This window comes from Terrapene carolina, unplaced genomic scaffold (assembly GCF_002925995.2).
Source record: "Terrapene carolina triunguis isolate 2854851 unplaced genomic scaffold, T_m_triunguis-2.0 Scaffold33356, whole genome shotgun sequence".
NCBI classification, from domain to species: Eukaryota; Metazoa; Chordata; order Testudines; family Emydidae; genus Terrapene; species Terrapene triunguis.
The window spans coordinates 1,461,273-1,521,041 of record NW_020697707.1 but is presented as its reverse complement, the minus strand read 5'-3'; the positions used below and the strand labels follow the sequence as shown (position 1 = coordinate 1,521,041).

The following is a 59,769-nucleotide window of genomic DNA, read 5'->3' as shown; positions in this document are numbered from 1 at the left end:
GCATGTATCATTTCTGTATCTGAAGTTAGGAATATTGTCTATGTAACAATTACAACTGTGTGGGTACGTACTTGGGAAATGCCCACCAGACAGTAAGCAATCAGCCTTAATGGGCCAATAGGAAAAGACAACGAGTCTTTGGAGATGTGGATCCCCCATCTTCCCAGGAGTTCCTTCCTGTGGATCTTGCAAATAAATCTTGTCTCCTGGCTGCCCTGACACTGCAAGGTCATGTGATAATGTCACCTGGTACAAAATGCCACCTTGGACACTGCTGGTACTTTTCCACTGGAAACAAAGGCTTCCCGCCTTATGTACATTCTATTTAAGGCTGGGAAGGAAGGCAGTCAGGACTTTCCTCCATTGCCTGCCAAGGAAAAAAGACTGCTAAAAACACCTGAAGGGAAAGGCAGGGTTGAGTCCAGGCTGAGACAGGGGTCCAGTCTGGAAAGAGAAATAACTGGAACTGTAAGCTACAGAAACTCTGCAATTTGCATAAAACAACATTGAGGGTGAGAAATTACATTTTGTAATCTGTTTCTTGAGTGCATTGAGCTTAGTTTGCGTGTTTTGTTTTATTTGCTCAGTAATCTGCTTTGTTCTGTTTGTTATCCCTTATAATAACTGAAAATGCGCCTTTTGTGGTTAATAAACTTATTTCTTGTTTATTTCAAACCCAGTTTATGCAATTCATATCGGGGAAGGGGGGGGCAAAAAGCTGTGCATATTTCTCTCCACATTGAGGGACAGGGCGAATTTCTATGAGCTTGCGCTGTGCAGATCTTTCTATAAAGCACAATATTATTTTGGGTTTACTCCCCAAAGGGGGTGTGCATGTGAGTGCTGGGTGAATCCCTGAGCTGATTCCTCCCACACAGAGCTGATCTCCGTGTCTCTGTGTCCATTTGCAGTCGGGTGTCTCTCTACTTGTGTGTGTATATGTGTGTGCTGGAGAAAGCTTGAGGGCCTGGCACAGCATAACAGGGTGAGGAAACCCAGGCTGGTGGAACGGGAAGATCCAGTGGGACCCCAACACATCTGGTGGCATCCCGGGTGGAGGGGGTCCAACCTGTCACAGAGGCACAAACAGCTAAAGGCAAAAGTTGCCCTTGTGCAGAGGAGAAATGCAAGGCCTGTGCACTCCTGGATGAAGATGTTGAGGGTGGGGACCAGAGCTGGGGTGTAAGGGTGGCATGGTGGGGGAGTAAGTGAGAAGGGACTTCCAGTTAGTGAACTAAGAATGTTCTGAGCCAAGGAAGCTCTCAGGTCTGACCACTGTCCAGGGGGACAGTGCACCAGCTGTGTCACTGCGCTGCATCCACTCTAGTACACCATCTACTGAACCTGAACTGGTTCAGGTTAGCCCTGTCCTTACTCTATTCAGTGGTGGGGGATATTGGGACAATTGCTGCCACTCTCAACCGTCAACAGAAGCACCTTTGGGCAGAGATGCAAGATGCTTTTCAACTGAGTGAGGGAAACTATGGGCATCGTCCCTGTAATGGAGACAAGGCCACATCTGGGTTAGAGAGGATGGGAAGCCCCAAGCAGAGAGAGACAGGAGAAGATATTGGAAGGAGGAGAAAGAAGCTGGGGTTGAAAGGACATAGAGTTTGCAGGGTCAGGAAAGCCCCAGTCAGGGGAGGGAGAGAGAGAGAGAGAGAGAGAGAGAGTAGGGGAATGAAGAGCCAGGGAGGGGAAGAGACAAGGCTGGGATTCAAAGGAATGCAGGGGGAACCTGGAGAAGGGAGGCTAACACGCCGCCAGGGCGAGACAGAGGAAGAGAATATGACACTAGACAGCAAACGGGGGGAATTAAAGTGGGAAATTAAACAAACTGAGGAGGAAAATAAAGCCCCAGAAACTGTCTCACCTTGGAGAAGGTTGATTTGTGTTTCTCTGGGATGGGCCAGCTCCTAAGGGTGCCTATTTACAGATGAATTAAAAAAGCCCTCCAAACCAGTCCGTTTCTGACATGGCTTTCCCCTTCCCACTTGGGCTGCAGCACCAAAAGCTCCTTCTTCTAAACAGCCAGGCTTGCTGAAGGCATGAACAGGGCAGAGAGGCCCCAATGTACGAGGCACTGGGCTGGAATTCAGGAGACCTGAGTCTCCCATCTCTGCCACTGACCACCTGAGAGACCCAGGGCAGGACTTTTCACCTCCGTGCCTAGGATTCCCCTTCATCTTGTTCATTTAAATGGAAAGCTCTTCTGGTCAGGGACTTTCTCTCACTACAGGTACATCTTCACTGCGGAGCTAACCCAGGTAATTGGGGAGCAGCCACGCTGCAAAGCCCTGCCCGCGTCGCTGTCTCCTCCCTGGCGCTGCGCTCCCTCATGTGTGTCGCTAGGACTTCTGGGGGCACATCCCAATATCCTTTGTGCTGCAATAACCTGAGCATCCTGTCATTCCCTCCCAGAGGATCTGTCCGTTCTTCTGGGCACATGAGGACATGTGGGAAGGTATTGAAGGACGCTCCGCACTTGAGTGATTTAGCTGCATCCTAACTGCAGGGGGAAAGTTAGAGCAGCAACTGGGCTCTAACCCAAGCCCCCCAGCTGGGTCAGCTAGTCTGGGCTGAAAACTCTGCCAAACTTGGGTATGAGCTTTTTGTGTGTGGATGTGAGGAGGGATTAGGGATAACACCTGAGTAGGCTCCTGAGTGAACTCTGCAGTGCAGACATACCTTATGTGTATGTACAGTGCCTAGCACCGGGGGGGTCATGCTCCTGACTGGAGAATTCGGGTGTTACTGTAATACAAATATTAATAATAATAGATGGAATAGTTACAGAGGTGCAAGAATGTCTGCACAGGAATACGGGGATGAAATGAAGGGTATATTTTTAGGCTGAATATCAGGAAAGTATTTTTGACCGTGAGCTGTTAGACTGTGGAATAATCACCCAAGGGAATGTGCATATACCCTATCCCTTGTGATATTTAACATTACACTGGACCAAACATTATATAACATAGTGGTTGGTGGACCAGTGAAAGACTGGGTATTTAATAAGTCTTTCCCAGCTCAAACTGGTATGATGTGAAGGCTGAGAATCCATATTCACATTAATTAGATAAATCTAACCTGTTGACCTTCTCTGCAGTAAATCTGGTGATTTGCCTATTGGTTATTGCTTTATGTTTCTAGCAAGCAAACATCTCTCTTTACTGATGGCATGGTGGGTGGATGGAAAGCTAGTTTACATTTTCACATTGGTTTTACTCCTCTGTAAAGCCTACTCAGCGGTGACTAATCCCGAATTGATTCACCTTTCCCATTCGGAGCACTTTATTTTCACCAGATTTTAGTATTTAATTCAGGTTAACCATTTGCAGACTATGTGCTGGGCATATAATATATTGTATATACATTGGCTGGCTCTAAGGTGGTGCCAAAAATATTGCCCAAATGTGAAAACAATTCCTGAGGTTCTGGTCTATTGCCCAAGGCACAGGGCAATATAACACAAATGAAGGAATTATTTTTATCTTGATAGTCAGATTTGTATTATCATTGCTCTCAAAGACAAATGGTTTTGTTATGACCATAGACAGACAAAACTCACACAAACATAATGCATAAAAGAAAGTAGAAAATGCAAAAGAAATGATAGGTAATGTCTGAATAAGAAGGAAAATAACCTACAGTAGGTACATTATGTGCTGCAGACTGGTGAGGTAACCTTCCTTGTTGGATCGTACACTGGGTTCATTTTGTGAAGCTTCCAGCAGTGGCAGTGGATCGTGTAGGGCAAAGTAAATGTCCACAAGCAGGTTGTGATGTCAAAAATCTTCACACCCAGGAATGATTCTGCCAAGGAGAACCCAGTATAGAATGATCCAGAAAGCCTGGCAGTCTGAGAGGAACTTCATCAACCTGATTCCCAACATCACTAGCAGTACGAGGAGCTACCAGCTCCCTCTTGGCCAAGATAGGCTTGGGCTCAGACAGCACAGAAATGTGGGAAAGGGGGTAGATGGGGCACCTGCACCAAAATCCTGTAGGCAAACGTGGCGGGTGTCCAGCTCTCAGTGGGTCCCCTGGAGAATGGTGCTCAGAGGCAAGGTTCACAGCCTGAGAAGGTCCTTCCCTCAAATTCTGGACAACCTCGCTGGCAGGTGAGAATGTGGGATAATTCATTTAAGTACCTCTCATGCAACTAGCAGAGCTAATCCTGCACCTCCTCACCACTGCTCTCAACGAGCAGTGATTCCGGGACCTGCCTGCTTTCCCATCCTGTGGTGATGCCACGTGGGAGTCCAAAGCCCCCAGGTCTCGTCTGGGCAGGCAGCCATCTCTCCACTGTGGTCCTTGTCATTCCAACTCCCTGCTCTCAGGCTGTCGGCAATTGGATCTCTCTCTAGGTCGGAACCCATTCCCCAGGCTGCAGCTTCACGGCTTGGACTCCCCAAGCGATCCAGAGCCCAAGCCTTGTCCCAGCTCATTAGCCACCTCTGGCCCTTAGCAGGATTCCCCAGAGACTTCCTTGGTGCGCTCCCTTTCAGGCTCCTTCTCCCGGGCCCTCCCTTACTGCCTGTCCCAGTCCCGGGACTCCTTAACTCAGGACTAGTTATTCAGGCCTCTCCTGACCTGGGCTGGATTCCCATGGCCTCCCTTTCTCCTCCCACCGCTAGAGAACTTCTCTCCTGCCCATAGGAGATGGCCATTTCCCACTTCCAACAGTTTCACCCTCAGAGCAATCCAATTGCCTAAGAGAAAGAGGTTCAGCTGAGCACTGTGGCATTCTCATCCAGTTTCAAAGCTGCAGCAGCACTGGAGAGGTCGCACTGCCCTGTTTGGGTTCAGTATAGCAGTTTTCTTTTTCTAATGATACATAGAACTGGCTGAAAAACTGGGGGTTTTCCCCATTTTAATTTTCATGGGAAAAATCCCCCTTTGAATTTTTACTGTTGGAAAATGCCAATTTTCCCATGGGAAATTTCAAAGCTGTGGGAAAGTGGGTTCCCCCCCATGTGTCACTGTTAAGTGTAACTTTAAAGTATTAATGTTATTTTCTCCCTGAAAGTTATACTATCAATACTTTGTTGCTGTTTCCCAACTGGAAAAAAAAGAGTCAGGAAATTGGAAAAAGTCGATTTGGCCACACTTTCTCCCAATTATCCACCTTTTGCCAGTTGAGAAACGGTCAGATAGTGGGAGGGAAGCACACAGATCTGAAATTAAAATTTTCAAAGATTCCGAACATTTTCAGACTCCCCCACAAATGTTTACATTTAGAAAAAAAATGGTTATTCATCCCAAAATTTGTTTTCAAAAAGCTCTGGGAAATGGCAGTTAGTCAAAAACTATTTTTCCACAAAAATATTCATTTTCAACTCAATCCTATTTTCCAACTAAAAACCTTCATCAGACAATGTTTGACCAGCTCTCGCTGTAAGTTATTATTCATTACAGAGAGGCCGTTCATAGATTACTCAGAATTATCCTTGTTGATAAACTACCAGGAATGCAACAGACATTATCAAGGAAATTTCAGTTAATTTCTTATTACTCCAGTACTTATTCTGTACAAATTCTGTTCTGAAGTACACCAGTGTCACTCAGGAGTAACAGCTCTGAGATCAATAGATTTATTCCAGATTTACACTGGTGGGTCTCAGCGCAGAGTCTGACCTGGAGTAAGGCAAGACATTTAAGGATCTGTAGTGTGTGACAGAGTTCCTCCTCTATCTTGGTGGGTCCTGCGCTTATTGGCGGATTTTCTTGCCTCAGAGATTCACCATGTGGGTTGGGGAACAGCCCAGAGACCTTCCCCTCTGGGAGAACCCACAGTCCAGGTCAATTGGGAGGTTTGGGGGGAACCCAGGCCCACCCTCTACTCCGGGTTCCAGCCCAGGGCCCTGTGGACTGCAGCTGTCTATAGTGCCTCCTGTAACAGCTGCATGACAGCTACAACTCCCTGGGCTACTTCCCCATGGCCTCCTCCAAACACCTTCCTTATTCTCACCACAGGACCTTCCTCCTGGTGTCTGATAACGCTTGTGCTCCTCAGTCCTCCAGCAGCACACCCTCTCACTCTCAGCTCCTTGCGCCTCTTGCTCCCAGCTCCTCACACTCGCACCACAAACTGAAGTGAGCTCCTTTTTAAAACCCAGGTGCCCTTATTAGCCTGCCTTAATTGATTCTAGCAGCTTCTTCTTAATTGGCTCCAGGTGTCCTAATTAACCTGCCTGCCTTAACTGGTTCTAGCAGGTTCCTGATTACTCTAGTGCAGCCCCTGCTCTGGTCACTCAGGGAACAGAAAACTACTCATCCAGTGACCAGTATATTTGCCCTCTACCAGACTCCTGTGCCCCACTGGTCTGGGTCTGTCACAAGTGTTAACTTGAGTTTTGGCTCCTTTGTTCCAACACAGCTCCCCTCTTACTCACCTCTGCCTCGTATTCATAAGAACAGCCATATGGGGTCAGACCAATGGTCCATCCAGCCCAGTATCCTGTCTTCCAACAGTGGCCAATGCCAGGTGCTTCAGAGGGAATGAACAGAACAGGGAAATCATCAAGTTATCCATCCCCTGTTGTCCAGTCCCAGCTTCTGGCTGTCGGAGGTTTAAGGACACCCAGAGCATGGGGTTGCATCCCTGACCATGTTGGCTAATAGCCATTGAGGGACTGATCCTCCAGGAACTCATCACCTCTTACTATTCGAAATGGCTTGTACAGCACTCAGAAGTAGAAGTGCCAGATTTTTAAAATAATTCAGCATCCAGCAGCTCCTATTGAGGACAAAGACTGAGCTCTTTTGAAAACCAGGTTCTTGCAGGACAAAAAGAAAGACACCGTCCACACCCCCCATTGCTCACTCGCTAAAGGAGCAGGAGTTAAACAGCAGGGGAGCATGAGGTCAGGCAGGACATGGGTTACAGAAATAAACCCAGGAGGTTACTCCCTTTGTGTATGTGCACGTCTAGCTGCCGACACGGAAAGCGTCATTATTATTGACTCACTTGCTTCTTGTGAGTACTGAGGATGAAGTGAGTCATCAGGAGAGATTTTAGGCCAGAGCAGGGTTGCCAGAATCTGACTGGGATTGTCCACGTCTGAGTATTGCCAACTCTGGTGGTTTTATTGCAGGTCTCATGATACTTGGTGGTGGTTTTGAATCCCTGGCTCCTGGACTCATGTAAGGATCTCAGATTTCATTTTTTTAAAAGGATGTTCCTAGCCCTCGGGGTTGTGAAGGAAAGCTTGAGAACATGAACCTGAAAGGCTCAAAAAGCCAGGAGCCAAATGAAAAAGAACCCAACAGCGATGATTTTAAAAGTCCCAGGGTTTTTGAGATGATGCTTGTGGCTGGCACTCCTGGTGACCCTGGTCAGCCCAGCTTCTCCAGGTGTGGCTCCAGCTTCATGTAAATAGACTATGGTGTGAATATAACCTGGTGTGAATATAACCATGGCTTTTGTAGCCCAGTGCATCAGGCTGTGCCACTTGAATTCCATGCCCGGTATTCTCACTGATCTATATAAACAATTATCAAACCAAAAGACACTAGCTTCAAGGAAGCCAATACCCTACACTAAAGCACTGTTTGCCCCCATCCACGTGGGATACAGGACCAGGGGAAGGAGAGGAACAAAGCCACTGAAGGGTTTTTCCAGTTTGCTGTGCATAGGAACTACCATCAGTGGGTTAACAACTCCGGGACTTGATAATTTAGCTGGCAACTGCAGATTCTCTTTACAGGCACTTCTGCTTCATGTATTTATCCAGGGCAATTGGACTGACTGGAAAAGACATTCCCTTGAAATCAGGGTGCAAATTTCAGAAAGATGTAAATCTTCAACTATCCTATCAAAGTTGTGATTTTTATTCATTTTTCTTTTGGTCCTCAGCATTGTACTCAGGCAGGGCAGGGGTGAGGGAAAAAGCAGAATAGGAAGATCCCTGGAGAAAACATCAAAGCAGGGAACTGAAAGATTTCAGGTTGGTTGAGAACGTTTAAAAAAAAAAAAGTGGCTATATAAAAAAATAACCATCCACTTGATTTAAAGCAGCTCATTGGTGACACATACTTTGCTAAAAGAACGAGGAGTACTTGTGGCACCTTAGAGACTAACAAATTTATTTGGGTTTTAGCCCACGAAAGCTTATGCCTACATAAATTTGTTAGTCTCTAAGGTGCCACAAGTACTCCTGTTCTTTTTGCTGATACAGACTAACACGGCTGCTACTCTGATACTTTGCTAAAGAGTTTATTGGGTGTTTTTCATATGTATTTGGAGTAAATCTACATTAAAATCTCACAAATTTTCTATATGACTCAGGGAACAAATGCAACAGATTTTGACCAAGTGTCCTAATTTCGAGGGCCCAAGCTGGAGGCCACATCTAGGAACATATCCTCGGGGTACGCAGGAGCCACTTCCGCAGCCAAAAGCGGTTTACTCAAGAGGGCTTGCAATAAGTGGTTGTTACTTTTTGTACAAGTTGAAATGGAAGCCCCTCCTAGCGCCGTCTATTGCAAATGGAGCAAGTAAATTTCCAGAGGGGGGAGGGGGGGGGGAGATAAGATTTTGAATATGAAGCACAACATATGTCAGTGTGAAGCTGAACAGCTTTCTGCACCACATATTCTAGCCAAACGATTAGTAACACCTGATATACCCACTGCTCCTCATTAGTCACCTGCCAGCAATGAGCAATTGGCTTCATATTAGCACTTGCTACTCTCTTTCCTCCCACCAATTAAGCATCTGTTAATCATGAGAAACAAATCATCTTCTTGGAAAACAAGGGACAAACATTGAGATTTTGTAATAAAATGGAACATTGTAAATAATCAGGAAGATGCCCTGAAAAAGTTAGTGGTGGTTTTTTTTAAGTTTAGCTATCTATTAAAAATGCTGGGGAGAGGGAAGCAAGTCAGCAATATTGACTGGTGCATAACATTAACATGGATTAGAAATATAGGACATGAGATTGGATCAGACCAGGCCCATTCGCCCAGTATTATGTCTCCGACAGTAGCCAGCACTGGATGCTTTGGAGGAAGGTGTAAAAAAACCCTGGAGTAGCAGCTAAGAGAGAATCGGCTTCAGGGAAAGTTTCTTTCCACTCCCCCAATAGCCAGAGGTTGGCTTATACCTGAAGCTTGAGGATTTATACATCTACACAACCTCATTACATTTTACCACCTACTATTATACTCCGATTATTTTTTGTTCTCCATGTAAATATTCAGTCCTTTTCTGAATCCTGCTGAGCTCTTGGCCTCAGTAATATCTTGTGGCAATGAGCTTCACTGGCTAATTGGTTCATATGCCAAGTGACAGAATGAAACAATGGTTGCATTAGTCAGTATTAGTCAAGTGCATTTTGGCAGGACCAAATTTATAACTTATTAGCCTTGATAAAAGGGGACGATGGATCTGTACATCAGACCACTGCTCAAATCCCTCCAGCGGCCTCCTGTCTCCTTCTGTCAAGTTCATGCTCTTTATGCTGATCTACAAAGCTCTGGGAAGAGCTGCCTCTTTTTCATTCCCTCTATGTCTGCTCTTGTAAACTATGGGTTAGATTCACACAGGAATCAGGATGCCTGCATCCAAAATATAGATCCTCAAAACCCCAACTGCCACCTAACACTGGAGGTGCTTAAAGTCCCTCGGTGCCTATGTTTCTACTCTTAAAGTTCCTTAGGTGGCTAAACGTTTGCCGGTGGGCATCCACACAGCTTCAACAGGAAAGACTGAGAGCCCCACCTCAGAACATCACATAGCCCAGTGGATTTGAACCTGTCTCCCGCATCCTGGATGGGTGCTGTAACCAGGGCACCTGACTCTGTCCCAGCCCAGGAGCTCCTGACAGGGTGCAGTCATAGGCCTGGTATCTCTCAGCAGGTGGTTTATGTCCTCCTCGAATCTCAGCATGACTTACAAGTCCAAGTGGAAATGGGCTGCAGTGTGGTACAATCACACCCATGGGGTCTCCTCTGCTTGACTCCCTACAAAAACTATGACGGTACCTTCTTCAACTTGTCTGAGTCACTCAACAGGATTCTCACTCACCTGCCTGCTAAGTTTGGGGATTTTCTTCTTTTAAGGTGTGTAGTGCTAACATCTTTTTCCTATTTTACTTTGGGCATTTTTGGGGGGGGGGGGGGGGGGGGAATTGACCATCTGTATTGGCTTATTCTGGGAGCTTTGCTTCCTGTGTGACTGAAGGAACTGGCTGGAACACGCAGAGGGCAGTGTTTATGCTCAGTGAGGGTGACCTGGTCCACATTTCACCCTATTGCTACTGCCCTCCAAGGTTAAAAAACAACAACAAAACCACCCCTAAGAGCGAGCTCCAGCTGTCTTGCCCTAAGGAGCTAACACTCAGTAAGAACAACTCTGGAAAACTGTATTTTTAAAGAAAAGTGTCTGTAACCAAGTTTGAGGAGAGAGAACAGAACAGAGTCCAACCCACAAAACCAGTAAAAAAAAATCAGCAAGGAGACTCTTGTTTTAACAGTGATTTATTATCAGTAAAAAACAGACAGCTTAGAATTGTTTTTGCTTTAGAGGCTTTATCTAGTGCAGCATGCAGACCCTAGCCACCAACAGCTGTTGGGAGACCTTTGGCAATAATCTTATCCCAACTTCTAGCCCCGTCCCTTGTTACCAATGACATCAATCCTGCAAGTCACAACCAACTCGGCAACAGGCAATTCTATACAGTCCTTGTGATAAGGGTCATTGTGAGGCCTGGGGATGCTGCAGGATATTTTATGGGAGCTAGGACATACTGTTTTGGCTGTTCCCTTGTTAATGTTCATGGCTGATTGGAAAGCTATGAAAATCTTTCAGGGCTTGTCATTTTTTCCATTGGCGCTTTGCTGCTGTCAGTCTTTCAGATTTTTATCTAGGCTACGTGGGCCCAGGACTTTTGGGGAGACAAATCCCTATGAATAATGTTAACAGTGCATCCCTTTCTTTGGGGGTGAGGGCTCTGTTCATGCTGGGTCCTTCACAGAAAGACTCCCCTCTACTGATGGGCTACTGGTGGTTGTTCTGGAAAAAAAAAAAAAAACCTGTAATGGTGGCTCTTCAAATTGAGATGCAGACATATATTCCACTAGGGGTGCGCGCCCGGTGCACCGGAATCAGAGACTTGTCTAGCATTGCCTGTAGAGGGGCAGTACTTGTGCTTCATGGCTGTGGCCCCTCCCCTGGCTATATGAGGTGGTAGCACCTTGACCCCCTCAGTTCCTTTGCTCTGGAAGCCCCTGAGAGGAGACTGTGATGCTGAGGGAGGGTGGGCTGTGGAATACATGTCTGCATCACATGTCGAGGAACCACAGTTACAGTCAGTAACCATTTCTTCTTCGAGTAGATGCAGCCATGTATATTCCACTTAGGTGACTCGCAAGCAGTACCCCAATCCGGAGGTGGGGCTCAGAGTCTACTGCAATAGGGACTGCAGGACCATCTTTCCAAGGCCTGCATCCGCTCTGGAAGAGGCGATAATAGCATAGTCGTCCCTAAACGTAGGTATGGATGACCACGTGGCATCCCTGCAAATATCCAGTATGGAAATGTCCCTGAGGAACACTTCTGAAGTCACTTGCACTCTCATGGAGTGAGCCCGTATCCGCTGGGGGTGTGTGTGTGTAACCGAAGCTATCTCATACGCAGTCTTGACACGGGGTATTGCCCATCTAGAGATGGTCTTTGCAGAGACGATTGCCCCTTCATGCAGCCCATATGACCTGAACAGGCGAGGTGAAGCATGCAATGGTTTAGTCCTGTCTAGAAAAAGGCTAGACATCGCCAGACATCCAGAGTGTGGATGCACTGTTCTTCCAGGGAAGAGAGCAGTTTAGGGAAAAAACACAGGTAAATACACTGCCTGATTTAGATAAACCAGAGAGACCCCCTTGAATAAAAACTGTGTGTGTGGTCACAGCGTTCCCTTGTCTTTGGAGAACTGAGCGTAAGACAGCTCAGCCATTAGGGCCTGCAACTCTCACATCCTTCTTGCTGAAGTGATGGCTATCAAGCACGCTGTTTTCCGAGACAGGAGAGGCAGCAGACAGGACACAAGGGGCTCAAACGGAGGGCCCATCAGAGCTGTCACAACCGAGTTCAGGTCCCACCAGGGAACTGGTTCTCAGACTGGAGGATGTAAGGGGAGATGACCCTTCAGAAATCTCATCACCGTGGCAGTGGGAAAAATTATCTTCCCTTGAATCAGGGGATGGAACCGGATATCGCTGCCAAATGCGCTCTCAGTGAGCTGAGCACAAGGCCCGATTTCTGAAGATGTTGCAGGTAACTCCAAGATGTCCTGGATGGAAGCCTCTGTTGGTTGGGTCCCGCGGGCCATGGACCAGATCGAACCTCTTCCATTTTGCTAAGTAGATCGTCCTAATGGAGAACTTCTGACCGCTGAGCACGACTTGTTGGACAGCCTCTGAGCACCACTCTTCCTCTTCATTTAGCCATGCAGCAGCCATGCTGTGAGGTGCAGGGAACTGATTGCAGGATGGAAGGTTGGGCTGTGGCTCTGCATGAGCAGGTCGGAATGGAGAGAAAGTGAAATGGGAGGTTGAATTGACAGAGCAAGGAGATCTGAGAACCAGCAATGTCTCGCAGGAGCAACGAGGATGAACGTGGCTCGATCCACTTTGAGCTTGAGGATGACTCGTGGAATGACCGGAATAGGTGGACAGGAATACAGAAGAGTCAACTGCCAGGTGCAGTGGAAGGTGCTGGAGAGGGATCTCAGGCTGAGGCCCCCTCAAGAGCAGAATAGTTGACATTTCCTGTTCTCCCTCATTGCAAATAGGTTAATTGCAGGGATGCCCCATGTTGCAAAGATGACCCAGAGAACACTCCCCTTCAGGGACCACTTGTGGCTCTGGGAGAAAACTCTGCTGAGATGGTCCGTGAGACGATTTTGCATACCCAGTAAATGGACTGCTAAGGGGGTGATGTCGTCTTTGATGCAAAATTGCCATAGGTTGATCACCTCCAGGAAGAGTAACCTAGAATGTGCTGCTCCTTGCTTGTTCACAGAGTACACTGTGGTGGTATTGCCGGTGAGTACGTGAAACACTGAGTGTCTGGATGCAGTCTTGGAAGGCATGACATGCACTGTGGATGGCCTGAAGTTCCAACTCATTGATATAGAGTGAGGCTTCCTGTTCCAACCACAGGCTCTGCACCCTCAACAAGTCCAGATGTGCCCTCCAACCCAGAAGGGAAGTGTCAGTAACCACTGACTTGGTCCGAGAGGGCTGAGCGAAGGGGATTCCTTGGCACACACTGTGTGGGGACTCCCATTAGCACAAGGCATCTAGGACTGGTGAAGAAAGGTGAACCAACCTGTCCAGAGAATTCAAGGTGGTACGCTGTTCTGAACCACATTAGAAGAGGGAGGAGGCGCAACCTGGCGAAGTGGACCACCTGCGTGCAAGCGGACATGTGGCTCAACAGGCTCAGACACACGCAGACTGTCATGGAGGGCTGAGATTGCAGACTGAGGAACATCTGTTGAGCTGCCTCGAAGCCATCGGTCGTCGGGAACACCCTCGACCTCATGGAATCTAACAGGGCCCCAATGGATTTGATTTTCAGAGTGGGAGACAAGGTTGACTTTGCAGTATTTAAAATGAGTCCCAGATGGTCGAGCAAACGCAACACTGTGTCCATGTGGTAGAGAACCTCCTCTCCAGAGACACCCTTCAGCAACCAGTTGAGGTACAGGAAGATGTGGATTCCCTTCTTCCTAAAATATGCCAAGACCATCGCCATGCATTTGGTGAAGATCAGTGGACACAAGAGAGGCCGAATGGGAGAACCATATACTGAAAGTGGTGTTCTCCTACCACAAAATGCAGAAACTTCCTGTGGCCCAGCAGAATCACCACCTGAAAGTAAGCGCCCTGAAGGTCCAGAGCAGCAAACCAGTCATTCTGAGACAGCATGGGGAGGATTGCCGATAGAGTGACAATGCGGAATCTCATGTACTTGATGAATTTGTTGAGGCCACAAAGGTCAAGAAAGGGTCTAATCCTGCCCTGGGATTTAGGAATCAGGAAGTACCGGGAGTCAAAGCTGTCGCCTCAGTGTTCTTGTGGAACTTTCTCCACCACTCCCAACTTCAACAGAGAGCTGACCAGCTTGGTGAGCAGTGTCTTGTGAGACGGGTCCCTGAGGAGGGACGGGGAAAGAGAGGTGGGAACGGGGCATGGAGAGGAACTGGATTGTGTAGCCCGATCTGATAGTATCTAGGACTCAGCTGTCAGAGGTAATTGAGTCCCAAGCATTGTAAAAGTGGACCAGCCAACACCCAAAGGGACAGGGAGACAGAGGGAGTGGAGCAAAGACTCCAGCAACTGGCAGTGAGAAGGAACTGAGGGGGCTCAGATTGACACCACCTTATATCGCTAGAGGAGGAGCCACCCCTCTACCGGGACTGCTAGGCAAAAGTCTCTGGGTCCTGTGCACTGGGCATGCACACACCTAAGTGGAACACAGGTCTGCATCTAGTCAAAGGAGGAGGATTGTTGAGCATTGCTTTGTAAGTGCAATTTACATTTACTGTGAAGAATTACAGAAGCATCCATACAGGTGCTCAGATACCACAGCGTTGAGTGCATGAAAAATACATATGCTTCTATATACACACATTGCCACACAACAACAGAATCATCTGAAATAAGGGCAGCGTGATCCAATCATTCTTTCCATAAATACTGATAATCAGTGGTTTGGTGAAGAATTTTCTCCTTGACAAGGAAGATATCTATGCAGGAATGCATGGATGCAAAGTAAATGAGCAAATTCAGCATACTGGCCGCATCCCCTGCTTCTGTATAACCGAGCTGAGCACAGCACTCGCCTCCTTAACCATACAGAGCGCTGAAAACTGTCAGTCAAACTACATACTTAAAATGTCCATACTACAAACACATGATGGGTTTAGCATATCAACTGGCCTAGTTTTTACAGGTAGGATAGGCAGCCCCAATTCAGCCAAGCACTTACACACACATCCTTAAGTGCTTTGCTGAACCGAAGCCTATATTATTTCTATTGGCACCCAAAGGTGAGCTGAGTGCCTCCCACTCAGAAAGATGACAGGATCCTTGGCCCCAGAGAGCTTAAAATTAGCCACGGCCTGGCAAGACAGAAAGGAAGGGGCAGGGGAGGAAACAGAGTAACATCAGTAAGATTATGCACTTACTCAGTGACAGCTTATGCATGAGCTCACATACTAAAGAGAGTGTTTATGAACAGACTCCTTAGTTGGCTAATTTTGCATAGGCATCATGGCAGAAGTGGGTCTAAGGAGGGCTTTGAATGAGGAGATTCAGGGAGTGTCTTGTGGATCAGAGGAGGGAGGGCATTCCAGCTGTAAAGAGTGGCACGGGCAAAAATGTGAAGACATCTGTGGGAGAAACAAAGAAATGGGATATCAAGGTTAGGAAAGGACTCCCCTTACCAGAATGACTAATCTGTACAGTTCTCTTGGGAAATAAAGAGGAAGTTATTTGTGACCACAGGACTCATGATGGCCAAGCCCCAAAAAATGTACGAGGATAACTATCAGTCCTACAATCATCTTTTCAATATTGCCACCAGCTAAAAGGAGCAGGTGGGACCTCTTGGAGAGCTTTGCCAACAGCAACAATGTGCAGATCTGTGCACCTGACTCTCCATAATACCTTGCTTTGTCATCTTAAATGTGCATATAACAGGCAGGATTTAAGTTCCTTGAATATCAAGCAAGATTCACATACTGTAGTATCGGCATGTTGACATTTAACTGAGGTAGCCAGCTAGTTGTCATCGTATATTAGTGATGACAAAATGAAGGGAAAAGATGAGGTGCTAAAAAACACTAAAGGCAGCCAAAGCCAGTAGCATACACTTACTACCATGTCTTTTTCTTTTTTAATTTTTGTTTTTATCACCTCCATTTTCTCTTTTCACCCATCTCAAATAAAAGATACGTCCGAAGAAAGGTTCAACAATCCAGTTAAATCATAACGACTTTGGATATTCAAGGGCAAATTTAAGAAAACAACAACAACCACCCCATCTTATATTTATAAAGGCAAAACCAGTGATGTGCACTTTAAGCACTGATACAACACCACAAAACTGACAGACTCTGCAAAACCCATTAACCAAAAGCATTCAATGAAAAAAATCCCATCATCTTCCTACACATGTATAAGCACTCAAAATTGTATGCACATATATTTGCATGATCAGAAAATGGAGTCTATATTAATGGAGGCCATTTCAAAATATGTCCCAACCCACATTATGTAAACATACGAAGGATCGCTTATTCTATTAATTTTATTTTCAAGTATTCAGAAAGTTAGAATGTTTGCTATTTTGCTTCAAAAATATTTCTTTCCTCCAGCTAGAAAGTACTGAATTCCCACAGAATGACTTGAGGATTTTGTGTTTTCTAGCAGCACTGATTTCATAAAATGAAAATATTTTCAAATCATTCACCTTGTAGCTTGTGATATCTGGTGTTAAAAATAGTTACTGGTTTCATCTAAAAATATTACTCAGTGCTGGTCACCAAAGTGTTGACTATTCCTGGTTTCTTCATCTTGACCCTAATAGAAAGCCTTTTTTCCCCAAAACTGAAAAGTAAAATCATTGGAAATACATATTATTATACATAGTGCAGTTAAAGCAATACTGAAGTGTTTTTTCCTCTATTTGTGCAATATGAATTGTGTCCAGCAGTCAAATTCACTATGTCAACTGTAATGCTGTCTTTGGGTTTCTTCTTGCATAGATGGATATGAAAAACGATTGTTATTTAAAAATACTTTGACCCACCACAGTGAGAATTAAGCAATTTGATAAACTAAATATTGAAGTGTCTTAATGCGTCAAGCTAATCTGAATTCTTTTTTGTTTGAAGTCCTGACATCACTTAAATAGAACTTCCCTTTCACAAACTACACACGAAGAGGTGTTTTATAACTAGCATTATCTTGCATTACATACAATTGCTCATTGGGTGTAAGCAGATGTAGGTAATTTATTACATCATAAATCTAACCTCTTCAATATTTAAGCGGATGTAACACACAAATTAAAGATTCCAGTTAAGCATCACCACATTTTAACCCCTCACATTTGCATAAAATAATTGACTACAAGCTATTTAATTGCAAAAACTGAAAGTTTATACAGGTGCTTTACTACGTCATACTGTGTCATGGGTCCCTTTGTTCAGCTTTCCACACAAACATCTGTGTCATGATTGTTTCCACTCATTATCTATTCAGTCTCTGCGTTATCACTTCTCGGTACATGATAGAGATGTATATCAGCAGCAGAAAGATGACAAAGAAATCATCTAAAAATCCCAGAATTCCGAAGAGGGCTTCAGGAAGAAAATCCAGAGGTGAAGCCAGATAGAGCAGAGCTCCTAGCAGGCAGAGGAATATTCTGATACGGAACATCCAGAAAAGGCCCCCTACAGTAAACATCTCCCTGAAAGCATGCCGCAGTAAAGTGGGTAAATCCATAATTCTTTCCATAATCTACGAACAAACAAAACAGAAATAATTAATCTTTTGCAACATCATACAAAATGCCAACATAAATACTTCCTAAATGGGATTTTTTTTTTTTTTTTTAAAAGCACAACATTGATACTATCACATTCACCAGTTTTGGAATCCACTAGGTCACAAGACAAAGTTTATAGACCTGGTACTTGAAACCACAGTATAACGAATTCATGAAAGATTTTAACTGCCAAGACACCTATTGGGTAAGAAACACAGCAAAACTAGCATCAAAGTGGTTCTTAATTGACACAGAAGACAACTTATGATTCACCAAGTAGCAAGCAGTGGAGAAACTATTCTGGATCCATTTCTTACAGATAAGTAGTAACTGACTGAGGATATAACTATAGTAGAGAAGTTTGGAATCAATGGTCACAAGTTATATTAGTTCAGTACAATAAAGAAAGGGACTTGAACTCATAACAAAGAGAAGGTTCACAGAATGCAGCGGTATATATTTAAGAAAAGGTAAATCAACAAAAACAGATTTCAGGAAAGCAAAATGTTAATCGAGTGAGTAGGATGCAATGGAAGAAAGTATGGAAAATCTAAGAATATGGAAGAAAACTGGGAATTCTTATGAGACACCATAATCAAGTTGCAACAGATTACATTTCCTCTGAAAAAGAATAATGCAAAATACAAGCTGTGGCTAAATGTGGCTTTTCAAGGGACTGTTCAAGCTTTAAGATTAGAAAACAAAATAAACCCAGCCATGGCTCCTCCTTATTTTTTATTCTGTGGCTTCATCCACACTAATTAGCCATGGTTCTGTGGGAGCCATTTTTTAATTTTAGCACTGTTTCAATAATGGCTCCTTTCCCAAAACAGACAGAGCCACAGAATAGAAGACTAAAAGGAGACATGGACTGAGCTTAAAAAAATACTTTAGAGAGTAAGGGTAGTCTTGTGATTAAGGCAATGGACTGCGTTCAACATCCACAGGCAGGATGTCTAGGTTCAATTCCTGGGTCCGCCACGGACTTCCTGTGTGACCTTGGGCAAGTCGCTGAGGGTCTAATCCAAAGCCCACTGAAGTTAATGGGAGTCTCTTAATTTCAATGGCCTTTGGACCAGGCTTTCAATCTCTGTACCTGTAAAATGGGGATAATACTTCCTTTCTCTCATATTGTCAGGGTCATCTATTTAGATTGTAAACTCTTTGGGGTAGGGTCCCTAGTAAGAAAAAAATGAGATATGTGCAGGAAGGACCCCACTGAAATAATTGGGATCTGCCTGGACACATCTCATTTGTAGGATCAGGATCTGCGTTTACGAACTGTGCCTAGCAAATGTGACAACAGTAGCTTGCAAGGTGTACATTCTAAAGTTCTTACAACTCTAATTATGACATTCAGTTATAGAAATAACACTCTCAGAGAGAAAAGTTTAGAGAACAAAACAGAGAAGGCACACATAACTCATTAGGAAATCGAGGGAGCATAGAACTCAAAATACATTTACAAAAGAAAGGGAGCTATATCAACACCGACAAAAGCAAAGCTAAATTCTCCTGATCAGTTCTGGGAGCAAAAAGGGAAATATTTTTCTTTACAAGCCACATATTTCTTTACTTGTTAATTATGAATAATTTAGGCCCTGAATCAGGAAAGCGTTTAAGTACACGTTTAACCACCCTTCCTGAATAAAGGATGCTCTTCTGAATCAGGGCTTTAATCAGTACCATGTCATTACAACAGAAATGAAAGGTTAAAGGAGTAGTTAAAAATAAATGTTTTTATGCTTAAGCTGCAGGGACTTGTATTTACTAAACAAAACCTGTGTAGTTCCCATCAATTATGAACAGAAAATAAACATCTACAAGAAAAATCACACGTTATAAAACAGTGTTAGTCTTTCGCTAGTTTATTGATTCCCCCCCCCCCCCCCCAATCTTACTTACAGATCTGGGCTGTCCTGAGAATCTCCGGTTGTAATCATTAACATCTTGAAGCACTTGTGCTGCATCCTGCTGATCTTCACCAAAGAGTGGTAAAAACAATGTTACCTGTGCACAACAGCAAGAAGTCACTTCATGCCTGACAGTTCTTACGAATATGAAATTGCAAATTCATAAATGAAACAATAGTAATTCAGTGCTAAACCTCATTCTTTAAGTACAATTCATTACTGTAGACCAAACTTGGTACAACTTTAGATATATGTGGCCTTGTTTCTAAATATTAACCTAAAAACAACGAGTGTTTAATACTTGCACTGTATTTACTTACATACAGCTCCCAAGTCTTAAAGAATTAACATTTTAAGATACTATAAAAAGGATATATACAAAGCTATTTTCAAGAATATTTACTAAGGACAAAGTACAAGAATCCAGTCTTTGAAGTAGATCAAGGGTAAAGTTTTCAAAATTGCATAAGTGACTCAAGTGACTCAAAACTCAAGTCCCATTTTCAGAGGTGATTTAGGCACTTAGATGCTTGGGGGTTTTGAAATTTTTATCCCCAAATCAGACAAATGCTTCTGTCATCATTACTGGTGATCTTGCATTGAAGCATAAAAGCAGCGAAGTTTGAGCTCATTGTATAGCACAGTGGCTGAGGGCCCTTCACCAACACTGTTCCTCCAAAGTGCACCAGCCTAGGGGGAGTCCGCTGCAACCTGCTTCGTGATCATGGCGACGCTCAGAGTGAGTCTCCAGGCCCTACCCCATTAAGGTTCCCCTTGACTGGAAAGCTGGTGGCAACAATGGGAAGTTTTGAGGATAAGGTGATTAAATTGGAGAAAAAGTGGGCAGGACAAGAAAAAGGGATAGTCTTGGCTTTTGCAAAAGTAATGAATGGAGGATTCTCCTCCTAAAGAAAAATATAGTTTAGGGAATTAATTCTGCTACAAATATCTAAAACTACACAATATGACATACATACGCATGTGTACATTTTATCTATATACAGAAAACTATTGTAATTTTACACACATGTGGTGATGATATTCATGTGATAAACTGCAGAACTTTATGATAAAGTGTATCACATTGCTTTGCAATTTTTCATCTTTGAAACCTTACCTTATACTCTGCCACTAATCCATCGAGCAGTTGCAAACACCTACCCCCCCAGTTTTTAAACAGCAACTTGCCAAAGTTTGCTCCCCCTCCCCCCAAATATGAAATCCCCCTTCCACTGCATAGGCTGAGCAACACACAGTCGCAGATCAATGACAGGCTTAAGATCAGGGGTCTCAAACTCAATTTACCTTAGGGCCAGTGCCAGTCCTCAAATCCTCCCAGCGGGCCAATAATATCACTCATGCCACCCAGAACCCAGCCCCCAAAACTCCGCCCTCCCAAAACTCCACCCCCCACCTGCCTAAGGCTCTGGGAGGGAGTTTGGGTGGGGGAGGAGGTCTGGTTTGAGAACTGGTTAAAAGACAGGGAACAAAGGGTAGGAATAAATGGTAAATTTTCAGAATGGAGGGGGTAACTAGTGGTGTTCACCAAGGGTCAGTCCTAGGACCAATCCTATTCAACTTATTCATAAATGATCTGAAGAAAGGGGTAAACAGTGAGGTGGCAAAGTTTGCAGATGATACTAAACTGCTCAAGATAGTTAAGACCAAAGCAGACTGAAGAACTTCAAAAAGATCTCACAAAACTAAGTGATTGGGCAACAAAATGGCAAATGAAATTTAATGTGGATAAATGTAAAGTAATATACATTGGAAAAAATAACCCCAACAATATATACAATATAATGGGGGCTAATTTAGCTACAACTAATCAGGAAAAAGATCTTGGCGTCATCGTGGATAGTTCTCTGAAGACATCCACGCATTTTGCAGCGGCAGTCAAAAAAGCAAACAGGATAGGAAAACAACAAGGAGTCCAGTGGCACCTTAAAGACTAACAGTTTTATTTGGGCATAAGCTTTCGTGGGTAAAAAGCCCACTTCTTCAGATGCATAGAGTGAAAATTACAGATGCAGGCATTATATAATGACACATGAAGCGAAGGGAGTTACCTCACAAGTGGAGAACCAGTGTTGACAGGGCCAATTCGATCAGGGTGGATGTGGTCCACTCCCAATAATAGATGAGGAGGTGTCAATTCCAGGAGAGGCAAAGCTGCTTTTGTAATGAGCCAGCCACTCCCAGTCCCTATTCAAGCCCAAATTAATGGTGTTAAATTTGCAAATGAATTTTAGTTCTGCTGTTTCTCTTTGAAGTCTGTTTCTGAAGGTTTTTTTGTTCAAGTATAGCTACTTTTAAATCTGTTATAGAATGTCCAGGAAGACTGAAGTGCTCTCCTACTGGCTTTTGTACGTTACCATTCCTGATGTCCGATCTGTGTCCATTTATGCTTTTTTGTAGGGACTGTCCGGTTTGGCCAATGTACACAGCAGAGGGGCATTGCTTGCACATGATGGCATATATCACATTAGTAGACGTGCAGGTGAATGAGCCCTTGATGGTGTGGCTGATGTGGTTGAGTCCCTCTGGGGCACCTGGCATTGGCCACTGTCGGTAAGACAGGATACTGGTCTGAATGGACCTTTGGTCTGACCCAGTATGGCCATTCTTATGTTCTTATGGGGTAGGGGATTGGGGTGCAGGCTCTGGGAGGGAGTTTGGGAGTTGGAGGGGGTATGTGGGGAAGGGGTGGGGGTGCAGGCTCTGGGAGGGAGTTCTTACCTGGGGCTCCAAGGCTGGACGGGACGGGGGGGCCTCCGTGTGCTGCTCTGCTGCACTGCCGGGGCCCCAGGCCATTTTAAATCACCTGGGGTGGGGGGGAGCGCCCGGAGGTGGCAGGTGGGGCCACGGGAGAGACCCAGCCCCAAAATTGCTGGAGCCCCGCGGGCCACATTGGGGAGGTTTGCGGGCCACAAATGGCCCGCAGGCCGTGAGTTTCAGACCCCTGCTTAAGATGAAATAGCTCGTCACTTTCCATGGCTAGATATGGGTGCTTTAGTCCATTGGAAAGAGGAGTGTACAAGATAATACTGGCCCTTTGAGCTATAAAAGAGGATGCCTGGGGAAGAAAGAGATCTGGTGAGAGAGTTCTCTGCAGCCCTCCCTGGAACAAGGGAGGAATTATCAGGGAGCCAAGTGGAGGGGTTAGCCAGTGCCTGGAGGCTGAAAAGGGTGGAGACCCGGGAAGACTGGCCGGCTGACCTTCCTGAGATGAAGGGCCACAGCCAGGAGACTGATTATGGTTCTGGGAGAAGGCTGAAGGCAGAAGAGCAGCAAGAGGGGTTAGCTGGCTGGTGACCCCAAGTCAGAGCCAGGTCTAGAGGGGCCTGAAGGCCAGGGAACAGCAGAAGGAGTTGCCTCTAAGCCAGAAAGCCATAGCCAAGGGCCAGAGAGGGCTGATGGCAGGGAAGCACCAGAGGAGCTTATCTACTTTCATCTCCAGGGGCGGAGAGCTGGACCCACAGGAAGTGTGAGATGGCCAGCAGGAGTGAGGGATGCTCTCCTGGTAAAGACCATCTCTCAGCAGTCAGGCTGTGAGGGTTCCCACTGGGAAGGGCAGGGTTGCACTCCAGCTGGAAGGGCTGGAGTGGCTGTCCAGAGACAAAACAGGACAGTGTCCGGATATGGCTGAAGGTGCCATGGTGTTGTACATTGGGCATCATGAGATGAGATGTCGGGTGATCGTAATGATTATTTGCACTGGGAATAATGAATGGATTTTATTTTGCACATGGTTTAATAATAAATCAATCCCAAGGAGGGGTGTTATTGAGAGAGAAGAGCCTGAGAAGTGAAGTTATTTGGTTACCTGAGAGGGGAAACTGAGGCAGGGCACACATGCCAGGGCTTGCATGGGGAGCGGGCACTCTAGGTGGGGCTGCTCTATGATAAGGAGATTCCCAGGTTTTCTGATGTAACGTAATACTTGCTACTAGCCCTGGAAGGGCTCAGGATACTGTATCTTAAAACAGTCAAATGGGAAATCATTTTTAGGGCACTGTTAGAGGTTTTTTAAAACCAATCTGTTAAAATCTTCCAGTCCTGGCCTCGTACTCAGGAAACTTGGGGATTCAATTCCCGCCCTGCCACAGACCTCCTATGTGACCTTCAGCAAGCCTGTCTGTGCTTTAGCTCCCCACATGTGAAGTGAAGATCTCATCACTTTTCAAACACGGGGTGAGGATAAATACCTGAGTATTTGGGAAGCACTGAAACACTAATAAGGTAAGTAATTGGACTCATGGTAATGGAGGCATTTTGGCTTTACAGGTGAAGGAATACAACAAATACTCAAAATAATACTTTAAAACTTCTCTAAAACATTTCTGACAATTTTTGTGAAAAGTATGCACCCTAAACAGAATACATAGTGAAATGCTGTAAAGATTTTACTGGCACTGGTTTGGGATGACCCATATAACTCACTCGTAGCTCGTGAGTAGTGCAGCCATCTCAAACTCAGGATGTTAAAATATACCACAGCATCATGTCTATAATAATGAAAGGCCCTGAACTTTTAAACACTTCATATGCCTAACAGTAAGTCTGCAATATAACCCTAACCATTTAAAATCATGAGTCAGACCATCCAAAAATCGTGAGATTTAAAAAAAAAAAGGATTAGATTTTTGTGTTGTTTTTAAATTTGCTTTCTTGTTTTTGAGCTTTTGAATGAAGCACTTGCCACCAAAAATATAAGTGATCATTTCAGGTTCAAAATTCAAGCTTAAAGCACATGCAGAAATGCAGACCTCCCTGCTGGTTGCTCAGAAAGACACTCTGCTAACTCTTTCCAATCTCTTGGGGGGTGGTATGGGGGTGTGGATGTGTGTCTAGCTGACAGAAGACTTTCACTTCCCCCCACCTTACTGCTATCCTGTCTGTCTCTCCTCCGTTCCCCTTATAGCTATTCTGTCTCTCTCTTTCTCTTCCTCCTGGTCTTCCTCTCACTTCCCCACTAAGACTCTTGTCCCACTCACATTCTCCCTCCACACTCCCCACCACCAGTTCTTCTGTCCCTCACTTGCCTGCCTATATCCCTCCCCTTCCCTTTATAGAGTCTTACCATTCATACTTTCCCTCTCTGCCATCCCTTACTTATTTTTAGAGGTAAGCATGAGAGTGCGTGTTTCCAGGCCTAAATTTGGAATCAGAACTATTGGATCTTTGATGATACAAAGTGTTACCGTTTGTCTGCAGATTGGGCAACGGATGGCACCCAGCCACGAGCCATACCTCCAGTATGCAATAATGCAGGCACCTAATGGAGGTAAATATCAAAAGCTGTAATGATTTAAATTTTAGATTTTTAGACGTTTTTGATTTAAAACAATTATTTCAGCAAGAAAAACAGTAATATTATATTAAAATATTAGGCTCAAATACTTTAGGCCTAACTGGTTGTTTTTATATAATATGAACTTCAGATACTAAAACCAAATTTATCCAAATTCCAAATTTAATTAATAAATTCTGATCCAATTCAATTTCAACATTAACTTCGATAGCAGGGTGGACAAACAAATAAAAAAAATTGAGTTTATATTTTAAAAATAAACGTGTTTAAAATTAAATTTGAAATTGACAACTCCAAACTTTTAAAAATCATTTAAAATAAACATAAAAATAATATTAAGCAGTACATGTTTGCTGCCACTTTTTGAAGAAAGTAAAACCACAGAACAGTGGAAGTCACGGCTAAGCTGGGGTGGGCGAACTGCCGGCCCGCCAGCTGTTTTAAGCCAGTCCTTGAGCTCCGCTCCAGTGCTCCAGCCAGGGAGCAGGGTCGGGGACCAGAAGCTCCCGGAAGCCATGGCAGTGCTTTAACGTGGCTCTGTAGTCGCGCTGCTCCCAGCACTGTAAAAAACCCACCTCCACGAGGGGAGTAGCTCCCAGTGCTAGTGCACGGTCTACACTGCCACTTTACAGCGCTGAAACTTGCATCGCTCAGGGTGGTGTTTTTTCACACCCCTGAGCGAGAAAGTTTCACCGCTGTAAAGTGGCAGTGTAGACAAGGCCTTAGTGTAAAGGCTATGGTTAACTGAAAATCAACATGTTTTAATATCGGGGGTAGCCGTGTTAGTCTGTATCCACAAAAACAACAAGGAGTCCAGTGGCACCTTAAAGACTAACAGATTTATTTGGGCATAAGCTTTCATGGGTAAAAAACCCGCTTCTTCAGATGCATGGAGTGAAAATTACAGATGCAGGCATTGTTATACTGACACATGAAGAGAAGGGAGTTACCTCACAAGTTTTAATAGCTAACAACTAATAAAAATCAACTTTTCTTTAGGAAAATAACTAAAAAGTACAAATGCAGAACACAATTAGTATAGATTATTTAAATAAAGATTTTCAGCTTACTGGTTCGAATTATGATTAAACTGGGTGATTTAAATTACATTGACTTAAATCAATCCATCCCATATATATTAATTGAGAAGTCAAAAAGCTTCTGCATCATTGTAATTGGAAAATAATTAGTTTTAAAAGCCTTTACCAAGGTAAAGTTTAGCTGGGAAAACTACAAGAAATATAATTTCAGTTTGTAAAAAAGCCCTAATGTTTCAAGCTCTGAAATTGCATAGGTTTTCAGGTCTCTGAAAAAATTTGAATTCTTTTAATCTTTTCCAAGTCTGCTCCAACTAACTTTTCTCCATGAACAGATAATGTATAAGTTATAAGCCCCATGGATACTAGATGAAGTCAGATAAAGAATCCCTGTTTGAGAATCTCAAATGTTGGGAATCTGAAGGAGGGGAAATCAAAATGATAAACATAATGTAACAAAATAAAATTACATACTTTTACCCCTACAGATGCCTCAAGTAAGCCAAGGATGTGAACGTTGCAAGTTTTAGCACAGTTCTTCAAGATTTCAATTTTTCAGTGTAAACATGGTGTCCTTGATGAGGACACCAACCAGAGTTTTGCTATTTTTTTTTTTTTTTACAAGTGTTTACAAAACTGCCACCTCAGCTCCTCCAATTTTATTTTAAAAAATGTTTTCAGTTAATTCTGTTTTTCCCAAGTTTAGAAACTTTAAGGATACAGAGTCAAATATATTTGCAGAGGAGTGGAAATTTTGATTTCAAACCTGGTAGCACAGAAAAAAATACTTTAGAATGTAATTTTAGACACTGATTGTCGTTGTTTTTGCTGATACAGACTAACACAGCTACTATTACCAGACACTTTCTCAAAAAGTTATACATAAAGTTTTGTTTTTAATAGTGTTATTCTACAAACAAAAAAGTTTTTCTCTTCAGCTCAAGTTAAGGATACTTTAGAAATGGTTACTCAACCTGTATAGTAACTGTGGTTCTTCGAGGCGTGTCCCCCTATGGTGGTCCACTGGAGGTGCGCTAGCGCCCCCTGTGCCTTTGATCAAAGATTTCTCATAGCAGTGTCTGTTTGGCCGGCGCATGTGTGCTACTCAGCCCCGTGCCCTGTGCCATTGTTATATAGCACTGGGTGGGTGAACTGCCCTCAGTTCCTTCTCTACCACCAAGCTCCACAGCAGAGAACTCCAAAGTAGAGGGGAAGGAGGGCTGGTACTGGAGCACTTGTAGGGATACAAATCTTGAAGAACCTCAGTTACTGCACACTGAGAATAATCATTTTTTCTTCTTCCAATAGTGTCCCTATGGGTGCTCCACTCTAGGTGACTACCAAGTAGTTCCCTCTAAGGCAGCATTGGGCGGGGGGCTTCAGAGTCAAATTTAGCACAGAAGAAAGTACAGCTGAGCCAAACAGTATTAGAAGCAGAGTTGTAAGTTACTGTGTAGTGTTCGGCAAATATATGTATAGACACCCAAGTAGCAGCATTACATATTTCAATAATGGGCACGTTTTTGAGGAATGCTGCAGAGATGGAAATGGACCTTGAGTGAGTACCTATGTTCAAAGTGTTCCTTAGAGGTTTTTAAGGTCAGGCTTGACAAAGCCCTGGCTGGGATGATTTAGTTGGGAATTGGTCCTGCTTTGAGCAGGGGGTTGGACTAGATGACCTCCTGAGGTCCCTTCCCACCCTGATATTATGATTCTATGATTACAAGATTTGTAGCAAGAATTACTGCAGCCAGATAGCTACTTAGAAAGTCTTTGACTACAAACTGCAGACTGTTTTGATCTATCTGCAAGTGAGACAAACAATTTGAGGGTCTTTCTGAAGGGTTTAGTCCTAACCAGACAGAAGGCCTAACATCAAGGGTGTGCAACAATGCTTCTTGATTATCTAGGTGAGATTCAGGGTGGAAAACTGGCAGGTGAATGGATTGGTTAATATGGAACTTGGAAGAAACTTTAGGTAAAAATTTTGGATGAGGTCACAGCATGACCTTGTCCTTAAAAAATACTGTGAAAGGGGGGGAATGCCATAAGGACCCCTATTTCCCAAACCCGTTGCGCTGATGTGATGGCTTTCAGGAATACCACTTTCCTTGATAAATGGAGCTGTGAGCAGGTAGCCATCAGTTCAAACAGTGGTCTTGCGAGGCATTTAAGGACCAGGTGGAGGTCCCAAACAGGAGTAGGGTGTTTGACTGGCAGATAGAGATTTCCTAGTCCCCGGATGAACCTCGCTGTCATGGGATGGGGAAAAATGGAATAACCCTGTATTGGAGAGTGGAAAGCCATGATGGCCACCAGATGGGCTCTAATGGAGCTCAGCGATAGTCCCAAACTTTTTAGTGTTAGGATGTAGTCCAATAAATCTGGCAGCGATGAGGTCATTGGTGGAATATGTCTATGGTCACACCAAGAAAGAAATCTTGTCCATTTTTGGAAGTATGTGTCGCAGGTAGACTGTTTCCTGCTGTGTTATAGAATTCTTTTTACTTCCTCTGAGCAGGTTGTCTCTAGTCCCATGAACCATCGGCCAACCACGCTTTGAGATGAAGGACTGCAAGACTGGGGTAAAGGATCATCCTGCCTTCCTGGGAGAGGAGATGAGGAACAGCATGGAGAGTGATCGGAGATCCAATGGCCAGCTGTGTCAGGCAAGGAAAACATGTTCGTCTGGGACAGGTTGGAACTATTAGGGTACTCTGGTTTTGTCTTTTTTTTTTACTTTGAGGAGAACTAGCGGAATTGGTGAGAATGCGTACAAGAGATTCAACCATCAATGAAGGTGAAAAATACCTCCAGAGATCTGTGACCCAGTTTGCCTCTTGAGCAAAACTGAGCACAAAACTGTGGCGAAAAAAGTCTATCTGAGAGGTGCCCCGCTGACAGAATATGTGGTATAATATGTTGTAGCCTATTTCCCACTTGTTGTCTTGGAAGAAGTGCCTGCTGAATACATCCAGGGTCACATGCTGAATCCTTGGTCTGTGATGAAGACCTGGTTGTGTATGCACCAATTCCAAAGCTTGACTGCCTTGATGCAGTGGGATCTTGTGCCTCCTTGCTGATATAAAATATGCATGATTTTATGCAAACAAATCCTGCATCCTTGCGGTGATTATGTGATTGCCTGATTAGTGGCAAAACCTGGAGACAGGAGTATCTAACCGCTCTGAGTTCCAGGATGTTGACGTGTTGACTTGCGACATCTACTTGACCTGGATCTAGATGTGCTCCCCACCACAGCAAAGAGGTTTCTTTGACAACCGCTGCGGGGAGAATGTGCAAATTGGACTTCTGCGCACATGTTGTGATGGTCTTTCCACCAAAGTTGAGGGATTGTTTTATGCAGGTGGGCATGGAAAGATGCAGGTTTAAACTGTGTCGGTTTGGTGAATAAACAGTCCTCAGCCACCCGATGGCAATGCATTCGGAATCTTGCGTGGTCTCTGACAAAGGTACAGTAACTCCTGACTTAACGTTGTAGTTATGTTCCTGAAAAATGCGACTTTAAGTGAAACGATGTTAAGTGAATCCAATTTCCCCATAAGAATGAATGTAAATGGGGGGGTTAGGTTCCAGGGAAATTTTTTTTTGCCATACAGTATAGTACTATAGTTGGGAGGTGTCCCCGCCTTACCCCACACAGGCACAGACCACTGGCACTGCAGACAATGAGGCAGGCAAGGAGGCTGAAGGTGCTGTAGGCTAGGAGAAGCACGTTGCACAGCAGCAGCAGCAGCTTCCCCTACTCTGGAAGCACCAGGGGTGGGGGGCTCAACCCTCGGCCTGCCCACGCCACCCCTTCCCCCAAGCCCCCACCCTTAACCGCCTCTTCTTCCCCCCTCCTCCCCCTTTACTCCGCACACCGCATCCTCCCCTGCCTCCTGCCCATGGCAATCAGCTGGCTTGCAGCGTTCAGGAGGGAGGGGGGAGGAGCGAGGACACGGGGCGCAGGTGCCCCCTCTCTCCCCTGCCTCCTGAAAGCCGCAAGCCAGCTGATTGCTGCGGGCAGGAGGCGGGGGGAGGACGCTGATCCGCGGGGTCTGCCGGTGGGCGGGAGGCGCTGGGGGGGACGGGGACGCATAGGGGAGCTGATGGGGGGCTGCTGGCTGTGGACAAAGCTGGCAGCCAAACGATGTTATAGCGAAGCATTGCACAACTTTAAATGGAGCATGTTCTGTAACTGAGCAGGGACGCAAGATCGAAACAACGTTAAGCGAGAGGACATTAAATGGGGAGTTACTGTACTGGCTGCCATGTGCCCTAACAACTGAAAACAGTTCCTGATCAGGGGGCTTGATCAGTATGGGTGCTTAGTTGAATTGTACTGGCTTTTTTGGAAAGGGCCACAAACCTATCCAGAGGAATGTAGGCTCTTGCTGCTACTGAATCAAGATAAGCTCCTATGAATTCTAAGTTTTGCACAGTGGTCAAAATGGATTTTTTAACATTCAATTGCAGGCCCAACTTGAAGAGATCTATAACCTCAGAAGTCAGGGCAGATGACAGGCCGAAAAGGAGCACCTGATACAGAAGGGCTTCGCTGACAGGCAAAGCTATGTGGGCAGATGAGGGCGAACGAAGGATAACAAGCAGCGTATGACGAGGTTCTTTAACTTCCTCGAGTTAATTGCAAGGAGTCAGCAATTCTCTTGACCAGATCCTGGAACTGCTTAAAATTATCCGCCAAGGAAGGAGGACGACGAATGAGCGCTTCATCTGGACATGAAGAGGAGATGTTGGCCATAGGAGAGACTTCATCATCGGCTCTAGCTTCCTGCTCCTCGAAGGCTTCTTCTTGAGGATCAGGTCTCCTAGCGGGAGCAGGCAATGCAGGCTGCCTCTCTGCAACGGGTGGTGCTTGATGTCTTGGAATATTGTTGACGATAGGCTGCCCAAGGGTCCCAATGTGGCCAAGGAGGTGGTGCATAAGGCATAGAAGGCACCCATGGGTGCTCATACCAGAAAGATGGTGCTTGCAATCTTGTGCCACAAGTGGTTATAGGCTCATCAGAGACCTCTGGAGAGAGCCCTGAACTGATATTTGGGACACCAAGGCAAGGTCTTTATCAGAATCCTCATCCTCAAGCCCACTCTGGAATGGTGGAGTGCCTGAAGAAATTTGAGGTGAAACGGTCAGTATCGGGCGAACTTCAGGCAATCTCGATGTCCTCGGTACCAAAAGAACATAGGAGCCGAGCAACGGAGAATCGGGCATCTCAGATGCAGCCAGGTTTTGGGGAAAATGGAAGTCCTGCAGCACCAAGCATGCTGTCGGTACCAAGCCTGTAATCTGCACTGAGGTGATGGTGGCTGAGGCTGCTGACAGTACCTTGGGTCTCAGGCACTCCGAGAGAAGTGTGGTTGGAGCCCGAATGGGCTTCTTCGGTTCCAATGAAGCAGAGGAAGAGCTCTTCTTGCCACCTCGGTATGCTAATGGTACCAATGATTTCTCCGGGCCCAAGGCTTTTCTGTCTTTTGGTCTAGTGGTGCCCTGAGGAACCAGAAGCCTCGTGGGTACATAACTGGAGAGCAGATGGTGGTGAAGTGGCTGAAGACACCAACGACCTCAGCTTTTTACCTGGTGAGCCTCAGGCATGGTCCTTGGAGGACTTAGGAGATGGGTCTTGCGTCTTCCTCTTAGATGCCCTGGAGGAGTGTGGCTCAGACAGAGAGGAGGCAATAGAATTGCTGGGAGACTGGCGGACTGGGGGTCCCCTGGGCCTGGGTCAGAAGTTGGGCATAGAGAGCTCTCCGTTATGAGGAGACGAAGTTTTCTCTCTCTGTTTTTTCTGGCTCCGAATTTCAGTGCCAGACAGAACTTCCACTTCTGGGTGATGAGTAATACCACTAGGAAACAGATGCAGCAGTAGTGCCCGTCGCTTACTGGGATTGCCTCCCGGCACAACAGACCATGTGTGAAACCGGGAGAACCAGGCATAAGCTCCCAGTGCACAAGAACTACCTTATCTACTAACCAATATCTATCTAAATATATATAAGAATATATTTTTTTGACTAGGAAGCTAAAGCTACTACTACTTACTAACTAATTACACTATCGCTAAGAACTACTACAAATAGCTACTAGAATAAGAAATGAAGACAAAGTTGAGGAACCTCAATGGGGACAACTGCCAGAGCTCCGTCTCAGGCTGAGGCGGTTGAGAAGGAACTGAGGGCAGTTCGCCTGTGCAGTGCTATATAACAAGGCACAAGGTGACTAGCAGGCATGCACAGGCCGAATAGACACAGCTATGAGAAATCTCTGATCAAAGGCTCAGGGGGGCGCTAGCACACCTACGGCAGAGCACCCATAGAGACGCTACTTGAAGAAGAATCCATAGGTTCTGAGGCTATTTAGAAGAGATGGTGAGTGACAATAAACTTTTACTTCTAAAGCATGTCAAATAAAATCTCAATCACAATCTCTTTCTAGAAGGTTTTTAATAAACTAAGGTAAACAAGACAACTTCATGCACTACACTGTTACCCAAGAACCTCAGTTTACAAATATTCTTCAGAAATGAGTCATCGGGAGAGTAATTTTCATTAACTTTTGGAGCACCACGTATGAGTATATTCATTTGGGTTACCCTTCCCCACTGCCTCTTTCCTTCTGCCTCTCCATAACTAAACAAGATCCCTGACAAATCAGGCACGAGTTTGCAACGTGCTAAGGAGGAAAAGTGTAATATGTCTGTGCTATATACGTATATGTATGCAAAGGCCTCAAGGTACACAGGAGGATGGCAGTAGCCCCTCTCTATGGGTATGTCTACAAGCTGTGTTGCAGTAGCATAGACACTACAGCAACGGAAGGGGCTGTCACTGTAATGAATCCATCTCTTCGAGAGGCGGTAGCTAGGTTGACAGCCAGGTTGCGACCTCACTACATTGCACAGAGCATGACATTTTTCACAGCCATGAACAAGGTAGCTAGATCGACCTACGTTTTAGGTGTAGCCAAGCCCTACGTGGCTCTGATAAGAGCACAGCTGGAATAATGTACTTAAACTCGACTACTTCTACTCAAAACCAAGCCTTAGGGCTTGTCTACATGGACACTAAGTCTGCAGCAAGCTGAAGTGTAAATCTACCCTGTACTAGTGTGCTGCACACTAAGTACCTGTCTGGCCGCTGCAGCTGCGCACTAACAATTGCCTAGCGTTTCTGATCTACCCTGCTTTGAAACAGGGGTCGATCAGTGTGCATTAGACTAGGGAACTGTTAGGGCATGGCAGTAGTGACCAGACGGACAGTATGTGACACACTAATGAGGGGTAAATTAACTCCCCAGCTTGCTGTGGACTAAGGGCTGGTCTACACTTAAAACTTAGGTTGACCTTGATACGTTGCTCAGGGATGTGAAAAATTTCACATAGGGTTGCCAGATGTCCAGTTTTTGACCGAAACACCCAATTGAAAAGGGCCCCTGGTGGCTCCGGTCAGTCCCGTTAAAAGTCCAGTTGGCAGGCTCCCTACCCAGCTCCAGGGAAGCTGCAACATGTTCCTCCAGCTCCTAGGTGCAGGGGCAGCCACGGGGGCGCCGCACTCTCCCCCTCCCTGCGCACCGGCTCCGCAGCTCCCACTGGCTGGGAACCGTGGCCAACAGGAACTGCAGGGGCAGCACCTCTGGGTCAGGAGCTTTGAAATGAGGAAGGAAGGGGAGGTTCTGTCCTCAGAGAGGTGTGATCTGCCCTGATCATCTCAATGGGATGTTAACTCAACAAACTAGTGGTGATGATAGTTTAAATGTCAGAATTTTTAATTTTCTCTGCTGATCATTTCTACTTACCACAGAAAAGATGTCCACAGTTTGTTTCAATGGGAAACGTAGCCTGCTGTAAACAGACTGGACAGGACATGTCAGTATAGAAACGATGTCTATCACCAGCAGATGCATCCTGTTGGGACAAAAAAGAGAGACAAATTGTTCAGGAATTAACTTCAATTTAGAAGACCACTTGAGTTTTAAAAAACCCAGAATATATTCTCTACTTGCTAGAAGTCAGACACAGATGACTCAAACTTAAAACTAAATAAGAGCAGGAATAGAATAATATTTAAATAGAAAAATTAATTCAGTAAGCAGGTGCTTGTGTAACAAGCACATTATTTTCTTCCATCTGTTCTATATAGCATACACTTCAATCTAATTAAGGACAATGAAAATAAAACCTTGTGATCCTATATTTAACAAACAGAACCCTTTATTTTAGGTGCACTGAAGTGTGAGTGATGCTCAAAAAAACTAGCTTCCAATTCACTACTCACAAAAGCCTGTCTATACTAGGCAAGAGGCAATGCATCAGCGTTAGCTATAAGAAGAAATTTTGGCCCGGGCCCTATTGTAGAAGCAGCCTATGTACCTCTTCATGACAAGCTCAGACGGTGGATAGTTAACTTTGAAGTTTAACAATTCCAGCATGTTGGAATTGGCTAATCCTTGGATTCCTTCCATGGTTCTGTCACAGGCATCCCAGTCTAGACTCTCCTGTTCCCATATGTGTCAGGGAAGGGGCCAATGCCTTTAGCTGGCTTGAGTGGCTCATCAACCCAGCTCACTGGGCCTTGGCTGCTGTGCTATTTTCTAGGAAGCTTAGCTTGTTAGTCTAAATGCTTCTGGTCCCTGCTCCATAGCTGCAAATTGGACTCCACATTTGACTTCCTGACCCCCTACTGCCAGGCTCTATGTTACTGTGCAGGGAGCATGCACTGTAATCTAACTTACGTTCCCTTGTGGGGAAACTTGGAACTGTCCTGTTCTCAGGGCCAGCTCTAGGTTTTTTGTCGCCCCAAGCTCCGAGAGTGTAACTGCCCAAGCAAGCAAGCAAAAAAAGAATGGCCAGAAAACTGCCCCTGGAATTGTGCCGCCCTAAGCACGTGCTTGCTTTGCTGGTGCCTAGAGCCGGTCCTGCCTGTGCTTCTTTAAGGCTCTTCTGAAAGAGATTATGGATTCCAGTTTGAGAAACAGGGGGATAGATCTGACAGGCCCTTTCAAATTTATCTATGACCTAAAATTGAAAGGGGTTATCATGATATCCATACAAGAAATTTGTCACTTCATCAATAGCTAAAGTTAGTTTTGATAAGTCTATCTGCAGCGAATGGAGTTTATGCAATGGACATGAACACATTTTCTTTTTCTAGAATGACCTGTTTCAGAATTTTTTTAAACTTTAGCAGTAAAGGAGCAACAGATCTACACCACACATTATTACACAGATGGACATTTCCAACATCTAGTACGGTACCTGGTCTGTTTGAAGCTGCTGCCGAAGTGCCCTCACTAGCTCTTGGTTGTCTGGATGAATGTTCTGGTGCTCATTTCTGTGAGAGGGGAAAAAAGTGAAAGAACAATGACTGTCAGAACACAGAAAAACAAAGTTTTAAAAACAAAGTGATTTAAAAAATAAAACTTGAAACTGAGGGGGAAAAAATCATTCACTCTCAGTGTAATGGATTTTTAAGAAAATTCCAGCGTAATTAAGGAAACTGCATGATTGATATGTTTCAAAAGGTTTCACTGATATTCTAAGCCATGTGGCACTGTGACGTTTCATCAAAGGAAAACACTCTTCTTATGACCAATCATCAAGAACAGCTTTGGCTGAAAATTATCAGTTTTAATAAATGAAAACAAAATCATTATTGTGTAAAAAATCAAGTTACTTGTAAATATATGTTAGTTAACTCAGAAATAAGAGTTATAATATTTTTTTTCTTTCCATTGGTAAGTCCTTTGTTGCTGGAAACAATTATGACAATTGTTTTTTCCTTCGCTTGGCCCCGTCCCCCAGAGCAGGCTGTGGCTGCACTGCCCGGCCCGCCGGAGCACGCTGCGGCCGTGCCGCCCGGCCCGCTGGAACATGCTGTGGCCACGCCACTCGGTCAGCCTGTCGGAGCAGGCTGAGGTCGCGCTGCCCATCCTGAGGCCGCGCTGCCCAGCCTGCCGGAGCAGCTCCAGCCAGGCCAGAGACATCCTCTCCTGCCCCTCCCCAGATAAGGTGGGAAGGGATGGGATGGGGAGAATGTGGGGGTCCCGGGCTAGGGGTGGGGTCATGTGGGGGGTGGTCACAGGGGTTACTCCCCTGACTCCCAGCTTCTCCCCCACAAAAAATTTCCCCACCAGTTGCTGTCCCGGCCTGTCAGGGTAAGCAGCTGGCGCACCGGGACCCTTTGTTTACTTAGGTTTACCTCCGTGCCTGCGGATGCTCGAGGTAAACAAACCATCTTGGCCCACCGGCGGCTTATACTGATGGCCCAGGAGCCAAAGTTTGCTGACCTCTGAATTATAGGGTCGGCTTATGAACGGGTTATACAAATTTTCCATTTTTACTTATCCATCTTGGAGGGGTCGGCTTAAAAACGAACCAGCTTATGCTTGAGTATATACAATACTTAAAAGGAGAATCAGAAGAAAGGGCTGCACTGAGGACTGATGAGAAATGGGAGGAGATAAACATTCATCACTTTTTCCCAGACTTGAGCAGGCCACATGGAAATCTTTCTGTATCAATGTGGTGTCATTAAGCTCAGCTAAAAATCTTCTACAAGAGATAACAGAATTTTCAGAATTATATTGAGTATTGTTGAAGTTGCAAAGAAGTTCCATTATGAGTCCGTTTTCATTTGCTCTGTATTTTCTAAAACATTTACCTTTTGGGATGAAACTGCAGTGTTTGGTGTTTACTCAAAGGTGAATTTTTTTTTGAAAGTTTGAGCAAAATTCTGTGTGTGTGTGTTTGTTTTTTTTAAAGTTTGGCCATGTTGAAAAACAACACACATTTCCCATTTTAGTAGTACCTTTGCTTGGTTTTGGAAAAAGATGAAAAATTAAAGCAAACTAAAATCTAAGCAACTGAAATATTGCTAGTGAGCATGCTACATGGGAATCTGCTAAGATTTTTAGCTGAGCCTAACAAAGAGCTACTCCATCTCTGACACCTTAGTGCACCGTCACCCTGCCGAGGTGCCTGGCAGAACTGCTGTTCTCCCCGCACAATGGGCTGGAAGGGACAGGACTATTGTCCTAGGATACTCCTGGGGAATTCTGCACCACTGCGCAATGCAGAATCTTGCAGAAATTAATATTGTGTGTGCAGAATTACCTTTCCCCCACAGAAATGGGGTTAGCTGCTAGCCGCCACTAGGGGCCACTGGACTCAGCAGAACCTAACTTGCACGTAGAAGACACTGTCCGTGAGAGGAGGGGGAGCTGGAGGGTTCCCGGCAGCTGCAGTTCCCAGCGTACCTTGAGGGAAGGAGAGGGCGGCGCAGGAAACTTCCTGCAAGCCTGGGACCGAGCATCAGGCTGTTTCTCCCTCTGGATCCCTGGGCTCTGGCAGGGAGGGAGCAAGTGTCTGGGCAAAGGGGTGTCCCACAGCTGGGCTCTGGGGAGGAGGGGTTGTGGGTGTCTGGCCCCCCGGCTGGGCTCTGGGGGAGGATGGGATGCAGGTATCTGGGCTGGGGAGCCCCTGCGGTTGGGCTCTGGGAAAGAGGTTTTCTGGGTGTCTGGCTCCCTGGCTGGGCTCTGGAGGGGGCAGGGGGGAAGGGAAAGAGAAACAGGAACTGGGTTGTTAGAGAGGTTTCTTTAACTCTCTACTCCTGGGGGAATTTGTGTGTGTCTCTGTATTGTTACAGACATACTTGCTGACAGGTATTTTGAAATAAATTATCAAAATAATTGAATCTGGCATGATTATGTAGCTAAATAGGAGCTCCCAGTGTGACTCTTGACAAAAGTGCTAACATGTTCTGGGACATATAAACAGGGCAACCTTAAGTGGGAGTAGAGATTACTTTACCTCTATATTTGTTACTGGTGTGACTGCTGCTGTAATACTGTGTCCAGTTCTGATGCCAACAATTCAAGAAGGATGTTGATAAATTGGAGAAGATTCACAGAAGAGCCAAGAGAATGATTAAAGGATTAGAGAACCTGCCTTATCGTGATAGACTCAAAGAGCGCGGTCTTATTAGGTTAACAAAGAGAAGGTTGAGGGTGACATGATTACAATCTATAAATATCTACATGGGGAACAAATATTTAATAATGGACTCTTCAATCCAGCAGAGAACCAATAGCTGGAAGTTGAAGCTAGACAAATTCAGACTGGAAATAAGGCATACATTTTTAACAGCGAGGGTAATTAACCATTAAATCAATTTATTAAGGGTTGTGGTGGATTCTCCATCATTGACCATTTTTAAATCAAGATTGGCTGTTTTTCCTAAATATCTGCTATAGGAATTATTTTGAGGAAGTTCTATGGCCTGTGTTCACAGGAGATCAGACTAGACGATCACAATGGTGTCTTCTGGGCTTGAAATCTATGAATTGTTTACAACATAATTATACACCCAAATTTTTTTCCAGGAAATACTCATTCTGGAACTCTAATTTTTATTTATATTTCTTTAAAGTGGACATTTCCCCAATGGCTCTATGAACTTTTGCAGTTTTGCATACCTGACTTTGCAATTTTAGCATCTTATTAGTGTAGTTTTTAGCATTTAACAGCTTATGTATTCTTTCAGAAATAAATGAAAATGGCTTGCAGAGTACTTGCATGCTTGGCGATACACAATAATGTACAGTTTTACAACATTAGATATACATATATAGCCTATTGTCCCTTTTACACAAGGTTCTCAGTGAATGAGAAAAAGGACATTCACTGTGCAATGTCCACAGAAAATACATCAAGAGCTCCTGAGGAGCCTGCTTTGTTCACAGCATGCCTTATAAGAGGACAGGAAAAATCATGTCTATTATATTGGAATAGACAAGAAATTATATGTGACTATGTAATTAAAGCCTGTTATAATGTATGCATACAAGGAAGCAGAGCGAAGATTAGATGTGCAATCTTTACTTTGAAATTTCTTGAATTTTGAGTGCTTCACCACACAACAGCTTTAACCTTATTTTATTTGTTTAAAAAAAATCCCCATAACCTGGAATGATTCAGTAGCCACCACCAAATGTCATGACTCACAAAATGAAGTGTGGTCTAAATGAGGTAAGAGCTCCTGCTTCATTCAACATGCACTTCCTCCAATGAAAATGAGACAATGCTCATACGGAATCTAATTTACCTATATGGTAACACTGTAATCTCCCCTGTTAAAAAGTAAGTCTCCTTGTAGGTTTCACCTCTTTTGGAAACACTGATGTACGCAATGACTAGATAACGAAGATACTGGAAAGCAGGTTAGATAAGCCATGAGGGACAATTAGGTAGTTTCTGATATAATATTCTAGATTGTTCGGCTCCTTTTAACTTGTTAGATGAGCTAAGATTTCACCATCTCAGCTCTGTCTATTGTGACAACTAACTCTCAGCTTTTAGAGAGGATGGCTGCAAGCTGACTAATTTGTCAAGATTTAGTTACTTATAAAGGCAAACTGACTTAACAAAAGTGTCATTATAATGATGGAATTAAATACTGCAACTCTTGGAAGATTTTAATTTTTTTATCTTTTACTGTTAATAGCTTCTTCTTCAACAGCTCAGACTTTGAATTCATGCATTGATTCTGAACTGTGATTTGTTTTTCTTTAATAAAAAGGGGAAAATCACCACGTCCCTCAAGTTCAATAGACCCTCCCCTTCACATTCCACTTCACATTCCATTTCTGCTCTCAAGGTCCCACTCAAACACACTGTTGCTCCCCATCCTGTACCGCTTCCTAGTGTCTGCTGTTCTTCCCTGGCACCCCTTTTTAACAGTCATGAACCCCACTCCACGCTTCCCAGTCTCCTCTTTCCCATTCTATACTTGCCACATGCCCGTACCCAGTTTTAAATATTTTAAAATAAAATCTCTAAAACTGGATAGGTGCATGAGACAGAGGTATGGATGAGAAGGAGACTGTGGGGAGGGGAATAGATGCAGGGTATGGCAACATGGAGGGGTATGGTGTTGAGACACACGTGAAAGAATATGAGGCTCATGCTCCCCCTCCCCTCCAGTGTTTGGTGGATAAGGAGAGTGGTACCCAAGAGGTTTACAGATTTAGGTGGGGACAATGCTGGAGTCTGGGTAAGGGAGTCAGGGTGCCTACTTTCCTTCAAGCTCAGGACCTGAATCAGCCAAGGATGCTGCTTAATGAAATGCATCCTAGAATACTCAAGGAGCTGACTGAGGAGATATTTGAGCCATTAGCAATTATCTTTGAAAAGTCATGGAAGACAGGAGAGATTCCAGAAAACCAGAAAAGGGGAAATTTAGTGCCTATCTATAAAAAAGGAAATAAGGACAATAAGGAAATAAGCTTAACTTCTGTACCCGGAAAGATAATGGAGCAAATAATGAAGCAAACATCTAGAAAATAATAAGATAAGTAATAATCAGCATGGATTTGTGAAGAACAAATCGTGTCAAATCAACCTTATAGCTTTCTTTGACAGGGTAACAAGCCTTGTGGATGGGGGGAAGCGGCAGACATGGTATAACTTAACTTTAGTAAGGCTTTTGATACTGTCTCACATGACCTTCTCATAAACAAACTAAGGCAATGCAACCTAGATGGAGCTACTATGAGGTGGGTGCATAACTGGTTGGAAAACCGTTCCCAGAGGTTCACAGTCATACTGGAATGGCACAATGAGTGGGATCCCGCAGGGATCAGTTCTGGGTCCAGTTCTGTTCAATATCTTCATCAATGATTTAGATAATGGTATAGAGAGTACACTTACAAAGTTTGCGGACAATACCAAGCTGGGAGGGGTTGCAAGTGCTTTGGAGGATAGGATTAAAATTCAAAATGATCTGGACAAACTGGAGAAATGGTTTGAAGTAAATAGGAGGAAATTCAATAAGGACAAATGCAAAGTACTCCACTTAGGAAGGAACAACCAGTTGCACATATACAAAATGGGAAAAGACTGCCTAGGAAGGAGTACTGCAGAAAGGGATCTGGGGGTCAGAGTGGACCACAAGCTAAATATAAGTCAACAGTGTAATGCTGTTGAAAAAAAAAAAACCACCATCATTCTGGGATGTATTAGCAGGAGTGTTGTAAGCAAGACATGAGAAGTAATTCTTCCACTCTACTCCACGCTGATTAGGCCTCAACTGGAGTATTGTGTCCAGTTCTGGGTGCCACATTTCAGGAAAGATGTAGACAAATTGGAGAAAGTCCAGAGAAGAGCAACAAAAATTATTAAAGGTCTAGAAAACATGACCTATGAGGGAAGATTGAAAAAATTGGGTTTGTTTAGTCTGGAAAAGAGAAGACTGAGAGGGGACATAACAGTTTTCAAATACATAAAAGGTTGTTACAAGGAGGAGGGAGAAAAATTGTTTTTCTTATGTAACCTCTGAGGATAGGACAAGAAACAATGGGCTTAAATTGCAGGAAGGAAGGTTTAGGCTGGACATTAGGAAAAGCTTCCTAACTGTCGGGGTGGTTAAGCACTGGAATAAATTGCCTAGGGAGGTTGTGGAATCTCGATCATTGGAGATTTTGAAGAGCAGGTTGGATAAACACCTGTCTGGGATGGTCTAGATAATACTTAGTCTTGCCAGGAGTCCCTTCCAGTTCTATGATTCACCCTTTAAAGAGTTATGCTGTCTTAAAGACAACCTTAAGCACAGAAGCTCTATGTTTCAATCCAGTTTGCTTCTCCAGCAAATAACCATTTAGGACATGAAGGCAGATCCAGTGTGTGCGTTCTGTACGTAGCCCTTTGCTCTGTACAAGGTATCAAGCTGACTAGCTCCCTTACCCAGGCCATCAGCAACCCTCATCGTAGCCATGTATCCCTGAAGCTCCAACTCCAAGCAAACTCTGCCTGCTCCAATATTGCTCATCAAAACCCCTTATTCTATGCATGCCTCCTTATGCTTTCGTTCTTCTTTCCTCCTCCATACTTCTATTACCTTCCTTTTTAAAGTTAAAAACATTTCCAAATTAAACTTATCAAAATGTTTAATTTATTAAATATAAACCTTTTAGGTGTTAAACATTTAAATATTTGTTTATATGTAGGACTTCTGATTTTAGGTTTTAACCAATAAACACTGAAAAAACACCCAGTAAGCACACAAAAAATAAATAAAAATGGTGTTTATCCAGTAAATACAGGAAATAGATACTTGTCTCTAAGGGCTTATCCCCAATGAAGCAGTAATGAGGACCACGGGGGTGAGACTTTTAAATCACACTAATGAGCCGCACATGAATTGGTCCACGTAGACCCTGCTGGTGCACACTAAATATTCCCTAGTGCGCTTTAATGTAGTGCTGTTTGAAACAGTACTATGTGAAAGCGCACTAAGGAATATTACAAAAATAATACTAATTACAGTATATACTACTGCAATGAGTAATGTATATACTGCAATATACATTACTCATTACAGTATACATAAAGACAAATCCCAGAAAACCCGCCTCCCCCCCAATTTGGGACATCTACATAAAACTCAAAAATTGCTAAAAATAAACCCTGAAAAATGAAATTAAAAAAATTCCCCAAACAGAAGCCGTATTTATAGGTTTATACATTTAATTTATAAAACTAAAAACTTAAATAGGGCAAGTCACAGAAGAGGCCAGAGGGACTGGGAAAAAGGAAACTGAGGAGACATAGGATGAAGACAAGAGAGTGTCTTTCAGGGGTCTGAGGAGCAAGAGCTAATCTTTGCAGGAGGGACACAGAGCTAAAATGCACCCATCTTCTAGAATTCCTTTGATACAGGAGACTGTAGAGTGCCTGTTCTGCCCCATGTGCTACTTCTGAACTGCAGAACTGCTTCTAAGCCCCACCATCTAGTCTACTCCCTTAGTTCTTCCAGGTTCCTCTAAGGCATGCTCCATAGGTGTCCCTACCTCTAGCTCGGCCCCTCGGACAGCTTCCCTTGCCAGCATGCACATATTTTCATGCAGAATTCAATGATGGAAATCCAGTGCACGATGAAGTTTATTTAAAATTCTTCTCCTACATTTCCCTGGCTGTGAAATATCTGCTATGTTCAAATGTCTACAAACCTGCATAATGGCATGCAATCTGAAGCGTAGACAATTAATTTGCTGAAGAATCAATAACAACTTCATTACTTTGAATAGAGCAATTTTGAAAATCCAGATACATTTTGATTACCCGGCACATAAAATTCTTTAATCCTAAACCTATAGATACTTTTTTTCAAAAAAATCTCCTCCTATCCTATAGTATTTGAAACATATTTATAAACCAACTACTTACAAACAAATCAGTCAATCCATTCAAAAGTTTAAGGGAATTAAAACTAGGATTTATAACAGAAGTGTAACTGCAACCTTAACTACAGAGTCACTATTAACATCTCCATAATAGCAAGTGATTGTGATATTAGCTATGCAGGCCATGAATTTAGTAATTTCTATTCTCAGGAAATGTTGGACCATATTCAGTTTGACCAGCTGAAGATCCGGAAAAGAGTTTGGCATCATCCCTGGAAAACTTGTCATTTCATTATGGTTATGGACTAAACATCAAAGTGTGTCAAGCAATCTTCAATTAAACAACAAGATATCTAGACTGGGATGTCAACAATTTATTTCAACAGCATGGAACCATAATTACTTTGCACCTTAATGCAACTACTCAATTTAATAGAAAAAGTTAAAACTTCACAGTAATGTTGGAATGCATGTATTGATCAATTCCTATCAACATTGTCTCACCTTAAAAGCATATACACCAGAGCAGCAATGAAAGTGAAACTGAGCACAACAGCCACCAATACCTGGTCACTTATTCCTTCTATAACCGAATCATTATCTAGTTTCAAACTCTGAACTTCTGCTTGTTGACTGGCCATTTCAGGTCTAAAAGGTAAAAAGAACATATATATAAATATATGTATGCACATATATACACACACACAATTCTTGAAGCTATATATAATTTATTGCTTGGAATATATACCAAAAAAAGCGAAGTGGGAAAAAGAAGTTGAATTTGACCATATATACACAGCTTGTTGTAGGGGTTTGAACTAATACCATTATAATACCAGCAAAAGTTTTAAATGATTGGCTGCTGCCTGAAGTGTTAAAATGAAACAAGATTTTTTTTGAATCTGCCAGATATACTACCTGGGGATCCTCGATAGGAAAGACTGCTTGATTTGACACACGTTCCAAATACAGCCTATCTACATCGAGTATGCATCCACGGTCTGGAGTGCCAGGGGTTCTCAAACTTTTTCATAGTGTAGACCACATTGTAACAGTCTTTTGGACCATCCCCTATCTATGGCAACTACAGGTGGGATTTTCCTAAGCGATAAATGTTAGCCTAATGTTGCTACTATTGAAGTCAATGGGAGTTTTGGAGAAAGCCACCCTATAGCATTTCCTTACACAAAAGAATATTTAAGAAGTATTAACGGGGGATGGGGGAGGAGATAATCATGCCTCCTACTCTTGCTCTTCACTGTATCTGCCCTTCCTACATGTTCTATTTCCATCTGCTAGAAACGTGGAGATTTAGCATAGCACACCCAGCCCCTTTCCTCAGACAAACAGCAAGTGCTCCTCAGAGCAGTTTGGAAGTCTCTGGGCTAAGCCTTGAAGGAAGAGGTCATTTTCAGATTACTTCTTGTTCTAACCCAGGGGTCGGCAACTTTTCAGAAGTGCTGTGCGGAGTCCTCATTTATTCACTCTGATTTAAGGTTTTGCGTGCCAGTCATACATTTAAATGTTTTTAGAAGGTCTCTTTCTAACAACTAAACTATTGTTGTATGTAAAGTAAATAAGGTTTTTAAAATGTTTAAGAAGCTTCATTTAAAATTAAATTAAAATGCAGAGCCCCCCGGACCAATGGCCAGGCCCCGGGCAGTATGAGTGCCACTGAAAATCAGCACGCATGCCATAGGCTGCCTACCCCTGTTCTAACCCTTAACATTTGTTTTTTTGTTAACTTCATATTGGCAAAGATCAGAGTGACTTGTCTTCTAGAGATAATGTTGGCTAAACTACAGCAGGAGAGGTAAACGAAATAAAATTGGCTGCAACCAGCTGTTAAACCGCTCCTGTGGCAATCAAGAAGGGCTCTGAACCACAGCTGTGAACATTATGAAACCAACCAGAGAAAATGAAGCTGGCTTTGGGAAAGGAGTGACATGTTTTCAAAATATCATGCTGGAGCTGTGTTCCATCACAATTAAAGTTTTAAAAATATTTTTTCCTTAATGATAAATATGGACTCTTGGAGACAAAATCTGAGACTAATCTAAATTTGTATAATTTATATAATCTTCTACCTCTCTCTCCACCCCCTCTCAGTACACACACCACCATTTTAGGACTCCCTGATATCTTCTTATACAATAAATCATTTCAGAATTTGGCCCTTAATGTTTGAAAAATGCCAGCGAGGAAGTTATTAATTAGCCCTAACTACACATTAAATGGAAAGAAAGAACACCAAAGTCATGGAGATTAGCGTACACCAGTAATGATATGATTTCACTTAGAGGAAAGCATACCCATTATTCTGGCAAAATTTCCACCAGTCTACTATTGATAGTCTCAAAAAACATCTTTTCACCAAAACTCAACGTGGACCATGAAGGTCTGGGTCTTCCATCAGTGTGGGGAATTTACACGCTAGTCTCCATTATATTTGTGGGAGCTACCTACTTCAGTTTCTGCGCAGCAGTGAAGAAAGAGAAGCCAATGCATTCTGCCATCCCAGTAAGTGGATGAGTGATGATATTTTTAAGGACTGTAAGAATGGGGAAAAACTTACCCAGAACAAAGGGTCGATTCCTTTCAATGTTCCTATATACTGGCCTTCCACAGTGAAAAACCAAATGGAACAAAGCATACATGAAGTAAGTGAAATGACCGGGGTAAGTCGACCTAAGTTATGCTACTCCAGCTACGTGAATAACGTAGCTGGAGTCAACGTAGCTTAGGTCAACTTACTACAGTGTCTTCACCGTGCTGCGTCGATGGAAGACACTCTCCAGTCGACTTCCCTTACTCTTCTCGGAGAGCTGGAGTACCAGAGTCAACTGGAGAGCGCTCTGCCATTGATTTAGTGGGTCTTCAGCAATGCCGATCTCCCCTTAGTGAAAACAAGCTCTCAGTAGTCCTAAAATATGCCTCAACCTGAACAGAGACCATTACTTCTGTAACTATGGTTGTAACAGTCCCCCAGCTCTGCTTGGCACTGGTGAGGCCTCAGCTGGAGGAGCGTAACCAGTTCTGAACAGCACACTTCAAGAAAGTTGTGGACAAACTGGAAAGACTCCAGAGGAGAGCAACAAACATGATAAAAGATTTAGAAAATCAGACCTATGAGGAAAGGTTAAAAAAACTGGGTATGCTTAGTCTTGAGAAAAGAAGACTAAGGGGACCTGATAAGAGTCTTCAAATATGTTATGGGCTGCTGTAAAGAGAATGGTGATCAATTGTTCTCCATGTTCACTGAAGATCGGACAAGAAGTTGCAAGAAGATAGGACAAGAGTTGCAGTCTCTGCACTGACAGAAATTTAGGTGAAATATTAGGAAAAACTTTCTAATAAGTAGTACAGGTAAGCACTGGACTAGGCTTCCAAAGCAGGTTGTGGAATCGCTATCATTGGAGGTTTTTAAGAACAGGTTAGACAAACACCTGTCAGGGATGGTCTAAATATACTTGATCCTGCCTCAGTGCAGGGGGAATGGATAAGATGACCCTTTGAAGTCCTTCTACCCCTATATTTCTATGATTCTATAATTTGCACTCATCATAGTTTTTCCCAAACAACTGTGCCACAGTCTGTTTAAATTTTTACAGAACATCTTTTCCAATGGTACCAAACCAGGACTCCTGAGAATCACAACTAAAGTAAAGTTAGAATTCACACAATAGACTTCACATATATTAATATATAAAAAAACCTCAGGTCTTTCTTTATGGACAGGTCCAGGTCCTGTGTCCTACCCCACTTTAATACTTTCAGCAGACTATGGTGCCTTAGGCTTAATTCTCTTGCAGCCCCAACCACCATTTGATAATGATTTTAGGACAGGAATGATAAAGAGGGACAGTACTGGTCAAGGGAATATGTGGGAAGTTATACTAGTATAAGGTAGGGTGTGAATTTAAAACTCTATAGTTATAGCAGTATAATGCCCTGTGTGGACACTCTTATTCCAGTATGAGTGCCTTTTTTCAGTTTAACTTAACTCTTTCAAAGCAACATAAGCTAAATCAGAAAAAGGCACTCTTACACCAAAATAAGAATGTCCACATGGGGAGTTATACCAGAATAAAGTACAGTGATATAACAATACTGGTGTAATTTTATCTGTATAACTTCCTGTGTAGACAAACCCTGAGGCTGCAGTGCTAAGAAAGTCTTTCAAGCACCAATGCCTTGGGGCTGAGGGACTGGGCTCCCCTCTCTGCTGTCTGTCTTCTTAGCAGTTATACACACACTGTGTTTCTGAAAAATCATCTGCTGGAAATGGAGGGGTGAACTTGATGGTCCATAGCATGGGACAGGTTATACTCAATGTCTCCTCCTTGGGTCACATTTCCCTTCCTCTCCACAAATCATAAAGGAGTTCAGATGTGTTCCCCCTACACAGAATATGGTACTTGTACTGATGATCAGCTTCTCTGGATGGGATACCATGTAGCTGTTAAATAATATTAAGAACAAATTCACCAGGAGATTCTAGTACTGGATCTGGACCAAGATCTTTCTATACTGATTTGTTGCAATTGCTGACTGGAAGTGAAGCAAGAATTATACTTGGTATCATAAAAATTGCCATAATGGGCCAGACCAATGATCCATTTAGCCCAATATCCTGTCTTCCTACACTGGTCAATGCTAGATGCTTCAAAGGGAATGAATCATTTGAAGCATAGTATAGTTGGAATTATGTTTTCCAATGTGCATTACTTTGCATTTATCAACTTTGAATTTCATCTGCCATTTTGCTGCCCAGTCACCCAGTTTTGTGAGATCCCTTTGTAACTCTTGGCAATCTGCTTTGGACTTAACTATCTTGAATAATTTTGTATCCTCTGCAAACTTTTCGACCTCACTGTTTACCCCCTTTTCCAGATCATTTATGAATATGTTGAACAGCACTGGTCCCAGTATAGATCTCTGGGGGACCCTGCTATTTACCTCTCCCTTCTGAAAATTAACTATTTATTCCTACCCTTTGTTTCCTGTCTTTTTATCAGATCACCCTTGTCCACATGTTTGTTGACCCCCTCAAAGAATTCTAATAGATTAGGGAGGCATAATTTCCCTTTATAAAAGCTGTGTTGACTCTTTCCCAACAAATCATGATAATCTATGTGTCTGATAATTCTGTTCTTTACTATAAGTTAGTCTTACCAGACTGTAACTACCAGAATCACCTCTGGAGCCTCTTAAAAACTGGTGTCACATTAGCCATCCTCCAGTCATCTGGTACAGATGTTGATTTAAGTGATAGGTTACACACCACACTTAGTAGTTCTGCAACTTCATGTTTAAGTTTCTTGAGAACTCTTGGGGGAATACCATCTGGTCCTGCTGACTTACTACTGTTTAGTTTATCAGTTTGTTCCAGAACCTTCTCTACTGACATTCTAGGCTGGGACAGATCCTCAGATTTGTCACCTAAAAATGGTTCAAGTGTGGGAATGTCCCTCACATCCTCTGCAATGAAGACCAATGCAAAGAACGAATTTAGATTCTCCACAATGCCCTTGTCTTCCTTGAGTGCTCCTTTAGTCCAGTGGCTCCACTAGTTGTTTGGCAGGCTTCCTGCTTCTGATGTACTTAAATTTGTTGCTGTTAGTTTTTGAGTCTTTTGCTAGACGCTCCTTAAATTCCTCAAATGAGACCAACTACCCAAGAAGCCAAGTCAGAGATTTTATCTTTGGACGGGGTGTGCTAATGTTTGGAATGTCTGACACTACCTTTTTCCATCTCTCTTCTGAAATAAAGATTCTCTTTGATGATAACTTAAGATGCTGAAGTTTTGTGTCGGTTGTAATTGGTCTGTTCACTTGTTTGCTCAAGCCATGTTTCTGAAGGCTTTTAGAAATGGCTTGTGGGCCCAGTGTAACATGATGAAGTAAACCTGACAGGGCAGACATGTATCCCTTTCACTTGAAAGAAGGGATGATACTTGAAAGGAGTCAGTTGTGAACACTCATGAACAAGTTATGAGTCCAAAAGGGAGTACTCTATATAAAATGCTGCTTCTTAGAGCAGAAGCTGAAGTATATCTGGATAATTCTCCCCAAACACATCTTCAGTAGACCTTCAGGAATTTTATTTTCATATTCTAAGCTTTGGGAAGATAACTCTGTAATGAAGGATTTCAGTATTTCTCCCTGTAATATTGATTTCCTTATGGAGTTAATAAGAGACACAAGATCTGAAATAGGGTGTATGCTATTGTTTCTTTGTACCACAAAGATTCTTGTGACCTTTTCAAATCTCTCTCTCTTCCCCTCCATGGAACTGGTTCTATTGTTCTAATACGTAAGAGATGGGCTAATTCATATTTCATCTTCTGATGTGACGGAGGGTCTTGTGGATAGCACTGGTTTATTTTAATTTACTTTGGGGAAAGGATAAACTTATCCCTGTGATAATGAGTGAGTTCTATTATATGTCCACCCCTGATTTTCTCAAGCACCCATTTTTTGAGATGACTCACTCCTGGATGAGGCCCCCTCTACTCCAGTAGAAGGGCTGGGATATGTCCAGACTTGGGAAACCAAAAATCAAGGGAAATTTTGTGGGTTGGATGATTTCCCAGAGAATCCCAGCCTTGATCTTCCAACTCTGAGGAAAGGCAGCAACGGCCTCTGCCTAATGTGTAATATCTATGCTGGAAGCTGGAAGAGCAGTGACTACAAAGGGAACACCTGCTAAAATAAGATGGTTTGAATAGAGACACTTCATTGGAAGAAGGGAGAAACTTATTCCCCTTGTGTAAAGCCTCAATGACTGCTTTGTCTCTATGCTTCCCAAAGAGCTTATCAGCAAGATATTTGGAAGGATATCAGATGTTAACCTGCCATTCCAATTTCTTCAAGTGGTGTCATAGGTGCTTTGGGCCATGTCTTTGGAAGTTTTGAACATACAGGAAATCAGAGTCAGGTGGAACAGCAGCCCTGAAAACGTTGCTAAGGAAATCAAGTTTAAAGTAGTTTTATGTAGGATTTACTTTGCCTTTTTTGTGTATGTCTGTATGCTCGCAATGGCCTTTCAGTCGAGCACAGATCTGCTCCCAATAAGACTGCAGCCAGTACTCACAGGGCTAAGGTGGCTGTATCCAAGTTTAGTCTGAGCAATTAACTTATTCTTTTGTCTATGGGTTTGTCAGGAACACTCTCTCAGATGGTATGACTATGCCCTTTACTAAGGAGGCTACAGCAAGCTTAACCTTAGGCAGAGTAATGAAGATCTTTTAGTCTTTATATACAAGTGACTCTTAATGGGGAATCCCCACTCTATCTTAATCACACCTTCATAAACCAGGTGAGAAGAATTACACAGCTGTTCAATTTTGCAAGGTTTTGGTTGTTAATTTTCTGGAAACATAAGCACCTGAGAAATTAGAGCCCCTATTTGTGCATAATTCTTGGAACCTTAGTTGAGAACATGAGGTATCTGGCTCAAAGGCCCAGCTTTAGATATTTCTCCTTCTCTTTTAAGAATCTAGAGAGGAGAGTCACTCATGAGAAGCTTTAAAACTTTCTGCTATCTCTAACACCAGTCCCTGGGCGAAAACCCAGAGAGAAAAATTAGGGTGTGTGTGAAAGGACCCAAGCGAAAAGGACAGTCTGCAGACATGTATCCTTGTATCCTGCATATGTCCTTAAGAAAACAGTAGCCATTCTGTGACCTGCTGTGGGACCCCGAGAAGCTGGAAGAAGAGAGGAGGTAAGTCCATCTCACAAGGAAAAGGATCTGAATTATTTCACTCCATGCTCCCTGCTGCTGTGTCTGGGCTGAGCAGGGACCAATTGCACAGAATGAGGGTTTAGCTGCAGCCACTAGTAGCTACATGGCATCAAAAAGGTGGCATCTTTCACGGTAGCTGTGGCCTTGCAGGTAAAACAGCTTGTGGGATGGGCTTGTTTTACAGCCTTCTCAACAACTTCAGCATGGACCTTGCCTACATGTTGGCCGGGAGGCAGGCTTTTCTTCATCCTGGTTGCTACAGGGGAAATCATTCCTTCTCCCAAGATTCAGGAGACTCCAGTGAAACTTTCCGGCTTGCTCTACAAGCTGTGGGATTCAGGGGAAGCAGCAGGGAGGCTTTGAAAATCTTAACCCCTAGTTCCATGCCACTGATTCTGGCAGGTGTCAGGGAAGGAAGCTTCACTGAGGCATGCTCAACTGTCTTGCTGTGGAGCTTGGTTTCTGTGGCCTGCTGTCCATCTGCCATTTCTCAGAGGGGAGGAGAGATTACGTCCTTCAGACCCTCTTCTGAAAGCCAAAAGGTTTTCTAAGTTCAGCAGTTTTGAGCCTCAAAGTCTTGAAGCCACTGAAGAAACAGTGATGTTTAGTTAAGAACACTTCAACAATCTTGTGAAAGCTCTGCTGCAAAGGGAGACTTGAATTCTGCTGTATGTACTGCTTGGAGGGCAAAAAATACTGGGGAGATCTTCCGGAGGGGCATCCCTAAAGCCAAGCTCAGAGCAAAGATCTTGGTTGCCTCCAGTTGCCATACAGAAGGGGTTTGCCCATTGTGAAGACTTGCTGACACAAAGGGAACCGAGAAACATCCATTCCTAAACTCCACATGGTCCAAGTTAAAACTGACATGTTGTTTGGAGGTGAGGTATGTATCTTATGGGAGATAGATGTGGGTAAGGATTAGGGGTATGTAGGAGACTGAATTAAATTTGGATTTCTGTCTCCCTACTTATTTATTTTTACTGAAGTGTCTCAGGACTCTCCTAGAGAATCAGCAATGAGTTGACATAAGTAAATAAGGTTTGTATTCAACTACTTTATGAAATTCTTGCCGTGCTCCATTATTTATGCAAATTATTATTTTTTTTTAATTATATTTACCTAACCTTTTCAGCTTAACATTTTTAGTTGAATCAACCTAACTGCAAGATCATGTGTTTTTCAGATGCCAAATAATCCATTTAAAAGACATTCTTTCTTCTCTGTGTTAAAAATTTGAGCTCATTGTTTCTTTATGATGTATAAAGGAGGATAGAAAGAGTTTTTTAATTTGTTCCTTCTCTTTTATACCGCAAATTCAGTTCTTCTTTATGCTAGTTTTCATGGAAGACTATGGATGACTGGTAAAATATATTTATAAGAAAGTGAAATATTAATTCAGAGGAGAGGTAACTTTTACTCAGACTTTTAAGAACTTGTTTTTTCTTGACATCCATCCAACTGAATAATCAGTTGGGAAACTCTCTCTTTAACAAAGATTCATTCCCACACTGCCTTTCAGTTAAGAAATGAGAAAGCTCACAATCCTCCAGCAAAATCAACTTACAAAAGACAAAAAAAAAAAAAGAAAACAAAAACGAGCAATTGTTTTTTTAAAATAGCAAAAAATGTCAGTCCCTCTTTAAACATCAAAAAAGAAGCAAAAAGGACACTAATCAGATTTTTAATTGCCAGTCCTCTTTAATCTCCTGGTGTTTCTAATACAAAATATCAGGGCTCTTCAGTGTGAAAAAAAGAAAGAATTACCTTATCTTTTGCACTGTGACCCAACTATGTCACAACTGGTTTTATCAGGACTTGGTTAAATAGCAGAGAAGCAGATACCAGATGCATTTGCATCTGGAGTCTCAAAGACTATGGAATGGAACTATACACAGACAGATTGGTAGGGACTGGGGGTGGTAGAAGGTATAAAGAAATGTAATTTACCTGGGCAAAATTGTCATTTCAAGTTACCATCTCAGGCACAAATTCTTGCCTGCTCTTTATCATGGTGACTCAGATTGATGATAGTAAAACTAATGATAATTTACTCTCTTGTCAACAAAGAATTATTTGCCGTAGGCAAGTAGAATTTTTCAAGGCTGATTTAATTACTGTCAGGCTAAAAATTCACATTGGTCACAAGTTATCTACTTAATCTCTATTGCTTCTTTCCCAATAAAGGAATATCACAAATAACAGCATCTTAAATTACAACAGTGGCTTTTATTCTTGGAAGCGCACACACAGAGGACATTGAAATTTAAGGGCACAAAGGGGCATGTTAATGCAGATGTATTACCTCATCATGCTTCTGAACTGCCAGCTAACAACACAAATACTATCAAGATTCTGTTTCATGTGGCACAGTTAGAACAATCCCACATATCATCATTTAGAAGGACACTAAAAATGAACCAGTGCTTGCCATAGTATATGAAATAATTCTTGCTGGCTAGCCAGACCAGAATATTCATGATTTTCTACATTTTCCATATATTTGAATGCCTCTTACTTATCTGCTGGGGATGTCTTATCTGCTATTATACTCACAAGAGAGATTACAAAGATCTTAGACACAAGGGTCACATAGGTATAGGAAAAATGAAGGACCTTATTATGGCTCTAGGTGGTCTAGAAATGACAAATTGAGATGGCATGAAAAACGAGTAACCAAGAAATTAGGAGGTCACATACATCTGTGGACTTTCAGGGCACAGTACAAGGCTCATCGGTTTGCTCAAATCCCTTACTTAAAGATGGATTTGAATTGAGAGTGTCCTTTTAAGGATTTGTTGAGGGTGAATAAGGGGAAATTATTCACCTGAAATTCTGTTTCTCAGAAGACAATATTCTGACAGGATTCTTGCTCCTTGGCTTTTGCTTCTTAGTGTGAGACTGGTGGAATACCCTTGGCTCTTAAACAATTTACGTAAGTGAGGGCAGCAGTAGCAGGGCATAGCACAAGCCCAGGCCCCTACTGGCTGTTGCATGCCAACTCCTGCTGGTATAAATGCTGTCCTCTAAAAGTGCAGTCAGTGTCTTTGGTTTCAAAGGAGATGAAGCTCCCAGGATAAGCCAAAGCAAAATGATTTATCATGACTAAAAAATACATCCCAAAGAAAAATGTACCAGGATAATGGAAAGATTGACTAATCCAAAAAAGAACTGGACATTAACTCTTGTTGTCCTCATAATAGGATTAAAAAATAAACAAGAGTTTTGGAAGGAATATAATCCTACAGGGTTTATCTAAACGGTAAATGGAACGAAAATAAGGTTCAAGTCACAACTATAATTACTTATCAGTGCAAGTGTGTGCACTTTTATTTTCTATTTATACATAATTTAAGTCATTTTTTATGGACAGTAGGGCACTTTTTCCAAAATAAGAATATGCACATATGGACTTGCACTGATATAATTAAAGATGTGACCTACAACTGATGTAGTTATTTTGGTTCCTTTTACTATGTAGACAAGCCCTCAAACTTTGGGGGTATAAACTACCCTTTAAATATTGGGGGACAGGTGGAAACTTTACTTGGTGCCAGATTATCCCACATCTTCCTACTGCAAGGTTTCTTCCTGTGAAGCACTGGTCACTGTCAAAAGTAGGATACTAGACAGACCATTGGTCTGATCCAGTCAGACAATTTCTATGCTCCCTTTGTCCGCTTCATGCAGAATTCCAGGGACCTTTCAACAATTAATGCATAGATGAGCACGTGGGCATAGGAGAAACACTAGCAGGACAGAACTCCAGCACTACCTTGCAGAGGAATCTCAGAGGAGACTCTAGCATACCTATTGCTTGTATAATCTGGTGTCAGACAGATCAATCATTAGGACCTGAAACTTACTTGACAAGCTGGTATCACTACTACCAAAGGAATTTCCATGTTAGAGATTAAAATTTACAGAAATAAATTATTTAAAAGGAACTTTCATCAGCTTGTCAAAACTACATTAAGACTGCATGACATAGGGGGCTTTTTAATAGGAAGTTTTAAAAGTATCAAACCTTGCATGAATCTGATGCCAAGGGGCTGCAGAGACACTGGTCTATCTTCCAATAGTTCATGATATGTCAATAAACTGCCTAATATCCCTGGCTCACACTTTGCCACTTCCTTCATGGCGAACATTCTTTAAGAGCTGAGGAAGTGCTGCTGCTATCAAGTCTAGGAGCTAAAAGCTACGAGCAAGAATTCTGGCAAATGGCATCTTTAGAGAATGGAGGGTTGTCAACCGATGCTGTCTATATCATAGGCAGTAGGATTTGTTGATTTTGATTATGTAAACATGATGAGATGTTTGCATACAAGGCACGTGTTTACATATTTAAGTAAAAATAATATAAATAAGCTTAAATATTAAAGACTATTTTGTTAATTTTTATTATACTTAATAAAAACTGCAGATAGTCAAACTAAAAGGAGGAAGGACAACATCTGAAACAGACAAGCAAGGAGAGCAATTTTTAAAATAAAAGTACTTTATTAATTGCCAAGATAAATTCTGTGGGAAGAATAAAACAAAAGAATACTGTTTATTCGGACGGTGTGTTGTTAAGTGATCAAGCAGTGAGTATTAATAGGCTCAACATTACTGGGTAATTATTTTAGAGGTACAGCTACAATACTTCTGACATTACAGTATTAAATAAGTCATCTCAGCTGGTGCAATCAAATCTATACCCAGCACTTTTGGTGTCACTGACAGCCATGCTGTCACCATGATCCATGTGAAACACTCACTCAAGGGATGAGCAACTGTTCTTAGAGCCTCTACCAGTCTCAGATCCCCACTGACCCCTGAACTCAGTGTACTTGTGAAAGAGACCTTTACAGTCTTGGTAGCTTTTCCAGTAAAGTGGAAATTTTCCCCAAAAGCTGAGGTTCTTCAGCTCTGCAAGAGCAGTTTTACTGGGAAAGTGTCCTTTGCTTCCATGTAAAAACTCTTAGGACTGACAATTCCATATACTTACCTGCTGAAGCAGGTCTTTGGGAAGTCTGAGGTCAGTAGTCTCTGGAAAACATCTTTTCCTAAAGGAGAAAGAAGAAAGTAGGTATTACTCTCCTGCTGGGGGAGAGATACTTCAGAGGGTGAAAATGTTGCAGGGTACAAACACCCCTTCCTCTCCAAGAAGAGTTTCAAAGGCACTTACCTCTCAGGGATTCAAACTGAATCTCTGAGGGAAGATACTACAGAACTAAAACATTTTGTTAGAACAGAAAGACACCTCTCTCATTGTATGGGTGAAACTCCGCAGATAGCTTGCAGCAGACAGACAAAACCAGTTTCAGTCCAATTCCTAGCTAACAGGGCATCCACATCGCATAAGCCATCGTAACTGACATCCTTGTTGGCTACCTCAGCAGACAGGCCAAGGATTCAACTGGTTACTGAGACTGAACTTCCCACTCACCCCTCTACATACTGCCCCCATGCCCCACCCAGTGCAGAGTTGAAGTATGTTGGGTAGACAGGGTGGGGAAGAACTCAGTCACTGCCTGTATATTACCTATTCTGTGGGTAAACAGGAATTCAATGTGGATAAACAAGACTTTATCAAGAAGATATAAAGCAATTTTAAGAATGAGAAAAATATCTGACAAATTCCTCCTTTAAAAAGCATGTGCACAAACCTCTTAGGATACAAAATCCAATCCTGTTCTTAAAAAAGGTAAATTTTATTAAAAACAAAAAGGAAGAAAATATATTTGAAAACTCAGGCTATTGCTAGATTTAAAAAAACCCACTTACAAAAATGAAGCATCAAGAATAACCTTCTTGAGGTCCAGTTTAAAGGTTACAAGCAAAACAAAAGCATTTGGGATTAGCACAGAGGAGTCCACAAGCCATAAAGAAATAAAAAGAAATAACCCTAATCGCATCTTCATAGACATTTCCTGATTTACTTACATATCTGGGGGTTTCAAGTGAGTAGTTTCTAGGTATGATTCAGATGATTTTTCATACCTGGCCCCAAGCTTCTTACAGCATAGTTCCAGCCCTGTCTCTGCTTCTTCCCGAGAACAATAGACAGACAAAGGGGAAGTTTTTTCCCAATTTTAAAAAGTCTAGCCTTCCCATTGGCTCTTTTGGTCAGGTGCCCACTCCCTTCCTTTTACCTATGCAGGGTGACTTTTTAACCCTTTACAGGTAAAGCAAGTAGAGAACAACTACTAAGAGGGATTTTATAGCTAAGTGGTTGGCTGGATGTCCATAAAAGGGAGCTACCCCCCCCCCCTTCATTTATCACAGAACAATAACTCAGCCTCCCTGAAACAAGTATCTACCCTCAGCACTTAAATTATCTTAACTGGTCATTTCCACTATTTATGTAAAAATATTTCTTCCACATTTTTGAAAACATTTCTTTATTGAAATGAGCAATACAAAGACTATATAAATGTCAAGCATCTCTTTGATTTGACAAGCTATGGGTCAAACCCTGCAAACACTACCAATATAGGGTTCAGCACTACTATTAACGGTAGTTCTACGGAACTCAATAGAAATACACAGGCTAATAAGGCCAAGAGCCAGTAGTGGTTATAAGGGGCATGCTCTGTCAAAGTCAAAAGTTGAGTGTGAGCAAGGACCCTGGTTTGAGCTCCACTGGCTGGGAACCTAGTTTCTCAGAACAGCTGACATACAAAATCATCCAAGCTGGAGTTCTGAGCTGTACCATTTTAGGCATCAGCATTCTCTAATTAATACGCAAAAAGAACAGGAGTACTTGTGGCACCTTAGAGACTAACAAATTTATTAGAGCATAAGCTTTCGTGGGCTACAACCCACTTCTTCGGATGCATATAGAGTGAAACATATATTGAGGAGATATATATACACACATACAGAGAGCATGAACAGGTGGGAGTTGTCTTACCAACTCTGAGAGGCCAATTAAGTAAGAGAAAAAAAACTTCTGAAGTGATAATCAAGATAGCTCAGTACAGACAGTTTGATAAGAAGCAAGTGTGAAAATACTTACAAGGGGAGATAGATTCAATGTTTGTAATGGCTCAGCCATTCCCAGTCCTTATTTAATCCTGAGTTGATTGTGTCTAGTTTGCATATCAATTCCAGCTCAGCAGTCTCTCGTTGGAGTCTGTTTTTGAAGTTTTTCTGTTTTAAGATAGCCACCCGCAGGTCTGTCATAGAATGGCCAGACAGGTTAAAGTGTTCTCCCACTGGTTTTTGAGTATTATGATTCCTGATGTCAGATTTGTGTCCATTAATTCTTTTGCGTAGAGACTGTCCGGTTTGGCCAATGTACATGGCAGAGGGGCATTGCTGGCACATGATAGCATATATCACATTGGTAGATGTGCAGGTGAACGAGCCCCTGATGGTATGGCTGATGTGATTAGGCCCTATGATGATGTCACTTGAATAGATATGTTCTCTAACACCACATTCTACAGGCCATTATCCTCTGATCCCACTGAGGATTACCTAAAGAAACTACACCATCTGCTAAAAAAACTCCCTGACAAAGCACAGGAACAAATCTGTACAGACACATGCCTAGAACCCCGACCAGGGACATTCTATTTGCTACCCAAGATCCATAAACCTGGAAATCCTAGACGCCCCATCATCTCAGGCATTGGCACCCTAACATCAGGCTTGTCTGGTTATGTGGACTCTCTCCTCAGACCCTACGCTACCAGCACTCCTAGCTATCTTCGAGACACCACTGACTTCCTGAGGAAACTACAATCCATTGGTGACCTTCCAGAAAACACCATCCTGGCCACTATGGACGTAGAAGCCCTCTACACCAATATTCCACACAAAGATGGACTACAAGCTATCAGGAACAGTATCCTCGATAATGTCACAGCTAACCTGGTGGCTGAACTCTGTGACTTTGTCCTCACCCACAACTATTTCACATTTGGAGACAATATATACCTTCAAGTCAGCGGCACTGCTATGGGTACCCGCTTACTTAATTGGCCTCTCAGAGTTGATAAGACAACTCCCACCTGTTCATGCTCTCTGTATGTGTGTATATATATCTCCTCAATATATGTTTCACTCTATATGCATCCGAAGAAGTGGGTTGTAGCCCACGAAAGCTTATGCTCTAATAAATTTGTTAGTCTCTAAGGTGCCACAAGTACTCCTGTTCTTTTTGCGTATACAGACTAACACGGCTGCTACTCTGAAACCTCTCTAATTAATGTTTATTGACTGGACTGAGAGATCAAAACCAATAACCCCACAGACCACATTTTCCTTTTTCAAAAAAACAAACCAACCACTTGTGTGTTTAGATCCAAATGTCATTCATAAACAGGGAAAAGAGGCAAGAAGGGAGCAGAACAATACAGGGTATGTGGGGGAGAGAAATGAGCAGAATAGATGGCAGGGTGGCCAAGTAAATGCATTGGTGATAAAGGCCAGGCTCACACCAGGACCTGGGGGCCCAAAGCGGGTGGGGAGTGCCTGGGTTCGCACTAGAATGCAGGGGCCCACGAGGGCCATAGAGGTGTGTGTGGGGCAGGGGCACCCCAGGGCCAGGCACCCAAGGTGGGTGTGTTTGGTGGGGGAAAGGTGGCGGGGCTGCACCGGAGGCCAGGCGCCCAAGGAATATGTGTCTTGTGGGGGAGGGATAGCCGAGCTCATCCCGGGGGCCAGGCGCCCGAGGGGGGTATGTGGGGTGGAGCTCACCCCGGGGACCAGACAAGTGGGGGGGTGTTTGGTGGGGGAGGGGTGGCTGGGCTCGTCCCGGGGCTAGGGGCCTGTAGGGAGTGTGTTTAGTGGAGGAGCCAGGCGCTCGATGAGGGGGTGTTTTTGGTGGGGGAGGGGTGGCCGGGCTCGCCAGGCGACCCAGGGGTGTGTGTGTGTTTGGTGGGGGAGAGGTGGCCGGGCTCGCCGGGCGCTCAATGAGGGGGTATGTTTGGTGGGGGAGGGGTGGCCGGGCTTGCCAGGCGCCCCGGGAGGGTGTGTGTGTGTGTGTTTGGTGGGGGAGG

The 59,769-nt window shown here is 43.3% G+C and overlaps 1 protein-coding gene across 2 annotated transcripts; it reads right to left on the bottom strand.

The window, feature by feature from the left end:
- Window positions 1-16,787: 16,787 nt before the first annotated feature.
- On the bottom strand, window positions 16,788-55,820 carry LOC112114281 (E3 ubiquitin-protein ligase RNF170). 2 transcript variants are annotated; one of them, XM_024210926.2, is made up of 6 exons: window positions 55,767-55,820; window positions 35,109-35,184; window positions 33,650-33,758; window positions 24,687-24,760; window positions 19,475-19,579; window positions 16,788-17,541 (listed from the first exon to the last, which is right to left on the bottom strand). In XM_024210926.2, exons 3-6 carry the CDS (start codon window positions 33,717-33,719, stop codon window positions 17,272-17,274), a joined length of 519 nt encoding a protein of 172 aa, XP_024066694.1. In that variant the 5' UTR covers window positions 33,720-33,758; window positions 35,109-35,184; window positions 55,767-55,820; the 3' UTR covers window positions 16,788-17,271. The 2 variants fall into 2 exon arrangements, with proteins under 2 accessions (XP_024066694.1, XP_026519110.1); XM_026663325.1 differs by lacking the exon at window positions 55,767-55,820 and adding an exon at window positions 43,535-43,671.
- Between the last annotated feature and the right edge of the window lie 3,949 nt (window positions 55,821-59,769).

What these genes read in the sequence shown, in the direction of transcription:
- LOC112114281 (XM_026663325.1), bottom strand. Translation starts at nt 43,671, where the DNA reads ATGGCCAGTCAACAAGCAGAAGTTCAGAGTTTGAAACTAGATAATGAT. An exon ending in CTGGTGTATATGCTTTTAAG is followed by an intron (nt 35,185 to 43,534) that starts GTGAGACAATGT and finishes CCCCTCTCACAG; the next exon opens with AAATGAGCACCAGAACATTC. An exon ending in CTGTGGACATCTTTTCTGTG is followed by an intron (nt 24,761 to 33,649) that starts GTAAGTAGAAAT and finishes TACCTCCATTAG; the next exon opens with GTGCCTGCATTATTGCATAC.